Source organism: Neodiprion fabricii, chromosome 3 (assembly GCF_021155785.1).
Source record: "Neodiprion fabricii isolate iyNeoFabr1 chromosome 3, iyNeoFabr1.1, whole genome shotgun sequence".
In the NCBI taxonomy this organism is placed as follows: domain Eukaryota; kingdom Metazoa; phylum Arthropoda; class Insecta; order Hymenoptera; family Diprionidae; genus Neodiprion; species Neodiprion fabricii.
This window is the reverse complement of record NC_060241.1, coordinates 7,089,848-7,161,936: the sequence shown is the minus strand read 5'-3', so window position 1 is coordinate 7,161,936 and position 72,089 is coordinate 7,089,848. Positions and strand designations below refer to the sequence as shown.

Genomic DNA, 72,089 nt, shown 5'->3' with positions numbered 1-72,089 from the left:
ACCGTTTCACTGACTTGACAAAGCTTTCCTTCCGTTGACGTTAGAAAGCAAAGCTATAACTTACAGTGTTTGGAAGCTTGATGTCATAATTACAGGGGTCATTTCAGTTTGGAACTTGACTTGCAAGAGCTGAACAGGAACTTTGAGGACTGGAAGCGGTGTTGCTTTTTGCTCATCTACCGTCCCCAACGAGACAGCATTAACTGTGGTTACAAACCAGCGCAAACTAGTAGTTGAAAAGCAGCATTACCTGGTCAGGAGGATTACAGTCACAAGTTCTGCAAATTTCCAGTGGGACGTGTGTCTGATTAAGAAGCACACGGATGTGGTATTCCCAAAATGATTCCATAGTTGATCCGATACCTAATTTAATGGATCCTCATCCAATGGCGCTAGTAACGAAACTTTGAACCAGTAGTGGAAAACAAAATCTCGACCGGTTAATAGGGAGTAGTTAACGGGTCAACGTCGCATGTTGGTAGCTCGGGGAGTTCAGCTAAAGCAGCTTAGGAGCCAGAGATGCCCTCGAGGAACGCTGCCAACTCCCGTTGGACACTTCCCACGCAAACTTTGCGCCCTCGTGCACCAGTGCACAACGCAAACTGTAACTTATGCACAGCAACGGGGTGAATTTAACGGGATCGTCGAAAATATTCCAGCCGCGTTATTCTACTTGATGAAAGGTTTGGGTGGGCAAAAAACGTGAGTAGGAGTGACGATACATGAATCCTTAAAGGCTCACCAATACGCAAATAGGTAGATAGATGAAAAAGTGTGAATTCTGGGGATGCACGTATCTCGTATACCAATTATTCGATTCAACTAAGGATTGGTTCATTCAAAAAATTTGTTGGCGTTTCTGGGTAGTCCAATTTTAAAAATGACTAATCCATGATCCTGATTCTATCAACGATCTTCGATGTGTACGAACTTCAATGATGGGACATTAAAAATGTGAGAAAAACGTGTTTTCTGAGGCATCATTATTACGGCAATTGGCACTTCGCCAGAATACGGAATGAGTTGGTTCCCTGAAAAAAGTACGAATAATGGCAACTTTTTGGAATCAACTCGAGGGTACGATTATGGCTCGCGGTACGGGAGACCAAATTAGACGGTTATTTTTATTCACATTTTAATTGAAAAAAATTTCACATGTAAGTAAGTTCATCTCCCGTTAATTTCGCGAATACCTTTGCGTGATTTTTGGCACGGCGTTTTGTGTTCAAGTCTATTTCCATAACCACTTTTTGAAGAAATGCGTTTTTTCGCGTCAAAATAAACTTATAAAAGATCCTCGAAATTGTGTTGCCGATGCTTTTTTTTTTTCATGTTCTTAACATATGTTTTAAATTTGTTCCAGAATTTTTATCAATATAAATATCAATTAGTATTATTGTATTCATGTCATGTAGTCCTTACCTAAAGTATGCGTAGTATTTCTACAAAAGTGTAATAACTGTTTTATCTTATTGGAGATGACTGATTGTAAATCAGTCTTTTTGAATTTTCATACCCAGCAATACTAAACTCTCACTAATCCGTACTAAAAAGTGCTAGTTTTTGCGGTGAAAACCACAACATGCTACTTTTCGCAAGATACATCGATTACTAACTGACCCTCAAAACGATTTCGTGAGACTATAGTCCATTCCGTACAAATTCTTTCCTTAACAGTAATACGATAAAGTTAGAAGTGTTTAGTGCCCGATCGAATCGTGAACGAACACGTACAGTCGCAAGGTGGGTCATTCGAATGAAAAACGGTCGGGAATTAAGTTAATGCTTTGCCATTAATTTGGCGAACTATTTGTTCATCGGGGATAAAAAATCGCCGATGGCATATAATTTGTCACGACGCCGTACGAAGCTGGAATGTGACAAGGATGATTATTCACTCGGTATAATCGAACTGTGCGATCGAAATTTTTAATGTTTTTCTTTTTTTTTTTTTTTTGTGTTCAACGCCCAGTGGTATCAAAATTTATAGGGGTCTCCTTACGCGTTGAATATTTACAGGATTGTTCACGAAATGTTAAACGAGTCGATGTTTACTGGGCTCGCTGGTAGGGGGTTCCCTATCGCGTCATTTCACGTTGGGGCTGGACATACGTATGTGGTTATGTATCATACACGCACCCTGCGTGCGTGAAGAGCCCGACCCTTGGTTCGCACACTCTTCGTTTGCACACGCTGAAATCCATAATCGTATATCTCGGTACACATGTGACCTGTACTCAGCCACCACTCTAGTGGTACCATCGATGTAGACCTGCATTGTATGTGTGCTTGCGCTGTGCCAGGGTCATATATTTTGGCCCGACGTTTACCACCGCGTTATCCTCCGATCGAAGGGTTACCTTGTCACAAGTGTCTCACGTTTCAGTTATTTATCGCGTTCAAGAGGCCGCCGGTCAGCTGTCAAAAGCTCTCTCAAAAACAATCGTAAAATGTTGCGTTGCAGGGCCTTTTATGTCGTAAGTAGGTAACGGTGGAAGGATCGAAGAAAAAGCGATGAAATAAACAATAACAATAAAAAGAAACACGCGGTGTTCAAAATTTTCGACAAGGAAGGAAGCTGTGTAAACTTTACCATTTTATGTGCATGGGAACGGAATATTAGAGCTTATCGAAAGTTGATATGAATGAAATAATGCTTGCACATATCGCTTGAGATATAACAACGGTGGGAAAAACTTTCGTAATTTATCAAATCCACAAGTTTCAAGTGCTACCAGTAGAAGGTGAGTAAATCAGAGGATGGAAATTTAGGGGACTCGTACTTTGCACGGTGATTTAGTAATCAATTCACCCCATCTCCTGATACACGGTTTCACCGTCTGTTACGGTATTCATAACGAAATTTTATTTCCTACCTTTTTTTCAAGAACACCATCAGTGACGTTATAATTTCACGTGATAGTTTGCCTTTTGGCTTGGTTGAAAACATTGACACAGAGAATAAAAATGAAGTCAGAAAACGTCATCGAAAACTGCGGGTGAAACAGATCGGTCAGCTGCAGAGAAGATGAGATCTTTACGTATCTTAATGGTAGAATGATCGAATGAAATGATTTAATGATATTGATACAGATCTTGAAGATTAGGTGCAAAATGTTGTAATTCATTGTGTAAAATAAGTAAATACAGAAGTAGTGAAAACATTTAAAACTCAAAACATAGTATCGCCATATGTGGAAGAATTGTCAAAACGTGATTAATTAAATCATTTAGTTGTCGGGGAAATCTGGGATATAATGTTACCGTCTCTCGCGTCTGTGTGCCGCCAGCGTGTTAGTGACAGCAGGATTTAGCAGTCTCGTACGAATAAATCTCGCATCAATTAAACATCCAGGCCTTCGTTGTTTAGATACCAGAGTACTCCACAGTAATGATTAGAGCACATTTACAGAGCAACGTGACAATAGAGACGTGGTCTTCCGACTAACAGTAAACACTGTTCGTGATTGAAAGCTAAACAGCGTTGCACGGTCGGTAAAACAGACACCACGCTCAAAACTCCTTAACTGCTGTTTCAAGTCCAGAAACAGGATTCCCCAAAGATGCTCAGTCGCAGATTTAGGTCATGAAATTGAAAGGGGTTGAAATGGGTGGGTAAAGTCCTTCAGGATCGTCGGTGTGTCTCTATCTTAACATCGAGCGCCAATAGGGGGCAGGCTTCGATTCCAGCATACCTCGTCGTCAGTACCGCCTCAGCCATGTCAATCAGACGCGGTCAACGCAGCCGAGCCAAATCTCATCAGGAAGCTAGGCGCAGACAAGCTTTCGCCTGGGGAGTTTCAGGGTGCAACTCTCGCCTAGTTCTGCAGCATCCGCAGGACCACAAAGCCAACTTTCCCGCCCCCCAGACGTCGGTCTCGTGGCTCGCGATTAGAGAAGTCCAGGACTCTCACGCGGGCTGGATCCCATCTCATAACCCTGTTTCCCAAGGAGACCTTTTCCCGGAAACCCTTCTCTGTTCACCAAAATTCTTTTTCATACCCTCGCTCCACCTCTGGACGTGTCCGTGATCATCCTATACGATCAAAACATCCGCACACCGAGGATCGATATCATAGCAGTGAAAACACCGTCTAGTTTCATAGCGAATAGCTGATATTATTCAGGTTCATCAGCCAGATTGGAAGAAAGTAAATAAAGAGGATAGGTATTCCAAACTCAGAAGCGTTTGACATCTTACGACGGTGAAAAAGTCTGAACAAAAATAAATCAAGGAGTGTTTTAGATGAATTTCATAAATACTTTCAGTTCACACAGTTTTTATAGTATTCAAAAAACCCAATTACATAGTAAGGGATGAATTCTGCTGAGTTCTCGTTCAAGTGCTCGACATTTACTATAGAACACGTAATGCCTTTCCAACAAAAGCTTTTGACTCTTTGATATCATTCTCAAGTAAAAATAAAAAATTCAATTCTCGAAGTAGAATTCTACAATGTAAAGAATACAGAGAAGAGCTTCTTCCTTGATGTGCTGATATTATATACTTTCTACGTATTGGGTGAATATCGTGGGTGGTGGGTTACCAGCGACTTTGTCTTCGGAGCCCAAAGTTCCAATTTAGTTCCTGTTCGGTCCCGTGCTCCCACGTGGGATAATGAAGGCTGGGGCATACGTTCTATTTGTTCCGAATTGATCCTACATAAATCCTCACTTGCCTTCCCTGGTTTACCACAGATTTCCATACAGGCCAACGGAGACCGCATGGGAACAGACTGAAATTTTCACCAGTGATGAAACTTCCGTGAGTGAATGAGCCGAAAGTTGAAACGTATTTAAACAAATCGTGTCTTATTTCCATTTAATATTTCATTCTTATCCAAACACGTTCATATCTGTTTGGTAGTTTTTTCGGAAACTTGTTCGGAAACATGTTCTTAGCCGGTAGAAATAGCAGTGGTGAAAGTTTGAAAAGTTTTGCGATACCACTCTACCGAATAGTTTATGTATGGACTAAAGCTTCATCCAAATCAGTCGAGCCATTCGTCTGTAATTCAAGATAAACGAAATAACTATCGAAAAGTAAAAAAATCTGCCGTTCGGTAACCGAAATCAGTGGAATCGATGAAATCGTTTCTTCGGAATTCGAAATGTTGTAGAATGCTAGACAATGGTTGTGCGAGTGATGTAGTTTGCTACCAAGTTTGAATGAATGTTTTCTGTTCCAAGACGACGTTTTAAGCAAAGATAAATATCATCATAGGCATTCCGCTTGAAGATCGTGCCACCACGTTTGGCTCGACCATGTATGACGTGAAGATCCAACATTTAGTCATGTTTAGCGTCTTCAACATTGAGCACTTGAAATTGAATAAATAATGAGTTCAATAGCAGCGAAGAAGAGTAAAATTCTGCAGACGCGACTCAATAAAAGATGTTGACAACACACTAATAGAAGAAAAAACATGTTGGTGCTTCGGATCAAAAAGCTCTGTACCTACTCGCTGGGGGAAAATATGACGGTAACATAATCGATAAGCCCATCCGATTCCAATTCACGCGGAAACAGACGTATCCCTGTTAACACCAAAGACGTAAACTGGTATTCCAGACCAAGACCTGCGGCTAATTTTGTCAAAATTTTGCGCGGATCAGCTCGTTCATTCGCTCGCGTCTTACCCTCGTCCGTTTAATATACGAAGCGTCTCCGAGTTCAAATGGGAGCCTGGAAATTTGATTGACGGGAAGTTGACGTGAAAATGACGCGGCGGAAATCCAGGGCAGTCCATTCGACGCTGGTCTAGCTTCCACCACGGGGTTGGTGTACGTATGCGAGGAGCGATGGCGATAATATACCGGCAATGCCATGGCACGGCACGCCATGGGGGAGAGGATGACCCTATCTTTCGCAGGGCTCCCTGCACGGTCACCTCATTTATCAAGCCACCTTCCATTAATATCCAACAAAATAGCCGAGGATCGCGACATTCCATGGAACTTGCCCTCCTCAGTCGCGCCGCTTTCGTTGTCCTTTCATGTAGCTGCACTAAGCGTTGGTTACAAAAGTGGGTACAGAATGCCGGCCTCGACCATCTCATTTATTAGTCCAACCTACCGTCCTGGACGAAGAATCCTCACGCGTATTTTTTAATTGTTCATTTTCCGCGTGATTGCAAATTGCGAAACATGCCCGAGTGGAAATTGACGTTGACCTCTAGAGGCTAGAATGTCGAACACACTCCAAGTCAGATGTTCGAATGAGGAAACGATGGTCTCATTGTCGATCCATTTACTGGCTGTAGATAATTGATGCACCAGGAGCACTTAGCCATAGTATCTGCACTCATTCATGAAGCCATGCACTCTGCTTAAATGCGTGGTGCACCGGTAACAACGATCAAAAAACTTGGTGGAAACTATCGATTCATGTTGAGAACGTTCCACAAAACCTGTAGAAAACTTTCAGTATTTCAATTGAATGTCTTCATTTAGTTCTGACATCATGCAATGGTAGGAGGTATAATAAAATCGTTTTGTCGAAAATACGGGAGATTTTTGCTGCATCGCGAATTCTCATTTTCACCTAGCTATTTAAAGTCGAAGTAACCATGATTTAAAAAATCTACTCAAATTACACAATTTCGTGATATGTCGACGACCGAGGAGTGAAAGTTGGCCATATTTAGCGATGACCCACTACAGTTGATACTTCTTTCAGCAAAACACATTCACTTCCAAAAACTAGCACCAATCCACTGGCGTCTTATTCAACACATGCGAGCAGAGTATTTGTGAATCGTACTCGTTAGCTTTAATCAGCTATCGTAATACGCGATAGCGGAGAGTAATTATCAAAAGTATATATGTAGTAACAATGTTCATATCGTGTTTTACCAGTTTTGCCAAGTCATGGATAACAACAGACAACAAAAGCGCCGCCGCAGTGTTGCACCGAGGCGGATGGAACCAGAAACTATTGTTGGAGTGTCGATTTTCAGTTTGGAGGACACAATGGGAAGCCGAATAAAGAACGACGATTGTGGGCACCTGGCGTAGAGGGACAGACTACCACATTGCAGGCTCTACGTGCCTATTACAATGGGTAACTGTAGCTTCGACGAAAGTATCTGCGTTGTACGCTGTGCAGACTGTCGAGTTGGGTTGTTTTCTTTATCGCCCCTCTCCGCAGGGGCCTATACAATACCAATCGTATTGCGCCACCCGAGTAATGATCTTATTTCGAACCTTCGATCCAAGAGCCATCATTGATACGGAACCGGATCCTTGGTCAAGGACTTCCATCAAAAGCTCCCTTCGATCATTTGTGTTTGAATCACTTCCATGAGTGTTTTTTCTCTCGGCAGAATAGCGTCAGCTCTTCGGGACACAAATTCGATCAAAACCATCGAGCCTTCCAATTTTGTTCTTGTCTGATTCCATCATCAGATATCCGTAAGACATGAAATGAATTTGGTACAGTATCAGTCAAATTTAGAACATGAATTTCAAATCCATTCACGGGGAATTCAACAGACCTTCAGTGTACTGGTAAAACACAGCGATCAGTGTGAAAATAAACGATTTGATATTACTAAGCGATTTCGGGGTGAGATTTGAATTCACTAGCACCCTAATAACGGAACACGGAAGCCACCAGCCGATATACCGTACCGGTAACAATAAGCCTTCTGTGTAGTTATCTCGTAATAGAATTTCTGATCTGCAATTGCCTCCGCGGGACGCTGCCAGTAGTGAGTATAAAAAAGGGTACATGCATAGTTCATAAACTAGCCAAACTTCCTTTTCAAAAGAAAACTATAAAATGAAAGAACAGACGGATGAAAAAAGTTGAAGTAATAACGGAAAACCGGAAACGCAAGCATGCATATCGCTGTAAGTGATTCCGTGGGCGTGAAATACGGCTTGGGATTCAACGCTGCAACGGGAGGGCAAATGCTGCGCGTATGCCTCGCTTTAAATCTATTCACAATATAGGTATTATTGTGTGGGTATAATGCACGGATGACCAAATGTAAGTAGAGGTACGCGAATTTAAGCGGAACAATACACGCGTGTGGGTTTAACGTTTAGTCGCACATTTTGGCGGTGAGTAACGGGGGCTTGGGCTGGCCGTCGTAGAACCGATTTAGTCACCCTCTGGCCCACCGTCGCTTTGCGTATGTCACCCTGGCCGTTATCTTCACGTGCCATTTGGCGCTAAGCTGTCGTGTAAATTGACGAAATGAATGAAAGCGGTTCCTCGGCAAAAGCGGCTAGAAGTTTGATATTTTTAGCCATGAATTGCGGCGGCATCGCTACCCCAAAATTATCTACTTGTACTCACAATTGTCTGACTGATCATGAGCGCCATTCACATCGTCTCTGACTGTTTTGCGTAACGTATTTTACCGCAGCTTCAATCGAGTGTATGATTTGCTCGGAAATTGGATGTGTAACTAGGCTTTGTCACGAAACGAATGCTTCGGTTTAAATTACTTAGGTATTTACCTAAACGCACAATACGCTATGTTTACCGAAGCAAGTCGACGTTTCAGTCTTGTGAGAATACTTGTGTTACTAAATTTGGATCCACGTTCCGCTCCAACCCTTTCGGTCACAGTGGGATGCTCAGCGTTCCACCTAAAAAATTTCTACGTTCTAGCCTTATCACAGTTTATTCACAACTTCAAACGAACTTTGCTATTTCGTATATGCCCAAAAACCTCCGAGTAACAAGTTTCGGACAGAATCATCGAATTTTGATAGTTTTTACGATTTTACATCCGCAATGTTGGGTCCGTCATATTGGATTGAGAAATCACCAAATTACGATTTCAGAATCGTGATCAGTAACCCCAAAAAACTCCGGAGTAACGAAATTCAGGAGAAAAATCTATGACTGAAACTTTTAAATGTAGGGAAAAATAAGTAACAAGTGTTCTTGTATACGTAAACCTAACCTAGACGAGATGTGTGTTTCAACTGGATCGAGACATTGTAATATCATAATCCAACTTCGATAAAGTAGTTCACACAGGTCAGTTGTACGCATTGGGAGATCGTGACGAAGAATGGAAGTGAATTCCTGTTAGTTCACTGTCTGCTTTTTGTGTTGTTAATCCGTAACACCTGAAATCAATTACGTTTTTAGGTTAGGAATTGACCCAACCACAGAATTTCGATGGAAGCAAAAAACTTCCGAGCGATGCGATGCCTTAATCGAGTTAGCCGATTCCCGTTTTCTACACACGCGAGATAATGTACGTTTGCTCTGTTACCGTGTATTCCCTCGTGGAAAATAAAAAAGAAAAGTTAGCGAAAAGTGCGATATATACGATAAAAGACTTATCACTTAGCTTAAGTATTTAATTTTTAGTTTTGTTATTCGTCTGTAATAGTAATCACCTGGCGTGTGCGATCAATACAAGAAACGAAAAATAATTACTGGACGGAACTTAATTAGATGAGTAAAAAGAAGACTGAGACTTAACAACTCACTTATGCACTTATGATAGTAATTCATACTCATGCAGTGTTGCCAACTCGGATTGTCGTAATCCTTCGAGGGACTTTGTCAAATCCCACAAAAAACCGCTAGACTCGTCTGCACTATTTACGATCAAAAATCGCTGAACTAGCAGTGTTTTTCGCAGAAAAATACAAAAAAAAAAAAAAAAACAAACTTCAAAAACCGAATGCGATAAACCAATCAAAAGGCGTTGATAAAATCCAACGAAAATGAAAACGAGCATACTGGCGAAATCAATTTGAAATTGACGAATAATTTTTTATGCACTCGCCTTTTCTGTGGCCTGTTTGGGGTTTGATCATTTTTGGTTACGTCCGGATGATGGATTCGTTTATTTGAGATCATATTTGACTCGTTATTTGGATTTATATCTAATTGTGGTTTTAGTTTATTTGGTTTCGCATTTGACAGTGGGGATAGCGTATTTGTGTTTGTCATTTTACTGTTCGAATTTTCGGATGAAAAAAAATGGTCTAAACATCAATCTGTTTGAAAAAAATCACACCATCAAATTTTTCAAATTAAGCATGTGAAATTAGCAAAAACTTTGGAAAACCTAAATTGCTTTCAAAATCTCCAACTTTCCCGCCAATCGCTGAACAGGTAAATATTCTAACCAGGTTGGTGACACTGCACTCATTTATAGTCGCCACCTAGCGGTAAGAAATAAAAAGCATTTTAACTCCTGCTTGCTCAAATCGCGAGAATACTTTCGTTATTTCCGAACAAGAATCATGCCAAGATATACAAAATCTACGAAGGATTCGGTGATAAAGCATCAAACTACTGAACCATTGAAAAATAGAACTTGAAATGATACGCTGTAAGATATTTTTGAAATAATACTTGCACAGCTCATAATACAATAACAGGCGATTGTAAGGCGGAAATTTTACAGTGTAGGATGTAATTGTCCGAAGCAACGTAGTTTTCCCTTAGTGGAGTTAATGCGATAGGTCGATAGTGTAATGTACTAAACCATTATCCACTGACCTTTGATCGGCATGTAGACATTGGACGTTGTTTGGCGTTGCTGTACACGGGTATGTGCATGCGATGGATACCGGATAGTGGATATGAATATCAAGTGGTCGACATATGCCCTTTCAGATAGTTCACGAGAGGGATCCTGTGATCGTCTGGCAAGTATTCAAGAGTCAAAACAACGAGAGCAAACCTAAATATATATATACATACAGGTTCACCCCTTTCATCCACGGTTGGGACGAAGTAATTTTATGCACCGTTTTTAACGACCGTTTTTTATTTTTCCAGAACAGAAACGCACCCGTCTCATCGCGCAAGCATCTATACGTAACCGTCGCTTCTGTGCTTTTATTTTTAGCGTATATTTTGAATTAAACGTAACTCCGAACGTTGGCTCGAAAATTTCCAAAATTAACTTCTCCCCCGAGAATTGTAAGCACGGCGGTATGTATCCGGGGAATTTCGTGAAAACGAATGCCCGCATGGTACGAATTTGGGGTGTGACGCGTTAGATCTGGATGAGCAGTTCCCCTGAATCCTGACGGACTGTCTGTCGGTCCTCGTGTGGTCACCGATTTATATGCAATTTCAGAGTATACTGGTACAGCATTTCTTTACATATTTAAGCTCCTTATTTGGCTTTGTGGCAGTTACATTCATTCCCAGAAATTTAAGTTAAAAAACAGAACAAATAATTGCAACGAATTAGTGGAAGTATTCGTAATCTTGTATGAAATACGGTCTGCAGCTTTTCAAGAAGCGCGTCAAAGGTTCGTTTGAAGATCAGGAAACTGCTACAAGGTAAAAATTACGAAGCACGGAACTCGAAAATCTCGAAAATGCCATAAGAGTAAAAGGTCGTACGTTGATTGGTAGATACGACCGTTTCCCATTACTAAATAATACAGCTAATAACAAAATGAATACGGCAAGATGTCGTATCCGCCAAATTTTATTTTAAAAATATTTCATTTAGTAAATCAGAAACGACAAAAACTTCAAAATTTCCTTGAACAATTATCAAATATAAAAGTAGAAGGTCGTATGCGCATTTTTTATTTATTTTTTTTTTCGTTTTCTCTTTTACAAAACTTTGAGAATATTTGAAACGCACAGATAAATTAAAATCGTGAAAAAATTTTTTTATATTTTAAAATCTTCACAATGCAAGTAAATATCCGCGTTTTATCGTTTTGGAAATGTTATGAAAACGTTCGGAACGCGTAGATAAATCGAAAATGGAGATTATTAAAATAAATTTCAATTTTGATCTGCCAACATACGACCTAATATATACTATTAATTGAAATTATGCTTTTTGTGAATTTACAAACAAAAGGATTTCGGCACCAGTCCTTGCGACCTTTTGTTTTCAATCGTTAAATTACACTTTTTCCAAGAAATTAAAAAAAATTTCCGCCCATAGTGATAAAGAGTTGTATAACGTCACTTACGACCTTCAAGAATTAGATGACGTGATTATTTTTCATTTAGTCAGGTCCAAAAGGTCTTATAGGCCACGACTTGCGACGTTCTGCTTTCAATTAACCAATTTTGAATTTCAGTGTTATCAAACTTATTTTAAGGTTTTTTACGTAAATAAACATGAACAAAAATTACACGACCATTGATTCTAGGAATGCGAAACGGTCGTAAAATGTCCCCTACGATTACTTGATTGACAGAAGTTTCAGTGCAGTCCGAAGAGATGGTTCTATGATACATTTCACAAATTCTGAAGCGATATGGACAGAAATCAGAATATGAGTATCGAAATGTATTTACGTAACTACAAAAAGATACCATTCATGGAAAAAAAACGATGACTTCGCCTCTTTAAGAGCTATCCATAAACGACGTAGCTACGTGGGTGGGGGGATCATAGTCTGCGATATGTGGTTTTATAATTGATGCATATTAATTCATTCTTCCGCGTGCGATATCGTCTCTTCCGCGATCACGGGTTTCAACGACGTGCCTTCGTAATAGATGAACCAGAAACTCAGCTCGTTTATCTCGAAAAAGCTGAGAATAATCTTATTTTGGTAACAAAGATTTTCTAGCGTGGGCAGTCTCATTATTTGTTCGTTGAGATGTCGCAGAATGATAAAAATTCTCAAAAAACCACTCGTTTATCAATCATTGAATGTATAAAAAAAATTTATTTTGGGAGAAGGGGTACAAAATTTGAAAAATATAGCCACGTACTTTACGGACAGCCCCTTAAGCAAATGATCGAAACCAAAATCTCACCGCAAAGCTGTTTAGTAGTGAACAGGTGTCTTATCAAACATTAAACGTCACGATTGATTCGTCGCCGCAGTTGAATTCGAAAGCGCAAAAAGAAAAAAAAAGAGCGCCAAAGCTCCTGCTCGTATCCCATTCGACCAATTTGCGATTCTTCGAGGGTGTCGCGCAGCTGGACAATTTCAACGAGTATGGTTAAAATCGAATTTGTGGATATTCTGGCACGACGTTGCACCGAGACAGTAGTTGAATTGTGGACCGCTGTCCAGAACGGCACTGCACCGGGCCGATTCCCTTGGGCGACGATTCCCGGCCACGTTCATCGAGATCGGTGTGAGTCGGTGTGAGGGTGCATGAGGCGGCGGCGGTCGTCGGGGGTGTGGATTTCGCGAGGCGCTCGCGCAGTCAGATGGGGGTTCTTGCCACGAGAACACTGAGCTTCGTCGCGTGCTCCTCCTCGGCTTGTTCGCCGTGCAGATATCTCGCGTGTCATTTGTGCCGGTCGTTGGAAACGGTACTCGAATAAAATACCCTCCAGAATTCCATCAGGACCGTCATTACAGTCACGCGGATTTCCGTCCTGACGTGAAAGCGATCGTTCACTCGCAACTTGCAACTCGAGAATTGATTAGATCCATAGTTTATCGGACATTCAAACGTCGGAGAATTGTTCCGGGTGATTGTGTTGTGATCCGACAGGCTTTGATGAAGTGTTTTTGTGTAAAGAGTGTCGAATCAAATCCATCGATGTTGCTTATGCCTGTTTTTTAACTTGTACTAATTTTAATCGGCTCTAACGAACGTTGACGTCGAACGGTCGACCAACGCGTCGAGTCCTCGTGAACGAAAATGGGGTTGTCAATGTAACCATAACTGTAACTACATACGTCTTGCCAACTGGTTGATAGTTACAAGTCTCTTGAACAGCATGCTTCGGTTGAATGATCATCAAGTGTTGCCCAATGCACGTAGTAAAGTCATGATCTCACACTCCGCGACAGTGATCGCTACCCTCTTCAGGGGGTGATTGTGACAGTTTTACGATAAATCCTGTTGAAACGTCACGTTAAATAGCCTCAACGGTTACCGAATGAATGCGGCTGATTGCCCTGCGAGGTACTATAGTGGGTGCAGTTCAAAATGCATTAGTGATTCAGGTGCGATGAAAAGTCCAACTGGAAAAGGGCGAAACGATGGTGTGCCAATGGATTCAAACTGACATGCCCGAACGTAACTAGAAAGAAAAAGCGTGAATCGGGGTATAAAAAGGTTAATTCGAACCCTAAAACTTTTCAATCCGTCCCCGGGGTTCGCGGAGAATATTTTTTTCTGCTTCTTCTTTTGAAAGCAAAGTTTTTCAAGGCGTTTTACCACCCATTGCCTCTGTCACATTTGCAAGGACATTCGCCCGTATTAACGTCCGGATTTCCTGGAAAGAAACGACAGCATAAATTGACGTGTTCGAGTCGAACCTGAAAGCATGTCGACTGCGATGAAAATTTTGGACTACTGTTGTTTTTGTTCTACCGTTTCATAATCGTGGGCTGTGTTTTTCACGCTCAATAGTGAAGTGAGTATGTATTACAAACGATCGGTATTCGGCAAACGATATCACCAATGTATCAACCTTCGAGTGATTCTACCCTTCAAGATGACTTCGATCCTATTTTTCTTCGTCGTTTTCTGCGGTGAGTCATCCTTGTATTTACAATAATCAATTCATCTCAGACGTGACCTGCCACTTTTTACGCATGTTTTTCTCTCAAATGTTTCTAGCTGGAGATAAAGTCAATACCTTAGGGTGACTCTGAAAATCAAATATCTGAGAACACTGGATCGAGTTGCCTCTATCTGAGCGACCTTTACGATACAGTGATTCTCATGTTTCCAATCTTTTTTCACCCACATATCGTAGGAATAGTTACACGTCATGATGTACCCGAGCTGAACGGTCACCATCGCAATGACTGTAATTCCTAAACATTCTGCAGTGTAAATATCGAACAAGTTTCGGCTAACAACATGGTATCAGATATATCTGAAACATTTTTCGTGAATAATTCGACGTTCGGTAATGACTGTGCTTTATCTGACCTTTGTCTGGTTGGCCGAAGTTTTTTTTTTTTTTTTTTTTTTTTTTTCATTGGGGATTCCAAGCAACAACATGTTTCTGTTTTCAAATAAAAACGCAGCTTGAACTTCTTTGTAAGCAGTCGTTTCTACGGCTGAAAATTTGGCCAACAATTGAAATGATCGTTCCAAAGCTCATGACTTGGGATCATTCGACGAATACAAGTTGCTTCTGTCACTGTCTGCCGTTTCACGAGATTCAACAGCGTCGTAGAACGTCTTAGAACAATAAAAACGGGTGAGCAAAGGTGGAATATCAAGTCGTCGATATCCAGCGTCTCTATTTCACTCCAACATCAAAGAAGGCACTTCGCATAAATTTCCCCGAAGGTTTAGTCTCGTTTTCACACTGTTCCGCAGCGGCTCGGGTAGTTTGAAAATTAGCATGAAGGTTCCTAGGGAGGCGAAAAAATCAACACTCAACGGTCTCTTCCTGCCTAAATGCGAAGCCTGTGCTTCTGGTCTCGAACCGTCTGGTCGCTGAGAAACGAGTCGTATAATTCTCCCGGTAGTACGAACCGCTGTCAGAGGAAAACACAACGACCCTTGAAATTCTTTAGTACCAAGTTTAAGTGTCCGTGGAAACCGTACGTAATTGTAAATAATTTCACGCAGTTGAGCTGGGCTTCTCAGTTTAGAAACGACCCCCCCTATCCCCCCAACTTCTCCGTCAGCTACCATTGACAATAATTATTCCCGACCGTTCGGTTCAGCCCCTGAGGCATAGTTACGAAAAGGAAAAGTCCAATTTCACACGTCGAGCTTTCGCCCTTCTCCTTTCGCCTCGAGGCGAGGATTTGATGGCATATAGATGTTACGTTTTTTTTTTGTACCTTGCTAATCGCAGACAGAGAAACGTAAAGATTCTTCGAAGTTTCTATAACTATATGAAAAATTGCTGCAGGCCTCGCCTTCCGCTTAACGCTTTGCCTTTTGTTTTCCTCTCAGCGGTATGAAAATAATAAAAGATCTTCACGAACTTCCGCGGGTACTAATTTTTGGATCAGAAAAAGCATTTGTTGGCTCATCGAAGCCGTTTTAAAGTCAATTAGTTTCCGACCTTCGATATCTTATTGGCCTCTTTTGGACCACTCTTCGACTCACGGTCTTCTTGGTCATTCAGAATAGCGATAATCTGCTGAACACAAAAAATAATCCCATTGGCACAGCAATAACTTGGTTTCAAGAGCCAAAGTGTTTTTAAAGGTTCGCAAAAAATGTCTGGTTTGCCTAAATTGAAAATTTTATTGGCACATTTGGAGCATGTGAACAAAGGACTATCAGTTTCAATTTTGAAATGGAACAAGATATAGTTTGTTAAGAGTAAAGTTGTCGATTCTGTCACGATTAACTGTCGACTTGTGTTTACGAGGCTGAAACTAGCCGCCAGAATCATCAGCCGAACGTTCTGATGTTCATTCGAATAAGATAGTGGAGTCCGGATATCTAAATTTTTTTAAATACGTTGAAGCCCCAACATTTTCATAGAATTATGAGAATAAAACTGAACTGCATTTTCATATTCCCGAAAACTTTGATACGTTTGGTTGTTAGCTTCAGCTTCATCTCATATTTTCGATTTGACATACTTCCTTTCACGATTTAGAAATTAAAAATCCAGGGAGTACTTCTTGGAGTATAAAATGTAACGGGATTAGGTACAAAATAAAACGATGAATCATTTTTAAAGAGAGTATAAATAAACGCTTTTATCAATTTATCGTGAAGTTCAGAAATCACCACAAGCAATTCTCGCCTCGTCTCTTTTATCAGGATAATTTCAGATCGATAGAACGAACGAGGAACTTCAAAGGAAGTACTTTATACGTGAGAACAAAGGAAAATCGTAGGTGACTCATATAATTTGGATCACTTTTTCGTCGAACCAGCCAAAATTGGAGGGAAAAAATGAAGTTTACAAAAGGCTCTCGTTAGCTGATTGGGATGATTTTCATTCTTTGTCACAGTCTTTTCGGAAATATTTTAACCTAAATTATGACAATTCTTACAATGCGAGAACGGGTTGGTCGGGGAAAACGTCAAGAGCGTGGGGAACTCACCAGAGATTCTAGTAGGCCAAAGGCACCGGAGGGAGTCCTCGTTCAATACAAGAGAATTTCTGCCTGAAGTTTCACTCACGTCTGACGCCGCAAGCTCACCTGTTTTCCTTCTATTTGAGCGAGACACCGTATGCTTGAAACAGGGTTAGACTTATTTTTTATTCCAAACAAATTCCTCCACGTTTTCAATCCCATTTGAAATTTCAAAGCACCGAATTACTCGTTACATTGGATTACAAAATCATCGAATTCAAATAAACAGGATCTGATAAAATCACATCTGATGAAAATGAAGACAAAAATTTAAATTTACAGAATCGAAATTTATACTGTTTCGTTATACCCGGTCAGAAAAATTCATGTGCGGTTTTTGCGAATCGAATGAACGCGCAAAAGTTGATTCGGAGAGCGCAGATCAATGTGTTGAGTTGAGCGTAGTTTACTCGCTAAATCGTCGCCGACGTGAAGCACGCTAAGCTTTCTTGAGATGTTGAAACCAATTCACCCGTTCATGACACAAACCGACTTTGCCAACGAGCCGTTCGCATTTTGTCGCGATTCTCATCCGTCTTGCCGAGAAAACTGGGGAATGGAGAGGCTCTTCCAATGTTGGTACGTCAGTGCGAGACAGTTTGGTAATTTATCACTGTTAATCACCCGGTTCCATTCTGTGCTCGTTCTCGGCTACCCGCGTTCTTGCGGATTTCTGTGAAAACACACTGATTTTTTTTGATTGTAAATGCGGTCTTTGGAAACAAAATAAAAGTCATTTTGGCTTTTGAAAGTAGCCTCGAGTTCAAAGAAATAGTGAAAAGGTTTATTCCAATCAAGTAGCATAAACTGTCACATGCGATAATTTTTTCAAAATTCTACCATTCTCGACAAGAAAATTATCAAGTGAATCGAGCTTTATTTGTTTGAGAAACTGCAGTTCAATATTATTCAGTAATATCGATTGTACTCGGAATATGTTTTGTTTGCTTTTGATAAAAGTAACTGTAATTACGGGTCCTTCGATACATATTTTCTGCTTTTTCTTCCTAAGATCAAACATGTAAACGGAGGACCAACAAAAGTTGAATAAAAAATTTAGTGACGAAGCTTTTTTCCTCTGTTCAATGAGTCCAACTTGTTTGTCTAAAACGTACCAGAATTTACTGGTTTGATGTCATAAAAACTCACTCGTACTTGCATCAAAATTCTTCCTGTGACCTTTTTCAGCTTGTACATTTTTTCTATTAGATCGAAAAATTCATGAATAATTCCCAACGCTGTTCACCACCTTTTAAATGACTTATGACTTTGGTGACGTTATTTGGATGGCGAAACTTTACCGCTTTTATATGAGTCTTTACGTCCAAGGCCAAGAAAAGGAACGACCTCCGAATATATTAAAGTGATTTTCCCTGCTCATGGAAAATTTTAAGGACTACTTAATTTTGTGTGTTCTACCCTACCGAGTGAAGTCACGTATGTAATTTTTGGCACACTTTTTTTTCAACACATTGGAAATATTATACGATCAGAGTTAAGGGCAAGAGGTACTCAACAAGTAGATTTTATGAACCAACGAGCACCTGCGGCATTATTTTCAATATTATTTACGATACTGCGGCACAGCGGGGTATCAGACCTGTAGATATATATCGGTACATAAATATGGTCGTACCTCGTGAATATAGCGATAGTCGGCAAAAAACAGCGACCCGGAAAAAGCGTAAGACGTGTTTTTCCACAAGCCGGGATAAAAGTGGGGTCTAATGGCCCCGGAAGCAATCTTCAAGTTTCAGTATATAAGCCGGGAAAAATAATTGAGAAGCTGCTCAAGGTCTCACGCTCGCTCAGCGATGTGGTTCCTAGTTTTTTCCAATTCGCAAATTATACGATTTCTTACACGCGGATATAACCGGGCTGGAAATATATTTCACGGAGCTTTTCTTCCCGCCTCGAAATCAGTTGCCTTATAAAGCTAACCGCGATGCTTTCGCACACGGATTCCTCGTTTTTTTACCGTATTATACATGAAAAATAACTTCGTTCAATTTTTAGTTTTTAAAGAGAATTTAAAAGACTCGAAGTACGGATAACACGCATACGATTTCAAGAAATAAATAAGTTCTACGGTTAAGGGGTTGCGTGGGTTTGGAAAGGAAGAAAAAAGATGTTTTCCATCATTTTCATTTCAATATAATAAAAAAATTCTTACATCGAAACTATAATCATACAAAATAACGATGTTTTATAAAATTTTGATTCAAAAATTTTGAAAATTCTGATGTTAAGAACTGGTTTTTGGAGAAACAAGCATCCTCGGGGTGGCCAGGATAACTCGTGACAGCTTTATCTGAAAGCAAAAAATCTGAAATCAAACGGTGTTCTTTTATGTACCTACTTAAAGTTGAGGTAAGAGAGTATTTTTGTTATACTTAAAAAAAAATTAGAGGATATAGTTTTTTTTTTTGTTGATATTCCAAACTCGTGTAACCCATTAAAAGCATTACGAAGCAGTATTTGAACTTCGAAATCCATCGTAAAGCTGGATGATGAGTGAGTTTCAGCCAGGCAATATGATACCCTTCGTGTCACTTCATGCCAAAAGTTAGCGCACGCGAATATACGGCGTAAGAAAACGTGATCCGAGTGTCGCTGAAAACAGATCTTTGAATCGGTAAAAAATGGCAGGCTCCCAAAGTGCTTCTGATTCAAAGTCAAAATATCGCAACAATGGCTGTGTTATAGTGAATATTTTATTTTTGTATGGAGGAAAGGCTTAATTTAGTATTTTTAACGTTCACAAATTTTAATCGCGAATAAAGCTTGCGAGAAACTGCAAGTTTAACCCTCTTAAGAATGTACTTCCATCGACCAGAATTACATTCGGAACAAAATCTGGTATTAACTATCAAAATTTCACCCTGGAAAAGAAATTTCAGGGCTAATATACATCCGACCAAACATTATTTTCACACAACCAAAAAGTTTAGTTGATATTATAGTACACAGAAAACATAATGTTTTGGTAATGTCTAAGAAAAGAGATTTTTAATTAATTTTGCTACTTTTGCAACAAAATATTGTGTTGCCATGAGAAACTTTTCTTCAAAATGCGGCTACGAATTGTTTTTTTTTTTTTTTTTATTGAATAAGGAATTCCTTGAGTGTAAAATAACCATAAATAATTGTATACTTCGTCCTGAAAAAGTTTCTCATTTCAATCGATTGTCGGTTGTGATTTTCAACCTGACGGTGACTCTGATTGACACCAGAGCCTGAATTCGACATCTAAAATAATTTCACGGTAAAATCATAGGATAACCTCGCACCAAATGAACATTGGATTCTTACACCACGAAAAGTTTGAAATTCAATATTTTCTGCAACCTGCACTGTTACAAAGATTTTGTATTTACTAACGACGCCATTTGTTTCAACACTCTCCGAAACTTTCGAAGATAAAATATTTAGATATGCACCAAGAAAAAGGCAACCAAAAAACAAACGACCGCAGCATATATCGAAGTTTAAAAATATTTCCGAACCTTGGTTACAAGACTTCTGCAAATTTGAATCTTTGCTTAAAAACGAAAAGTGAATGATTATTACGTAATCACAATTACCGATAATTTTTATATATTTCTTGATAACAAATTTTAATCTAACCATAAAATGTTTTTAGTAATATAATTTTTTTCATCATCGTATCAAATCATCACAGTATTGAAAAACGGACTTGTAACTTTTCACACGCGTGACTTCAAACCGGAAATGTTAAAAACTGCAGACAATGTTCAGAGTTGAAAATGTCTTTTGGGTTTTTTTTTTTTTTTTTATTACGTATTTTTCAGCGTAGGTACTAAATGTATAAAGAATTCGTGTTAGCAAGCATGTAGAATATGAAAGATTAGTAACATCGAGCGATAAATACAGGTTGGAACATTTCAACGGTAGTTTATTTTCGAGTCACTTTAACCTCTACAAATTAATATATGCTGTGGTTGTCGTGTCATAGATACATTAAATGCTTCAAACGCTGTCCCAGTTGTTCAACATGATTGGGGGATCAACGTTGAACATTGAAGATTGAGTCAAGATAATAGAATATTAAGAATGGCTTAAATATAATTGAAGATTAATTGTCAGGAATAGGATTTAGTACAGTTGTTATCATTGGGTAAAATCAGGCTTCATAAATACTTGATAACACTCCTTGACCACACGTCAAATGATTTATACAGTGTTCATTCGCTCAATTTGCATGCCTGTGGCATGTAATTTATAAAACACAGCTTACAGAAACGCGAAAAGTTTTATTTCCCCTTTTAACCACCTAATTTTTCTCTCAATTCATTACGCAGCTAGTACTGATATTAAAATAGATATGAACTGAGTTACATTTAAAGCTTTTGCTAATCTCTTCAGCGCATCCTGTTTCCGAGTTATAGTCTGACATAAAATGGTAAGGCCGCGTTTCTTGGTAACTTCATGCCTTAATTTGTATGAATAAAAAAAAAAAAAATAGTAAAAAAAAAAAAAAAAATTGCAACTGGACGTGCCGGAAACTTTTTACAACCAAATTTGAATTCGGCACGGAAAACGAATCGTAAAAATGTCACCTCAGGTTTCGTTCCTGACGATTAAATTTTAACAAGTCGAATTCTGGCTGACTATACGAATTCACTTTGCTCGACTTCAGTCAGCCTGATTAATTTCCGTGGGAATTCTTCTACTTCAAAACGAAGCAGCCGATTCTATTAAATATCTTTCGCTTAATATCAGCGCCTGTATCGGAACAATGGCGACAAAATATAACACGCGAGACTATAATCGAAAAGTATGGTGAGAGACAGTAAATTTTCTGATTACGGCAACATAACTCATCTTCATTTTTGACCAAAAGCCACATTTTTCTACGATTCATTGAATTTAAAAATTCTGTAGTATGTTTGATTCGAATTAATATGAATTGCTGACCTTCTCGTTTCGACGAAATTTCCTTTTATTGTCTGTCAATTTCGTGAACCATAGTTTAATTACTTGTCAATACTTCGTGCCGAAAAATACCAATTCGATCGTGATTTTCCAGCATCACGCCTTTGGGAAATTATCAATCGTTTATTTCTATTCAAAACAAAATACTCCGAGTCTTGAAAATGCTTTAATAATCAAGCGTCGCTTTCAGATTTCCACCTTAAGGATCGTGGGAGTATTATAATGTGGGTATTATTCTCGGTAGCTTGAAGCTCGTAGCGAAAATTCACAGCGTCTGGTTGAAAGAAAATTGATAACGTTTTGTGAACCAATAAACTTCACAGCTTGACTCAGTCTGCTGTATTATAGCTGACTAAAGCACTTGATTACTCCGTGCATCCCACAGCGAAGCCGATAATTATGGCGTCGGAGCAATAATGATTCTTTTTAGCGATTAAAATTACCGAGCTTATAAATTTTAAACTGCACTTTCTTTCTTTCGCCGTATCGAAACGTGGAATAAAATCAGCCGGGTGAAAACTTGAGAAGCAACAACCGTATGCATCTTTATCAAACTGAAAATAGTATTTCAGATTAAATTTTAACTAAAAGTTCATGTTTTTCAGCTTTTTTAATCAGAATATTCCGATCGTGCGATCGAAGATTGTAAACTACAATTGAATTGCGTACCTTAAAATTGACGGGTTCTAGGATAAGTCGGCAAATCGAAATACGTAACGAGCATTTGAATTGCTGAGTGGTTAAGGTGTTTCCACCTCTTTATCAATACGCAACTTGACTCACATTTCACTTTCGAATTATTCAACCCGAGGGGTTGAACTTGGCGGAAGTAGCAGATATTCGTTAAGCGTCAACAAGTTGTAAATAAAGTTAAGGTGAGTTTGAAAAGGACGATATATAATTTGCACGGGTACCTTACTCGATGTTCCTTGGGAATTTAATACCTACTCCATGCTACGATATAACAATTACCTCTGGTAAATTGTCAAAGGAATGCGATACGAACGTGCGACGAGCCTTGGAGCGATCAGTCATTCGCGAAGAGACGACGACGGCTTGAAAATGAAAGTACAATATATATAATATATGCGCTTTTTTAGGCAGGTACGCTCATAAAGCCGAGTGTCTGTTTTATTTGTCGTCGCGAAAGAAGTTGCTTTGACAAAAAAAAAATAAATAAATAAATAAAAATACGAGTATCCTCGAATTGGAAACACTTTTTATCACTCGCACAATCGTTTCTCAGCGTTCGCAATCGTGAATTGACGTGGTGGTGTTTACGCGAGAAATGCTGTGTCCTGAATTCCGATTTCATCGATTTGGATGAAAGTTGGGCGAAAAATTCAAGCATATTGAGTCGGGATGATCCACGTATAATTTTCAGTTTTGGTTTAATCTATTTAGACGAAATTTTAACGATGCATGAAATGTCCGGTATAGACTATCACGAAACTTTTTGAAACCTCTAACACCTCCGGTTACTTATATCCTGAATTTCAAAGAAACGATAAGATCCATTGAAAAATGAAATTTGAGGAAAAAATCAACCATTCGTTGGAAATACGACACAATGTGTTTTTTTTTATAGTATCTCTTTAGTTATGGTTTTAAAATTATGACAACTGAAATTCAATGAAAAAATCTTAGTTCTCAGAATTTATCGTCAACTTTCCTTATGGAATACGGTACACGATCTTTCGTTTTTGATTTATTACAATTCATCGTCTCTCATTGAGTTACTTTTCATTCTAAATCCACGACGTGCATGCGTTTCTTTCTCGCAATCTATTACCACATCGAAATCTTCCTCGCATGAGAATTTGCCCCTTTCACCCCTGTTCGAATACGTAATGAACTAGACTATTAGCTTTTGAGGACGGTAAGAAATGCGGGTTCTGCCTATCGCAGGAAAGGTCGGCTTTTCAGTTTGGCCGGCTCGTTTCGAGCCGATTCTTCCGACAGTTGACGGCCAACCGCAAACCGAATCGATGAATCTCGAGGCTCGTGATTCAAACTCGAGAGAACGAGGATCTGGCGTCACGGTCGGATGAAATACACGCGAAGTGCTAAACTTTTCATCATCCGAGAGCGTCGTTCCCCACATTCGCGAAGCGAAATGAAGTCGGATAATTCAGCGATCCGGCACAGCAGAAACCCGGACCATGCATCAAGCAGGCAATATTGTGAAATCCGCGGCGGGCCTCCGGACGTCAGAATTTATCAAAGAGAAATTTACGCCGTTGGGGTAAATCATCGCTCGATGGAAAGAGGTAGCATTTTTCGTTACGAGCTGCGGGGGCGGCGGACGTTGCAGGGAGAGAATCTGAAATTTATAACAGGATAAGCCGGTCTAAGCTGGGAGCACGCGGTCAGATCGTGACCCCCTTCGATGACAAATGAGGGGTGCAGAAGGAAGCTGCGATAGCGAGGGGAGAGAAAGCGAAAAGCCCAAGTTCCAACTTGTGAAAAATAAAAAATAACCCGGTCCAAGGGTCGGCTCGGTTTTTCCGGAGATCGTGGGCGCTGATTGCGTCACGTTTCTTTCGCTTACAAAGCGGGACGACGACTTTTGTCCATGAGCCGAAGACGCGGAAAGGAACCAGGCAAGCCTTTCGAGGGTGGAAACTGGCAATACCGCCGGAGGAATACAGATATACGAATGGAGAGCAATCGGCGTAGAACAAAAGCGCGTCGCGTCATTTGATTTTTTTTTTTTTTTATTTTTTCCAATTTCTAAAAATATTTATCCTCCATCCCCGCGATATTCTCGGTAACTTTCTTTATCCGATCTCCCTAGACTCGGAAAAGTTTCATCTCTGGTCTCGCGGTAGTTACTCACCGAATCAATTCCAAAGTTTTGAAAACCCGGAGAGATTTGTGTACGAAGCTTTATTCCATATTCCAACTTATGTACCTGAATCGACCCTGTGCAAAGGGCAGCGTTATTTTCATGACGATTTTGCAAAGTTTTGCAAACCTCTGGAAAAGTCGACTCCCTGCATTTTTATTCAAGATTCCCTTAACGAGGAACGTTTCTCGGAGAGTTGAATCACTCAGCCGTTTCAATCGTACCGTAATCGCAACATCGATAGTTATCTAAAGTTCGGAAGTATGCGTTATGTCAAAAAACAAGACCGAAGACAAATTACTAAAAAATTATTGGTATGCACCAAAACGTGATAATTGGTGCCACACGGTGGTATTAATCATTCGGAACAATCTAATTAATTTTCCAACATTCGTTACCGCCATGCTTCGATATTTTAATAGGTCACGATAAGCTTTAGAACAATCATATCAATTACCCCGCAAAATAAATCATGTAAAAATACTCAAACTCTTATGATAAAAAAGGATTCGACAATAGATTTAGAATATTTTTAATCACTGATCTTTTCAGAATTGTCAGAATCACTGAATTTTCTTCTACAGAACTCGTGGTTTAACGTCAAAGGTCTGGAGTAGATTTATCGCTCTGATAAATCAGCGACCTCGAACCTCATTTGCAACTTTTCGAGATCAGTTGAACGTACAGTTCTTGGCGCCACCATCATCAGCTTTACAGGCTACCAACACAGAGCCACGCCGACTTGTTAATTACACACGCTCATCCTTTGACCTAACCCTTAATTTCATTGGTTTCCGACAATTACTTTGTTCTCGTATACCATGCAGGTCTACTTCTATTAGGACTTGCCGACAAGCAGCTTACGCGAACGTTAAACAAGCCGAGCTTTTGTTGTCTCGTTTATCTTTGTCGTTGAGGGTATCGCCGCGCCATTATGGTTTCGCCTTTGAGAGTACAGGAATAAAGCATTGCTGGTTAGAACGTCGAAGCTTCGAGTTACGACGGAGTGCAGTATCAATTAAGAGGGTATAAATATGCAAGTAGACGGAATTTTGGAAACTTGTAACTTGACAACTAATTATTGAAATTGATTGGGATTTTTTTTATTCAAAAATATCAGGTAGCTTGAGCTTTAGTTACGTATTTATTCTGTTAGAATCAATTATTATTGATATTAATAACAACAACCGCAAACGGACGAACCAATTCAGATTAAATTTGGGAAAAGTGTTATGGATACTTTTTTTTTCTTTCAAGAAAATGGAGATTGAAATTGAATTTCTCGTAAAAAAATGTACAAATCACTTGTGAAATCACAAGGAAAACGTAAATAAATACGAGTAGAATTATGCCGAATGCTTCGCGTTATTTTCAACTACGATGCTTCGCATTGCTCCATTTTGCTTTGCAAGAATATGTTTATACAGCCCGATATACGTATTTTTGGAGAAAACAAACCCCAACCAAATCGAATAATTTATTACCATCGATATATTGAAAATTCAATTTTTCAGCCATCTACTTCCACGCGATTGTATAAAAAAAATTCTGTAACGAATATTTGAAATCTAAATTCGAGTTTCATCTATATTTCATTGGGATTCAAGAAGTGATTTCAATCGAATTCGCATCCACTTCTCAAACACGAATTTCATCGTCCCTTCGAACATCTCGATACACTCTTCCGGGATACACGCCTGAATGACGAATGTCTGGTTCATTGATTCACGTCCCTGGTGTTTCACGATTCGCGGAAGCAATGAAACGGCCAGAAGCCCGACTTGATTTGATAAAATGGATTTGATTTTTGCGCAGTTATTCTTCTTTATCATCAGATTCATGGTTTATTGCGAAGAGTATAGACAGAGAGACTCGTAACAATGTAAGTTCAGCAAATCTAAGCTCACGATAGATTTTCCAGATCATAAAATATCTCGGAGTATTTGACGACCGCTTAATAACGTACAGATAAAACGTAAGTGTTCCGTAGATGATTCCGTCGCACCGTTGATTGAAGTCTTTGGACGAATTAACGCGATACTAAAATACTTCACTCAAACGTATCCCCACCAGAAGTTTGGAAATGAAAATCCAAGTGTAATTTTTCATTAGATTCTCGATCAAACGTTTTCGGGTTCATGCGAAAGGCAATATAAAATAAAACGCTATAGCCGATCCCCTCCAGTGCTAATTTCATCAAAATACGATTTTTCAGAGCAAACGTTTTGCGATAAAGGACGTGCCAGAAACTCGGGGAAGTTGTCGAGTTCTCACGTATAACTTGCCTGGAGCTAGGTGAAAATAACGCGAGAAGTGGAGCGTGGGAAGAGAAATGAAAAAGAAGAAAGCAGCAAATAAAGGAAAAAGGGGTGTGCAGGGGTGAACAAGAAACGCGGCCTGGAAGAGAGAGGAGAATACTCGATGTTTCCTATTGACACGGGAGCGAAGAAAACCTGCCGCGGTTCTCGGCTGGTGTTGGTCCTTGGCTCGTTGCCTGGCAGGGCTGAGAAGTGTTTTATACCTGTGATAAGGAAAAGAAGTTGTTTAAATTCCGATCAAGAAGTACGAGGATCGGCGTATTTGGAATCCGGCCAGTAGGAAGCACAATAGAATTAACAACAAATGAGCGTAAACTTCCGACCAGCTGGACCTCCGAAAATCAGAATCTGAAAATTTTTCAAGCCTTCGAGCTTGCGTCCAAATATTAACGTCTAATTGAGCATTGATTGGCAATTTTCTCGCCGGATAACAAATTTCTAAGAACTATTACGATAATCTACCTTTAATCTTTTACCGAAAGTTATTAAGCCGAGCTAATTATTGATGCGGAAGAAGACTTAATTCTTTTTCTTCAAACTTTTTTATTTATTGACGATCAAAACTTTCCCAAGCTCTTCACGCACAATTAGTCAATACCAAGCTTCAAGCTCTTCGTCTCTGAGTCTTCGGTTGGAAAATATTGTATCAATGAAAATAGCTATTGTAATTGTAATTTTCACAAGAACGAGTTAGGTGGAAGGTCTCGTGGAAAAATAAAAACATCAAAAGGTAACGAGTTCCACGTTTGAAACGCGAAATCGACTCGTTTATATGATTTTTATGGAATAACGAGATTTTTATATAAGTTGAAATTTCATTTATTTTAATCTGTTATATCCATAACGGAGTAATTTATTACTCAAAATTTTCCTATTTAGGAGGTAAGAGAATAATAATTCAAGTCACGTAAATATAATCGAAATCCCACAAACCATCTGTTTTTGGCGCTGAACAGGTCTCAGCTTTTTATAGTCAAAATTCATGCTATTTGAAGATTTATTTATGTTTAGGAAATATTTTTTTCACTCGAATTCAAGCCAACAATCACCTTCTGAAGATTTGTTCAATCCAAACTTTTTCGATATCGTTTTATTTACTCTGTGCATTCGACGTCGTCTTTAAAATCTTTTGAAATTCTGTGTATGACACATTACAGAACACGTTTAAAAAAAAGTAAGCCTAGGAAGTTTGAAAGTTCGGAACAGGCTCGTTGATATCGGTGAAAGTCTTAGACGTAATGCTGTAAAATTTGGGTTTCGTCCTTGTTTCTCAGGCCTTGACTGGCAGCATAGCTAGCAATTGATGGGTGGTTGATAGTTAGGCCAATCCCGGAAGTCTCGTATTGATTTCCTGACGAGTGGAGGAATAATCGTCGAAGGGGTTAGCCTGCCGAGTTAAGAGGAGTAATATAGAGGGGTGTCATCGAGTGAACCTTGTCGATTGATCTACACGCGCACGGGCTTTGGTCTGATGTCTATGCATCGGGAATGTTGATGGATTCCGGAGGCATCTATCATTCGGTCTCATCAGCGATGCGTCAAAATCTCAGCCAAATAAACGTGGGATCAGGCGCCATTGAATGCTGAATACCAAGCAGCGGCGCGATGCCAAATCCCGTGATCTAAGCTTAAACTTCAACTTGCGAACCAACGCGGAAACGGCAGCCACGTGTGTTCCTGTATACCCAAAGATGCGCCACGAAGTGTAGCCGTTGCTGAAGGCATTGATGGATAAACGCTATTTGCGCCGGGGATTCTCCCAAGTGTTTCCAGATCCGGGGATATCTCGCGCTCTCTTCCCTCGATGATCGCTTCAACGGAATCTTTGTCAATGCGTCCGAAAGAAGCCGACGTCGGTAAATTGATTTTCGTCGGAAAAGCCACGTGCCAGACTTCGGCTCAACCTTCCCTCTACGGTATACTCTTCTTTATCTTTAGGGAACCCGATTCCGTGATAATACATGAAAGCTGTTGTGTCGATGTCGGCATATCAATATTGAAATTGCAAGCTCCATCGATTCTTCTTGTCTTTGGGATTCGGGACATCAAGACCTTGAGCGTGGCAACTACTCTTTGCGATTTGAAAGAAGAGGTACGAAATTTCATTCGCTGACTTACTTACTTGACTACGTGGAGACCACAGTGTAGGTCACACGACAGTTTCTCATGAGGCTGAAGTTAGTAACGTGAACTTAACGATACACCAGGGTGAAAGGTCATTGTTGAGCAATTTGAGAATGACTTTCAAGGAGTTGGATTTTCAGAATGAGGGTATATGTTGTTTGCAATGGTTTACTACATTTCGGAAAGTCATAAAGGTGTAGATTAGCCATTTTTCCTAAACATGCATCGTTACACCAACGTTACTAGCTTCATCCTCATAGTTTCTCAAGACATTGTTTGAGAGCAAATATTACTGGATTTGAATTTTGATAAAAAAAACTTTTCCTGAAACTATAATTTTTGATCAGGTTATATACCTACCTTGTCGATAAAGCAATGGATCAGAATACTTCTGGAAGAGAAATTGGAAGAAAGCAGGGTGCCAAAATAGTCGCGTTTCACGGCGTCAGAGGTCAATATATTTCACATCGCATTCTGAAACAGCTCATAGATTTTCATGACTTATTTTATTACTTTGGAGTCAATCGTAGGAAGGCATTGAATTGAGATTGATCAACTTATTCAAGGATGTTCCAAAAACACACAGGTATTCGATCATTCTTTTGACAGTTAGTCGTAACAAATTCCCATGTGCAGCGGTAAAGTTGAAGTTGATTTGAAGCTCTGGAATGATATCGGCATTAACAAACAATTCAGACCGTTATACCTCGAAGTGCGGATGAGCGAATCACTGAATATTTTTACACTTTTATGAGAAAAACGATGGTCAAGCTCACTTCGCGATGCCAATAAACTCATCTCATTCAATAAATACTGTACGAACGACCATCGGGGGGTGAATAGATTAATTGTACAACCCAAAGGTGAAGAGATTTGGTCTTTGGCTGGTCTTTATGATGGTAGAGATTATTCTTACGAGTCGTTCCTGACACGGTTTTATCATCTCCCTGACCCAAAGTGATTCCGCGGTATCCTATAATAGCACAGCATAACAGCTAGCCGACTTCTGGCTGAGCGGATTTCTGAATGTCGGCAATTTGTATGCCACGTAGACATCGTTGACCAAACCTTCGACCGAGTCGTCAATCTTAAGTGTCTCCGGGCTATTCCAGGATGGGTAAACTGTCGTTTCTATTGAACTTCGTCAGTTCTCAATCTTAGTATCCTATCTATCTACCCGAGAATGTTGCTGCCGGGATTCCAAAACCTCTGCCGTAACCATCCTGCGCATCTTCTCATGTTTCTGTAAACTGATTGCAAGCGAAGTCGTTGTGTACCGAAGGGTGCCATTAAATATTCCAGAGAATGTCTTGCACAGGTTTGCCGAACCTTGACTAGGTACCTGATTAAATTACGCAGTTTATGTACCCAGTAGCTCATAAACCTGAGCAGCTCGTCCTTAAACCTCGAACAAAGTTGCGATCGAAGACTTTCTGCGCTTCAATTTCAGTGTGGTGATTACCTTTTGATACCTGAATGTAACGTCAAGCTGAATATTTCAGATTTCTTCCACGTATAAAAATACAGTGACTTTGCGGAAATTGAAGTTACTGCAAATTTTTCACCTGAGGAAAAACTGCCAGGATCTTGAAACTACCGCCGAGGCAGATGGTTCACGAGGGAATGAAATCGAGGGATTTGAAAATAATCGAGTGAATAGAGCCAACGCGGTTATCCGAGGCAATGAGAAAATTCACATTTCCTGGTTAATTAAGTCTGGGAAGCGGAGCGGGTTAAAGACAAGTTTGTACTCTAGACTCGAGTTCATCGTTTCTATCTGTTATTTGGTGGTTTTCTTTGGAATTGCCCAGGTTGCGTGGATTGCGTGAGGGTGCGGAAGGTGATTGCGGGGGCGCCGAAATCTAATTTGCCAAAGACTGTGGCGTCGACGTCGTGGGACCCATTTCGAGTTTCGAAGCCTCGCTCTCTGTTTCTCTCCACTGCTGTTCTAGTGGCGAGCAGGCCTGCGGCTCGATGTCTGTAGAGTTCCTGATACAGCTTTTCTTCCGGTGATGCACGATGAAAGTGAAAAAAGAAATTGCCTGGGGAACCGACCGAGAGACCAGGTCATAATTTTACTCGTTAATTCGAGAAGGTTCCTGGTTACTTCCATGTCACATTAACACACCCGCGTACTGCGAAACCACATCAATCAATGAGTCAGGTTCAAGTGTATCAACAGGTTTGTTCAAGCCACTCACGTTTTTGAAGTTAACTCGAACCGCAACGATTTTTGAATCGATGATCGTCAACTTCTAGTGGATCCGATACCTGATTAATTCTCAACACATGCTGAATAATGACGAGACAATAGAAAAAAAAATGTTAATCGGTGAACAAGCTTTTTAGTTGAAAGTTGCAAATCAAGTTCTATGAAAATTGTCCGAAAATCACAGCACCTATTTATGTTTGGAAATCTTAGGCAGCCGTCATTCGGTTATTTATATTAGAATTCATAGATAATTTGAATTTTTTGAGGACGGATCTAAACCGAATATTTAGTTTTTAGTAAAATTTCGTTCAAATCGAACGAGTAGTTCTTGCTGGATTTGAAATGCATCATGCAGGCTCTATACCAGAGATATTTCTCGTTCCGAGTTTATCGCTACGACTAATCTAGCATCGAGGTCGACATTTAGAAGGTTATTCAGAGCGTTATCACACCGTAAGTGGCTCTGAATGAAACCAATCCAACATTGCAGTGGTGAATTATATCGTACAACCTCTTTCGGATGACGTCTGAAGCCCTGAAAGAGGGGTGTTAAGCTTACAAACATCGACTTTTGTCTTCCCAGACCGGCGGCCTGATCTAGGGGTTTACGGGCCCCAGTCACCCGACCCCTAATCCTTGCTTCCGTTATCCGGATGGCATCAGACGCCCTAAAAACCGCCAATAATTGGATGGCGCCTACCCTGAAGAGAACAGGGGAAATAGGAAAGTGATATGGCCCGATAATGATCATTCGGTGCTCCTTGTTCAACCTGAAATTGAGAGTTTGTCGAGATTTCGGGTCTGTATTGCCAGATTAGACGAGTCAACATCAATGAAATCAGGTACGGAATTACATCTGGAATTCAATAAATCATCAGATGATTGAACGAGTGATATAGGATTCGTTGTGAATATTAAAGCCCAAATTCGTTCCGAAAGTTCCCAGATCACATCAATGTTGACAACTCTTATACCTTTACACTAAAATTGTAATATTTTGCAGGATTCCAAGAAAAACTCATGCGTTTATCTATCTGATAGTCAAATTATTTGTAATAAATACTGCTTCGAGGGTCGGAATTTATGCGGAGAATAAAACGAAAAGTTTTGCAATTTCGGAGAAATGAATTTATTAACTGTTGGAAGAATCTTGAACAATTTCTTTTCGCAGTTTCTTACGGCGAGGATCTCGTCCGGAAATAAGTTTCGGAGAAAGCGGTGATGCTTCGGGCAAAAGCTGATAGTGTTTAATTTGTTTCAGCGTAATATTATTTTTCAACGAACAAAACAACTTGAAAAACTATTAAGCTGCACGTATTTCCTGCATGAAGTCAGAAATTGAGAATACTTTCCACGTCACGCCTCATCAGATCCTTCAAAGCCTCATCATCGATTATATTCGAAGAAGATTTTAATCGGTAAAGTGAAAATTTCCGCGAAAAGACGTATTAATGGGAGCCTGAATATCCTGGTTCCTTCATATCTGCCCCTCCGAGAAAACTTGTTCGTTGGTAAAGCTAGTTTCTCAATGTGAACAGGAAATGAAAAGTATAATCTAATAACATGAAAGATGAAGAAGAAAAGCCCGGTCTCTCGTTAATCAGAGAGGAGCGTACTCTCACCCTGACTTATATAATACCGTGAGCCTGCACACCAAAGTTATTAAAACAATCTGGCTTGTGCGAAATTAAAATTTCCTTTGTTGTGTTAAACAAAGGGACGAGAGGATTTGTAACACGCCATCCCACCCGAGGATATCCAACGGGTAGACGAAACGAAAGATTCACGACTCGGGGTGGTAAGTGATAGGGCGGAGACCATCATCTCACGCCCGAGCCCCGGAGGCGTGACACGAAATTGCAAGCTCTTCGTTCAATAGTCTGGGTGTAGGTTGAACGGCGTGGATGGTCTATGACACAAGACGTCGTACAGCCGGAGCCTCCCTATGGAATTATTACCTTAAGGTAGCTGAGCTCCCTTCAATTACCTTTGCTAGCTTAATCCGCCCGATTTAAACTCGGAGCAGCTTCGAAGCGATAACAACCAAAAAACATCAGCTACCAACAAAGCGCGAACGCCTTTTGCTTTGCGATATCTTTTACTTGTGAGATCAGAGGGAATTTCGTGTATGTAACGTTGAGGACCCAAGTGACCAGGCTTTGGATAGCAAAATTCGTTGTGCCGATAATTTCCATTCTGTTAGATTCTGTTACGACGGATGAACGTGATGTAGTATCGCGTGCTGATTGGATCTCTAGTACGTTGGATAACCCGTGGGCTGTAACCAATCTTCAAATTCGATATTCTATGTAATCACGAATCCCAATACGGTTTCCATTCGAAGGCAAAGTAGCCCGCGAGGCTATTCCTCGCAAATTGCTTAACCTTAGCGAGGACTGAGGTCCTGACAATAAACAGAAGGGACCGGAAAATTAGGATCCCGATTAGCCTCATCTTGGCTAAATGTGTCCTGGATCTGAGGCTTTAAGTTATTGCTCCCATATTTCGACCATGCAGTCAGGCACTGAACCCTTGTTTCCACTTTGAGAATAACCGTGTACCGGTTTATCTTGAATTTCACTTGGTATCTCGCTTTCAGTCGAGACATTGTAAGGTTACCTCGAAAAGCACTTGCGAGATGTAGGATAATGTATGTGCAGGTCGAAATAAGTCGGTTTCTCATCCTTTAACCATTTCGTATATGACTTAAAATTTTTCTAATAACTTTATTGTATCTTACGAAAACTCCACCTTAATTACTACTAACTGTTAACAAAACTGTGCTGTAGGTTGTTATTTGTCGGGTTATGTAAATAAATCAACTCACTGATTCTCACGGAAATAGAAGTGAAGTTAAAAATGTTTATTCAGAGATAATCTCCGTTTGTAAACAATTCGTAGCCATATCGGATCTGACAGCATAGGTATGAAGTTTTCGCTTCATTAGAGTCGTACGTCGATCGATCGATACATTCGATTCACGGTTTATGCGCCATCTATCGTCCCTCAGAGGAGATATCGAGTTGACGCGCGTAGTTTAAAACGGCACTTGAGTTACTTGCATTTACATGTTGATGCACCAGTATCTGATGTTGAATTTTCAAATTGATTACAAGCATTGCTTTATGCATTAGTCCACATCCGTCCATTTTGGTCGGTTCTAATGTCACCATTCTTCAAAGCGTGTAAACGACTCGTGTTTACAATCGGATGATCATTATCGTCCCATCGCAAATCTTGAATCATTGTTTTTCGTGACCCTGATGTTTGTAATACTTTCTTCGATCCGAACCCCGCAACGTGTCAGCTTCGGTTCACATTGATTGACATCACCTGTACCGACGGACAGGATCGTTGAACAGGATGATGATTCTTTGCCAATATGTAACCAATTTTACGGACCTTTTCACCGTAATGTTACTTTCCTCGGTGATTAATTCGTTTTAACGTTTTTATGGGTTGTATATTTTTTCGACGTATGATACGTGTAGTCTTCAAGGAACACCGCAGAGTTTTGTTTCCGCAAATGGGTTAATTTCACCAACGAAGAGAAGGTTTCGTGTTACTGACGTCACATTTCGGACGCCAAGATTAAGGGTTGATTTAATGGGTTTACCCGCTTCCGGGACAGAAACCAATTCGACGCTGTACCTCTTTCCACAATTTCTACGGAAACTCGCCACAACGACGAAACTCGCTTCGTACTCTCATTCAGCTACCTCAATTATGTTCTTTGAAGGCTGTTCTTAATAACCGTAATTCATCCCAGGTTGATGGGGAGCGGAAAAGGGATGATGTTTCGATGGATCCTACGCAAAACTTTGTGGGTTTGACCATCTTTCTGAAATTTTTGGGTAGGTACGATGAATAACTCATTACCACTAGGACTAACTTATACCTACATGTATTTTGCCGTTGCGTGATGTAAATTTACCAGTTTTTTTTTCTTTCTCACTGGTTACCGGTTTTTGTTCTCACCCTGAAAGAGCTAACACGTTGTGAACAATCTATCTTGAAAATCTTCTTCACTTATACTCGCGATGCACCAGATCAACTTTCCTAGAAAAACCACCTGATTTATGAAATGTGATAGACACTTGATGGGTGAATAGTAATTTTTAAAATGTCGACTTTAGTAAAGAATCACTTTAAGTATTTTTCATCACATTATGAACCCCAAATTTCAATCTTCAGTGCGACATATTCTCTTATACCGACTTATTGTTTCAAAATACTTCCTACTCGTGGTTTACTCTGATTTGCTGACTATTTTCGGCATGTACGGAAGAAAAGCTCTGCAATTGAAATTTTAGCTGAGTTAGTGCAGAGATTTTCCTGCAAACTTTTGACACACGAGCAATTCTTTTTGCGCAATCAGTTTTTGAAACATTCTCAAAATTGGATTCGGAATGGAATGCTTGATAAAACTTTAAACAAACCATGGTGGAAAAAGTTCCTTCGACTTTCTGTGAAAATAACATTATTTTTTAAAGTATTGGAATCCGATCGTGGTTTTTGAAGAGAAGTTTTAACATAATTTCTTGGTTTCTTATAAGTACGTGTAGACTGGCTTGCTTTTCCGCAATCATTTTTCTTCCATCATCGACGGAAATTGGTAGTTTTTTTTTTTTTCTGTTTTGAAAAATAATGTCGATTTTGGCCGAAACTCGTAAAATTTCAAAACAACATATGAAATTTTCTGTTGTTTGCTATGATCACTGCTTTTTTATTTTCGTAGTAAACGACAATCGATTATTATAATGTTTGGTCGAATTTGTAGGCTTTTATGAACATTGACGAAATTTTATTTCAAATTTCAGGAGTAGCTGATTTTTTTATTCAGTTCTAGATGATTGTAGATAATTGCAATTTTTTGTACCTAATATTTCATCGTTTTCTACAAAAATTGTCTAACGATACAACAATTCGCTACAAATAATAGCGTGTTCCCAACAATAAGAGTTTCTACTTTCAACGTTACCGTAGAATATCGTGGAAATCATTTTCACGATGAATAAAAAAAAGAAACTTTTCTTCGTACATTATGCATATAATTTAGTCCCCAAACTCGCGAACTTCCTTGAACAAAATTCATTCTTTATGAAGACTTTATTACAAGTACGCAGAAGAGTTGATGGCTTTTGTTTCGAAAAGACGAAAACCACTTAAAGCCAACCGGGGTTTCGGGTTCGGAAGCCTTCCCTTGTCAAGAGGCGTTGCTCCGCTGCCAGCAGCTCAAACGCAGGCCTCACCTGTGTTCCGTTGAGCCCTTTGGCTCGTCCGCTCAAGGCATCGCAATAAGGCGTCTGGACTCCAAGATTCAAGCTGCGGCTTCTCCGAGCCGTGTAAGAGTTTGAATGCCGGGTTCCTTACCCTCCCTATTCCACCCATCCCTTGGCGCTGTCTTCATCGCGCTCAGCGTGACGTTGAGAACGGATTTGGGCCCTACAAAGGGCACAAAGGGTTGCCTCTCCGGCCAATCTACCCACTTTCCTGTTTCCCTTGCCCAAGGATCCTGATTCTCATCGGCCGATTATCTTTACACGCGTTTATAAATAGGAACTTATGAAATACCTGTATGAAATAAGGTGGACTGTATTATGATTGGGTTGGGTTAGGTCAAGTTAGGTTATGTTAGGTTAGGATGCAGTGAATTTATGCTTCTTCCTCGAAAATATGTCACATACTTGCAAAATTCTTTTCAAAACTTGACTTATATCTACAACACCATTCCGCTATTGTAAAGCAAACGATGGTAAGAAATAACAAAATGACTGTTCTGACTATCCAAACACTAGCTCGTACCGTGAAGTTTGATGATCTGCTCCCTTTTTTTTTTTTTTTCTCTCTGTTCTTCAGAGGTTTAAAAACGCAATTAGCTTCAGAAATAGAAAGAGGACAGGTAAGAAAAATGTTATCGATACCAAACGCCATTAAATTTAATACATGTTTCAGGGTATCAAGAAGAATGAAATTTTTTTGAGAATTATATTACGAGTTTCAAATGACCGAAGAACACTAACGAACCCTGTTGAACTTGAATATCAGCTGAACTGTGATAATGAAAATTGAGGAATACGTTAGGGGAATAATTTTCTGTTCGTCAAAGGAACAGTTTCTGTGAATTTAAATGAAATGGTAAAAACATATAAAGATCGCGTATCAAGTCCTAATGATTATGTTATACTTGCCTATTTACGAGGGGGAAAAAAAACGCTATGTAATTATACAGCGATCGATAAAGATGGCGATACAGTATTTTTACGCCGTGTTTTGTCTTTACGCTAATGCGAAGTACCCGCGTTATACATTTCATTTCGCGGCGAAACACGTAAATATGTATTACGCGGAAAAGCGTATTCCGCAGGAAAGAAAAATAAATGTGAAAAAAGGGCATGGTTGTAGAAGAGAAATTTACCGGGCACATTCGTTTGCCTTCGTATTACACGGTTTATACGGTTCGCGTTTACAAATATGTAGAATTTGGTACGGGTGTGTTAATTCCGGTTAATTAATCCGATGATCCATATAACTTAATAAAATGATAAAAAGTGGAATTAAACTGAAAAATGAGAAGCGGAGAGGAATGAATAAAAATATGTTTCACCGTACTCTCAAGGTTTCCGGGTACTTTTTTCAGGATTTAAACAGGTTTAATATAAATCACGATGAAGTGCAGTCCGCACGACTGAATCCAAGGAATTAGTTCTGATTCCGCATTTTATAATTAAACACTTTATGCGATCAATAATCTGCGTGCGGAACGCGCAAAGAATAGTTCAGATATGAGCAACTGTCAAAGGTGTAATTATGAATATTGAAAGTTCAATCTTCAGAAAATATATTAACAGGAAATTTGAATCTCAAATTTCTAAAAAAGAAACGTTATGAATAAACTTCCACTTCGTTGTTCAAAATTGATTATGATTAAAAAATCCGTCAACTTTGCATCTAGACAGAAAATGTTTGCTTTACTTGCCACAATTTACATATTTCAATTATACATCATTTTTAATTTGTTAATATAGAAAATAATAATCATGCTGAGTCGATGGTCAAATATTAGGACGTCTAAGAAAAGCTTGTAGTCGTGAAAAAAAAAAAAAAAAAAAATCGTAAACAAAAATTTAGAGCCTGCTTGAATCGGAAAATATTGAAAACGTGACAATTGGTACGGTATTATGGAATATTCCAAATGACGTATTCCCGCCACGTACCAGGTACAAGAAAATTTGAATATTCCGGAATATTACAGATGTCATATTCCCAGCACGCGTTATTCGACGTCATACCAACGTGCCGCAGACAGAGTATTCTTATACGAATCGTGCCAAGAACTTGTGCCAAAATAGGTCATTCTTCCTTTTGAGGTTTCTAGTTCCATTCGCGTTCTTAGGATATTTTCCCTGTTTGGTAGTATTAACCGCTCTCAAAGATCTTGCGAGTACAGAGAAAAGATTGATACGATTTCTCCTCGCGGTTATTATATTTCTATACTCAACAATAACTGTACCGCAATAATATTTTATCGCGGAAAAAAATTAACAATTTTCACTGTCAATTTGGATCTTGGAGAATACACGAAATCTTCACGTAGACTACAACGATTGATACAGTGATAGTGTTGATTTTTTATGAAACGAGAAATTCGGAACACATGTTTTATCGTCCTACGATCCAATTGAATTGTGATCCAATATTGAAATTGACTTTCAATTTTCGTGGGGTTCAACACCTCGCATTTATAGGCTACCAATAGAAGTTGAATCAAATTTGTACAACGTTAAATATCATGTGCGATCAATGATTGAATGAGTGTTGAATTTGAATGAAATGACGTTGCTTCAACTCGATTGGTTTTTACAGACGCACCTCTGAATTTTGCATTTTTTAACTTTGAAGCTAAAGCTTGAATTTTCAAATCATCAACATTTTGAAAATTGTCGCGTAATCTTGTATCGCACCAGATAAAATTGTACAACTCGACGGTTGAGTGAAGTATCGGAACGAAATGTTTCAGAGGAGAAAGAAAAAAAAAACCACTTCGGAAGTCGGTTCGAGCGATGCATCAAGTATCTCTGATGATTCGTTAGATCTTCCGGCATTTCGAATCCTCAGAAAATATAACGAGTGTAGCTGTGACGATCAATGACGTCATGCAGCGTCGGATTCACGCATCAATTCTCTCCGCAACACCGTAGTTTGAACTTTTTCCGCAATGCTGAGGAGAGGAATATATTTTGAATGATATCAGGAGACGAAGAACTTTTTAACACAGATAGGTGTTTGCCTCGAAGACTTCGCGGTCCTGAGGACGTTGGTGAAATCTTCGGGAGAACAAAAATCTCGGCTTTAACGGGTTTTCCTTTCTTTTGGAAGTAGAAAGAACTGAGAATTTCCTTCACCTTTAATCACTGCGTAAAATGGATGACGAATGAGTCATATAAAATGTTCTCTCTCATCCACTGGATAAATTTCACCAACATCAAAATGAAATTGAAACCGGTACTTAAAAATACAAGGCTGTAATTATTACACGAAACGCAGTTTCATGTGCAATCGCCCTACCGTAAAATCCAAACACGGACCTCATATTGTCAATATTCAGAGAGTAATTAATACCGTAGCGCATAATTTCAAATATCAGGCATGAGTGAAAATGCAGGTAAATTTACATCAAATCTGTTCGTACATATTAATCACCGTTTTTGCACCCTGCTTGTCGGAAGATGAAATGAATGTGCCAACATGGCACCGAGAAATTCTACCGAGATCATTTTTGACTAAAAGTCCAGAAAACTATTTTGTTTGTGCTTTTTTTAAATAAGCTCTGAAATTCCTACGCGTATTTTGCACTGACCGAGAAGTGACAATTGCTTTCAAAAAATTTACCGTATCAAAATTGAACGTTCCGTTTGATCAGTTCGAAATTCTTCAGGTAGTTAAACGCTGCATCAATAATTGACACGAGTATCGATGTCGTCCTGAGTCGAAGGTCTCAACGGGTTGGTTTCTTCTCCCCCCATACGAACTTGTTGACAATTTGTCATATCAATTATTGAGTGTAATCGATAGAGAAATTGAGATAAGTGACTTCTTCCAGTGAGCGGCGCAATTAAATAAACCTTCGAATCTAATAAACGAAGACAAGTAGATGGAGAAACTGGAGTTACGATCGCCTGTTCAAGGTCAGTAACCGTATTAAAAAGGCAATTTCATGAATTTTCAGTAAACGATCGGGGTCAGGAATTTCGATTTATACGTTCTTTTCAGTACTCTTACGATTAGTCTTGGAGAGGATCTACGAAGAAGTCGACGAAGTAATTTCAGGGCATCATTCATTTTCGTTCACGATTCGTCAAGCATTTTATCATATCGAATATCAGGTTTAAGTTCAGAATTCACATGGAAAGATTCTCATAATACAGAAATTTCATCCCTTCGGCGTTTCACGTTTCAAAGCAACGCGCATAATGGAAGTATTTTAGTGCGTAGAGGAACTTGGAGCGGAAGTGTGACTAACCTTGTTCGATAGTTAATAGGCAACGCAAGCATCCATTGTCTAATTTTCATTCTTACGTTGTAAGTCCGTACTGAACATTTCCTACATTCACGCACCAAGCTCGTAAGGAACACGTGAACTTTATTCCAAGATAAGCGATATTTCGTACTCGAATTAATTTCAACCAGCCAATACATTCAATATAAACAAAGTCACCTCAACTCAACAATCTCATCACATCATTAGTTCGACGAATTATTCCAACGATAGAAAACGTTGGTTGTAGTCGCTTTCTACATCATTTGGAACACTTTTCTAGTTTGGTGTAAGCAATGTTTATTAGGAACGGTATATTCGACTTCTGATGAATACTGGATTTCTTGATCTGGGCGCCAAAAGTGGTCCCACAACTAATGCGCAAGTGTGGACAGCGAAGATGTCGAAGTCAAATTAATGAACCATATTTGTGCCTCTTGCTATAAATAAGGAACAGCATACCCCGGGCAAACGTTCTTTTATTCATTGACGGTATGTTGAAGATTCATATCAATAAATATTCACAACGTTGTGGAAGTTACGTCATGTGAAAACAATAAGCGATGCTTTTTTTAAGTAACCGTCCATTTTTTTCGATGTCAGAAACCATCGTACACCCTTTCCGCTCCGGGTTCCTCTACCCTGAAATGAACGCGACACTACGAGAGACCCAGAATTGGTAAAACAAAAACTTGTCATATGTAATGTACCGAAAGTGCGAAACTAAATTTGGCGACTTTCCATTTAAAACGAAAAGGTCAGTCGATGTCTGAGGCTTGGTAGTGGGTCTTGAGAATTCCAGCCGGACAAAAAAATTGATGGGATGGAGAGACGAATAAAAATTTTGACCTTGAATCGTTTACCGAAAATCGTCAGAATCGCCCATACATAAATGTATTTTACTGGGTAAATGAATAGACGCGTGCAACGTAAGAAGTTGAAGGTAACCGCCAGGGTCTAGAAGCCCGAGGGGATTCAGCAAGAACTCGAGAGAAAATTCTGGAGAGGTAATTCTCGACGGTCCGTACGATAATCTACTCTTCGTGGCTATGGCTGTGGCAAAAAGTTTCCATCCCACTGACTTATTAACTTTTGACAGTACGCTTTGCCAACATTGTTACAAAGGAAGGTAGCCAGCCATTGATGCAGCATGCGATATCATAAATTACAGGCAAGATCCATGGATCCGTACCTTGTCCAAACCTTCCGGTAGATTTATATCATCTTATGTATCGTGCTCGTTTGAACTTTGAACATTTACTAATATTATGTGATATCGGTGGGTCGTTGTGTGCGTTTTATAGTTTCCCTAATTTTTCTGGAGACATAAATTGAAACTAGTGACACTGAAACATATGACTATTCACATTTTAGGGCTGTCTTTTTGGCACGAACAGAACAGACTGAGGTACCAATATAACTAAATGGCATAAGGTCGTGAACGTCCTCTTACGACCTTGCGCTGTTAAAAAAGGGCAGAAGGACGTAGTAATAATTTTTTTTATTGTAACTAGGCTTCGAACACGAAAATATGGCCTGAAACGTTAAAATTTAAGAACAGTTTAATTAAAAGTCAAAGGTCGGGTGCACTAAGAGATACGACCTTCTGCTACTGAATCAATCATCAAAATTTATCTGAACTAATAGCGGAACTAAAGGTTCTATATGTCGGATTTTTTTTTTTCTACTTTTCTTTGGCTGAAGTAAAAATTCATAAACTAATCAGCAGAAGCTTGTGTTTGCTAATAGATACGACCTTTTGATAATGATTGCATAAGTTCGTAATCATAAATGATTATTATTATTGTTATTATTCCTATCATTCCGATATTTGACGATTTGGATAATCTTACTGTATGATTGTTAGTTTCAATTTTTTATGCGTTTCGTTGGTTTTTATAACGCTTACAGAAAAAAAATTGGCAGCCACGACCTTGTTTTCATCTTCGAGAATTTTTATGTTTTCGGAATTTTCGTTTTCATCATTGTATGAGCAAGGGGTGAAAAAACAGAAAATTATACTGTCTTTTTTCACTAAAATTGTATTTTTGGTGGTCACGACCTTATGCCATTAGACACGTGATTGATATCCGAACATCCAACACAGCTCTCGAATATAATCTACTCATGATATCCGGTGGATATCCACTGGACGTCACTGTCCCGTGCATCACTACCGCCTATATTAATTATGCCTGGTAACGATCGCACGTGGAATTCTGCAGCAGACGTTCGAGTTGTTCATACCTACGAAATATTCATTACGTCAGGTTCCAAGCAGCTCCCAAAGGCAACGTTTCGAGTAGCCGGTACAACGTTTGAAGGATACTTTATCGAAATTCACAAAAACTTGGCGATACTATAGAGCAGCAAAATTTCCAAAGTTCCAGGAATTCTTATGATTTCTGAACGTCGTATTCTGCTTAACGCGTTCATTAACAGCCTGACAAATTTGAAAAAAGCGAAGCAAGCGTAATCATGTGGTGCTGATATTTCAAAGGATCGAAATTTCCTGGTATGATGAGAGAATAATTTGATGGAAACAATATTTTTCTATTTGAATCGTGTCGTATCGATGCACCAAACATGCGAAGTAAAAAAATACACCGCGATCAAGTATGGGAAAGCAGACCAGAAAGCTTGACCATTTTATTTGTAAGGTATCTCTAAATGAAAAATGCTGTATCACGCGTCAAACATCGTTTTTTATTTTAAGATTCGTTTAATCTCTTAATTCCAGGATTTTCAGCGTATAATCTTGTATCACTCCAACAGTTGTCTGTACTTTGAGAAATGAAAAAGTCAAGATCCCCGTGACGTCTGGAAATAATAATTCGTCGAACTCCCCAACTTTATTTCACGGGATAAAAAGGGTGGACGACTGCTGCACGCGACAATTCCTATATACTTTATTTCGACCCATCGGCGTCTCCGAGTCACCATATTTGACGTGACGCGTAGAGATCGAGTAAGAGATGAAAATCCCTGCTCCATGACAAGCTGTTCAAAGAGGGACGCGCGAACCCACGGTATATAAATCGTAAATTGCACCTTGTCATCTGTCTGCGAGCTTTTCATCCTAGAACTTCTGTCCCGCGAACCGAATTCTCATATATCGTCTCTTGGGCTGCTTCGAGATACACACCTTATACGTAATTCCGATGTGGTGCGGAAAACTCATCTCGCAAAGAAAAATAACGGCAACTCGAACCATCGAGTTATCTGCGAGCAGAGTGCCAAGACATCGCGCAAGGTAAAATCGCCCCAAAAAAAGTTGCATAATAACATGTTCCGATTTGCCTGACGTCAATTCTGGTTCACCGTATTTTATATATTCAGCAGTGTCGCATTAAGGACTGATATGTCGACTAGTTGGTACAACCCCTTTCAGGTGAACACTACCCTCTTGATCTTCTTGGATACCTACTTGGTCTTGCCAACCCCGGTAGCTCATCCCCTTTGTTTGCTGAGCACTTCCAGCGCAGAGAATAAGTCACCGTGCTAACAGAGATCTCAAGGAGGTGAAACGCGACGAAAAATGGAACGAACAAGTCTTATACCCGGTACTCGGTTCGAGAGAAGCGACCAATACTCCTCAGTCGAATTACTTTTCCTCAATTCATCTAACGTGAAGATTTCCGCGTTTGGAGTCGATATCGTATTTTTTTAATTCAAGATGTGTTGAATCAAGCATCACGCGTTCTTCATCGAAAAACACTTTTACATTAAACAAATGAGCTACTTCGAATATCTTATTTGTATATTTGTGAGTCTCTTTGTTCTAAATATACAGTTCTTATTTTTCAGATCTACTTGATAAAACGGCAAACGTTACCTCAACGATTGAATAAATCACTTTGAAGTTCCATGAACGCAAACCACATGGGGTCCTGACATAGACGTTACAATGCAATTCCAGGTATATATGTGCAGAGATATCCGGAGGGCGAAAGTCTTTCCGGAAACACAAAGTCGTGATCCACATGTCAGTAACACCCGGTATTGTACACGCAGGAGAAGCTTTTGTACGCTGGGATATTTTTTTCATCACGCGTAACCTTTTTGACTTTGAAGCTTGAAAGTGTTCGATTCTCTGACAACACAGTTACATTAGAATTAACGGTTGGAGCGTATAGAGTACAATGATCACTCGCAAGATTGCTTTTGAGGCATAACGCTTAAAGCACATTACGCGATACCGTTAAATATCACTCGTATCTTTACGGTAGTAATACTGCAGCATTATGATAACATCGTAACCGAATGTCACTAGAAGCACAGTTGAGCTTCTAAGCGTTACAGTCGATTCAATGCCTAGTGGCTCGGGCACAATAGCTTTCCGAGGTCTGGTTCTGGCGTGACTGAAATTGCTGTGACCGCAGCAACTTATTCGTCCTCATTTATGGGCCATAAAAAAAGTTGATCCAGGGCACATGAGACAAATGAGGAGGTGCATGCAATGTACAGAATCGAACATTTCCGCTGAGACACATCGTTGATCCTGCCAATAGAAATTTATTGTTACATTCGAATGTTCTTCTGCTTATGTTCCAGGTGGAGAGGCCTTCGGTTCGAGAAGATTCTGGACGGATTTTCTTGAGGAGTGGCCAACACCAGGAACTGGACCGTACTTCGATACAACGGTTCAATCCAACGTGACAGGTCTGGTTGGAAAGACGGTACACCTTGTCTGCAAGGTGAAGAACCTCGGAAATCGAACGGTGAGTTGTGTAGCGTTGACAGGATGCCTGGTTGTCTTTTGTAGAAGTGATCGGATTCATCGAGTTTCTGTCAGAGTTGCAAGGTTGGTGTGAATATCCGAGGCTAGTCGAGCTGGCAATGAATCAAATTCATAAGTTCTTAATTCTACTTCAGACTAACCCTTCTCTCTTGCTCCCTCGGTTAATGAACATAAACTTTCACTCTGGGGCGAAAAGGTCACGGGGTAGTAATTGCTGTGGGAGATCGTTTGCCTGGTTATACGCCATTCTGCCTCACAGCCAAACTGTGCCGAGACTTACAATACATTTTCACCTATTGCCACAGTGTCGAAAAGTCGTCCACTTGACATCTTGTTTCATCGACCAGTTTCTTTAACAATGTTACACGATTAAAGATTTCTGAAACTGGCTAGTGAAAAAATTCCTGTACTACTGACGGTAACAAAAATTGTCGATGAAACAATTCACAGGTAACGCAACTTGTATATTTAAATTTGTTGATACGTAATAAGTCGAAAAAGTTTTGACTCTGAAAAGTATAACGATATTGTGTGACATCCGTAATAAAGTCAGAAAATATTCCTCTCGGGGTGTCTGAATATACATGTTACCTCGAGTTGCAGTAACTCTGCGTTGAATAGTAACACTTCCACATTCCGTAATGTTTTCTTTCTCGGTGTTTCATACAGCATCCTTCTCTTTTACTGCAGTTATATAGGCGGGTAGGCACCACACATCTTTCAGTGCACGTAAAAGCGTGGAAACGAAATACATTCTAAACACATCGCAAGGGCTTTACGACAGTTCATAAATAGCAAAGGACAAACGTCCTCGTCTACACTGGCTTGTAGTAACCGAGTACAAACACAGTTTTAATCTAAAAGCTCATTTGTATGCAAAGCAGGGCTCACGTTTATATGAACCTCAGCTACACGTACGTTTCATAATATATTTTGTTGATAAATTCACCCGTACACTTTGCCATTAAAAATAAAATGAACCGTCCTTACGCTGAGACCCGTTATGGCCTGCGTGGTCTCGACATTTCTGATGTTAGATAGTCCATTCGAATAATGGACTGATTGAGCATAGCGAAACGAATCAACATCCGCTGAATATTGATCGTCAACTTCGGGAGAAAAGGCTATTGCTACTAGCTAAAACGTGTACAATCAACAAAAGCCACATTCAACCGTTGTCGAATGAAGGGATAACCTGTCTGTAAAATTTACTGTTTATTGCGTGATTCGCCTGCTTCGAGGATAGTACTATCCACTCCTCGAGCTTGAAGTGTCGCCACCGTTTGAATACCACATTCGTTTTCGATTTACCTCAGGATTCTCTACTGGATATTCTAAAGCGTCAGCGAATAGCTTATCGTAATAGCCAGACACGTGGTTCACATACATAAACCTTACTTGGAGGAACTCCAAATTAATTCCACACCGGTTGAATTATGATCAGAAAAGATTTATGTGTCGCTAAAAAATCTCGGCATGCAGGAAATTGAAACTCGCCTGACAAATCACGTTTGGAAAAATACTGGAAACATCGGATATCACGCTTTGAAATCTTCTGACATTCTGGGTATTCGCGCTAAGTGGCTTTGCCAGCTTTTAGAATCCTTGAAGGACGTGACCTCTTATTCCATCCTTCCACTCCGGTTAGTTGAAGGTGTAAGTTTCGGTTCGCATCTCGCGTAACACATGTTTTGAAACAACGCCAAGTTTCATTGTCGGAATGGCAATCCGTTACGAATCGAATCGTGTCACATATAACTCCTTGGATATGACTATAAGGTGAAATAAATTATACTCGTACGAAACGCGTAGGAAGCTTTTTCAAACTGGTGCTATTCAATGTCAAAACAAAGGCCGTCGGTATTCAAATAGAAAGGATTCATTGCTTCATTTTTTCTTTATTCATACACTTGCTAAAATTTAATATATTATCACTTCGCCATTCTATCAGGTTGGTAAGCAGTAAGAAAATTAACTTTAGAAACCAGAACGTCATGTCAATGTAATATAATTTAAGAACGTACAGCAATTTTCAACGGTAACATTGCAATTGCTGGTGCATAATTACGCCGTATACAAGATGAATGTTCTTATACTGTAAAGGCTTTTGGTAGAATGGCTTCTTCAGCCAAAGAGCTTAGAATTCCAACCTTTAACTTCACAGAGCTCCGACGACTCTCTACACTAAAGTGTGACGGTAATCCAACTGTAGATATGCATTTGCAGACGAGTTAATGAAAGTCGTTGTACGGATGGAAATTTATGTGAAGAGAAAAATTATGCTCTGCTACTTGCAGGTTAAACTGTCGAGGATGGGACAAAGCATGAAACTTGAGCCCAATTACGTACCAGTGGCTATTGAAATATTTTTAAAACACATGCGAGAATTCAGTTAAGTGATTTCAATTCCTGTTGCGTAAACAAGCGGGGAAATAATATCTAATTTTCACTCGTAAACCGGGATAGGAATTCATCCACTTTTCATTCTGATTTCTGTTCAAAGGTTCACTCAGGAAAGCATATCTTATATACGAAAAACAATTTAATCACTCCTCTGACCACAATGAGAAACATCTGTTTCTAATGTTTATAGAATACATCATACCCAGAAAAAGCTCCACCATTTAGAACATGATCAGTTGTGTTGATTTCATAAAAGCGGAAACCAAATAATCTATCACAAGTTCTAAAACGGATGGCCGTGATTGTGTCATCAATATTTCAAGCGCTTGAAGTCATCACACCCAGAAAAAGCCCCACCATTTAGAGCACGATCAGTTGCGTCGATTTCTTAAAAGCCGAAACCAAACAATCTATCACAAGTTCTAAAACGGATGGCCATGGTTGTGTCGTCGATAGTTCAAGCCCTTAAAGTGGTAATTTAAGATTCTGGTCAATGGATTTTCAGGTGTCTTGGGTTCGCCATAGAGACATCCATCTTCTGACCGTCGGTCGGTATACCTATACGAGTGATCAGCGATTCGAGGCACTACATTCCCCGCACTCCGAGGAGTGGACACTCCGGATTCGATATCCCCAACGCAAGGATTCCGGACTCTACGAGTGTCAGATATCGACAACGCCGCCGATGGGTCATCCGGTTTATCTTTCCGTCGTCGGTGAGTACCCTGTTACAGAAATTGAAACCTCGCCGATGTCGCGTGAAATAGTCAGCTCTTTTCGAAGATGTTCGACTTCTCATGCTGGATTTCAGCAGACTATAAAACTGCTCAACTGTTGGATTACATTTGAATGAAACTAGGTGTATTGCTATTGTAAACAATCTGCGACAGCAAATAAAAAGTTCGTAAAGCGGCATTCTGATTAGGACACATCAAAATTGACTAATTGCAAGCCAAATATCGATACAATGTATAAAAGAAGAAAAGAAAATTATCGCTATTCAGCTGATTCGGTGGAAAAGTACTTTGAGCAAATAATTTATGTGACCGATTAGTTAGGTTTGTTAAATTCAGGAGATCCTTTACAGATGCGTAATCTTGGTGGCTTTATTTTATCGTCCTAATGACTTGGATAAAGTATAAGCCGCGTTCAAGCAGCGGTCGAAGTAACTTTGTGTTCTGGAAATCACCATAAAATTCTGCCAAACCCTGATCTCGTCTCTAATCAAGTATGCAAATTATTCCTGATAACTTGCAACACGCTAATTGGAGATGACCTGTGAAGAGAAAGCCGTAACTCGAATCAAATAGTGGTTCTTCGCTTTGCGATATCATTAGACGAGTGAATTTTAGGGAACTATTACCAACTAGTATTCGATTGGAAAGGAATAGAAAGAAAAGGTTATGAAACGAACTTTGAAAAGTACCTACAATGAATCATTTATCATAATTAAGCTAATCTTGTTCACTTATGACATAATATGTTTCATCGTGTTAGACCGTGATTTATTTTTGTGATCTGAGCAAGTAAGGAAAAAATCAAGTTCGATGGTTAGCAAAGATATTTATTCGAACAAATCTGTTAAATTTGAATATGGAGCTTGCGTGAATTTCTTTCGGTAAGACTTACGCTAATTATGTATCATCTAGATGTTGATCAAGAATAAGGTTGGAGTTAGTAACGTTACTTTGTCGTTATTTGGAACCTCAAGATTTCATAGTTTGAAAAGTCGACTCCATGAAAGTCCTTCTAACATTGTGCAACAACTGTTTTTTCCATGGTGTTTCGTTACGTTAACGATACTAACTTCGCCCTTCGATGAAGATGATATGGATTTCAGCTAGCTGGCTATACTACGATGCTGCCCGTTCGTACTATCGGAGGGTGTTTGCCATCGCCTGCGGTAGAATTATCTGGGGTATCACAATTCCCGTGTTGGCGCATGTGAATCATGTAGCATTAATGCCAAAACAATGTCGGCCGTATACATCGTTTCGAACATATCTCTGATCGTCATCGATCAACTCACAGGGGGATTCCGTGTAGCCAAAACATGACTTTGCTACTCGCTCACTCCGTGGTCATCCATGGCTATTTACGTTCTACGTCAAAAATCAACGTGATGTGTTTAAATATTTCATGGCTTAGTTCACGGTGAACAATTTACGAAAACTGCACACGGCTACAGGATACAAATATGAATTTTTCCTGGAATACTGTTAATTGTGGAGGTTTCGAAAAATTTATAGTCGATGCTTACTTTTTTGGCAACCAAAACTACACAAACGGACATTAATAGTAGGTCCAACTTTACCGAACGAACCGCGATGAATTCACGCACCCAAATATAAAGTGCGTGCATCTTTTCATATTCATGTTCAGCCCCACGTGGACCATGCTTTGATGTTATTGTACTCATTGTCACTGCATCACAGTCACACTCATGACATGTCAATCCAGAACCTTGGTATGAACACGAAAATGTGTCCCACCTCGCAAGTGTTGAGAAACGTGAAAACGTGACTGGGGTCGAGGTGAGGTCCTTTATCAAGGACTCGGTCCATCAGGTCAGAGGGTACCATGACCACAGGATGAGAGCAAGCGGAATACGAAATTTGCCAGTCCATAGATCAATCTGGTCGATCGAGACGCCGAGGCAAATTACAACGACATCAAAGATCGTGGGTTGTTTTGTTAACGCGAGTCACGACTGATGCCAATTACCCCATGGCTAATGAAGCTGCGCACAAGAAACCTTGTCGAACCTTCGCTTCTGGTGTCTCTCGCTTTCTTGCCCCGGGTTTGCTCACAGAATCTGTGCTGTCTTTGCCCTCTGCATGTTCAGCAACGATGTACGTGCAGTACGTATGCGGTTGAAAAAATTATGGTGAATTTCATCATTCTTTGAGCGTCCCCAAGACGTCCACTCTTAAACTTTTGATAGTTCGTTCGTGGGAAACTTGACGTGATTCAAGGTGCTTCGATTTCGTTATGGTAACAGATTCTTCATGAATTTGTTTTTTGTTACACCTCGATAAAAGTGCTACAGAATATATTTACCTTCATGTTGACGAATACGCGCAATTATAATGTTCATTTTGAATTATACGGAACATAAAATTCTGCCTCGAGACATGACTTATGTAATTAAAATCCGAGCTGATGCTGTGGCCTGAATGGCTGAAAAATGGAAAATTGACAGTATTGAATGTGTAATATCCGTTGGCACATTGATTATAACGTTAAAAGCCCGGAATTCTTGTATAATATATCACTTTGCCAGCTCCAGGAATTAATATGAACAGAAATACCAGTATTCAAGAAATTTCAATCAAAAGTTTAAACCGTTACAGATATGAGAACCAAGCCGTGATTTTTTGTTTATTTTTATTTATTTTTTTTTTTCTCTTACATTATACACGATTCTGTCACAGGTAACGATGGTTATTTATTCATTACTATTAAAAATTTAAACTCTAACAATTTTCAAGTCGGGAAGTAACTGCCCAAAGTTTCAGCAGTTCCATGAGGCATCCGCCTGATTCATTAATTAATACGAATTATTTCTTGCTTTATATTCACCTAAATTGGCTGAGCCATTGCAAGCGCTACACGTTTTGGGAATTCAGAATTCTAAACTATTGAAAAATGTATAAAGAAATTAGAGTATACCATGATTACGTGAAGATTTATTGTATTTACTGCTATTCGACTCCCCTAAAAAACAGAGTAATCAAAGTATTTTGATTATCTGTGATAATGTAGAAACTAGAAATCTTCTAGATCCGAGGTGGGCAAAAGTTATCTATTCAGCATGAATTCGATAAGTATAGCAAGTTTTTTGCGGTCCCGTTCTTATTAATACCGTCCAAGTCACCCAGATTATTTTATTTTCACGAGAGTGACGAGATTCAAAAACTGTTCTCAGATTTTATACTCATTCGTGTCAAAACTTTCAATTTTTGAAAAAAAAAAAAAACATTACATTTGCGAAAGGATTATTTCAAGTGAAAAACACTTCCTCAATGATTGGCAGTTTTGTTTGAAAAATATGATAGGTTCTGAGCAGCTGCTAAAAAAACGTGTCGGTTAATGTATCACAATCAGTGCTACTTTTTGCACGAATTTTTCAAAATTCCTGACAACCCGAAATTCGCGATCTGATATAGAATCTAATATCGCTATAAATTGAGAATGTTCAGAGCGCAATACATTAAGCATTTAAAATCAGGAATTCCTTCAGCTAGTAGGTCACTGTTGAAGCTCGGGCTTTAAATTAAAGCCACACTGGCTCAATACGGTGCCGACTAGTTTCTCATGTTGGCAAACGGCCAAGATCGTTTTCGGTCAGTTTATTCAAGATAAAGAAATTGATATAGTCGCTTTGCACTGGTGAACAGGAAACTCCCGTCCGACCCGTTGTTTAAACAAAAAACCGAACAATTAATGTGACAATAATCGGCTCGATCTAATTTCAGAATCTCACCCATACTCCAATCATGTAAGTTATCATGTTCACATGTAAGCAATCTTGCATTGAAACATTGAGTTATGGAAGCGAAAATGTGTAATATCATGGGAATGTATCGAATATTTTGCTACAACGAAAAAAATTTTCAGGATTTTTTTACACAGAAATCAATTGGAATTACCACATTCAGCGATAAATTGCACTTTCCCATAAATGAATATTGTGTGAACGACGTGAGTAGTCATTTTCCTCCACGAAGATCATCCCATTTACCATGTCCATCACCTCCGATGTGTATCAATCGAGCATCCGGCGTGAATATTATTTACCGCAACATTGGACGGCAGAGATCGTATAAGATCTGAGGAATATATATATATATATATATATATACACGAAACCTCGCCTGTTTAATCATTGTCTTTTCTGGGGTACCGGGCATATCCGGCAGTACAGCATTGTACATTAGAGGCGGGGTACCTACTTTACCGGAGTCCTTTGCGGTAACGACTCTTGTTCAGCAGTTTCCTCGAGTCCCTTTATAGGAGAGGCAGCGGGCTATTGCAATAGGAGTTAGGTATATACGCCGGACTAGATAGGGTAGAAGACCCAGCGCGAGGAGAATCGTACCCGGGAGCGCATTTCGCCGTAATTAATTTCGATCGGTAATGGCGCGAACGGAAGGTTATTATCGACCGAGGAATGCTCATCCCAGCGATGGCTGGGCGGGCGCAAGGCGAAGCCGCGAACGAAGGAAGGAACCACTGGCTTTCACCCCCCCCCCCCCCCCCCCCCCCGACTCTGGCGATATGGCGCGTAACATATGCCCCTCATAGTTCCCAGTTACACTCTCCTGCAGTAACACATGCAGCAGCAGCGCCGCCGCCGGCTTACTTTGCTGTGACGTATATAAGTACCCGCGACGCTGTGTTATAGACGCTCGTACGTCCGTGGCTAATGACATCCTCTTGGGTACCCCCGAAGCGTGGTATACGCCCTTCCTGCAAGCCGTTCCCCGGCATATCCCTCTGCGGCACCCCATATTCTACGTCTATATCTCGGTCTTTACTGCATGCGTCTCACTATCTATGGTCCGGCTCACGCTCCAGATCCTCTAACGCCTCGAGGATGCTGCTTAACCGTCGCACATCCGAGGCGCAAATCACTCCCGCATTAACACTGGGGTTGAGCATTTTCCCCCGGAACAAGTCAAGATTGATTGCCATCAGCATCTTGATGCCTGGATTAGAACGCGAGCTTGGAAACACAGAAGCTTTTCAGCTCTTGCTAATCTTAAAGGTGCAAAAAGTTATCGTCACAGACTGAGGAAATGGAACACTCAAATGCGCATGAGCCAAATCGTGTAATTTCATTGGTAGGTTCGACTAATTCGCACCAAGTTTTTCGTCTGCTTGACAGGTTGATCGATTCACTTGTGGACAGACGTTTGCTATCAAAATTTGCACGCGTCTTGATGTTACGTTACGTTAAGAGTTTAAAATGGCTAAAATATAACGGAACAGCATCAGGTCCACATAACCTCGAAACACTTGCGCGTATCGGTTGTTCAAGTCAGGACCCAGTTGGCTAACCTGTCTAAACAGATGCCAAACTTTGTGCATGCACCCTTGAGTACTCAATTTCCTGAAACTTCACAATATATCCTTTTCAAAGCTATTAAATCACCGTGTTTTTTTTCAACCTCGTTATACTCTTTTCTCTTTCGAGGTATCTTCATTACCGATAATGTAACTATGAGTTTCAAGGGTTTGGATATATCCGCATTTCTTTCGTCAAATTTTCTACCGATATATTTCAAGAGAAGTGACAAAGAAACTTGATTGCGTTACCAATTACGTACATATCGATCTGATTTTATGGAGAACTGTCGTCTGAAATGGTTCGAGATGTGAGATTAATTCAACATACGCGTTTGGATTTCGGAAAATGTTCACGCCTGGCGCTCTGTAAAGTATTAGGTTTTCACGAGGTACACAGTGTGTGGTATGGAATACGCTTCTTCATTCCAAACACGATCCGGAGTACGGTATACGGACCTACCTGACCAACTATTTTCCGATAACAAAGGAAAGAGTTTCTACAGAGTGGTGGCCTAATTCACCGCTGAGCATCGCAAGAGACGAACTTTCAGAGAATACTTTCGGAATTTCGCGAGATATCTGCAGTGTTGTATATAGGTATAATAAAATACCCTCGCGAATTCCCTTGTAGTGCAGATTAACTGTAAGCTCATTAGTCAGGTTGAATGAATGGCCTGTTCATCGGTGATAAAGAAATAAACGGTGATAAAAGAACGTAACTGAGAAAATACTTCTTCATTTTCAATCGTTGATTCGTAAAAAGAAAAACTTGTTAATACGTTTGAATCACAACTCGAACTACACAAAAGTAGTTCTGGCTAAACTGAACAATTTTTATTGATTTCTGAAGGAAAACTCATGCCGAATGTATTTTTTCGTTTCAAGTCCTTGCGAGTACAGAGTTTATGAAACGTATCAAAACATACGATCATTTAGTTACCAAAAGTCTTTGCAGTTACGCTGTGTGTTATGTTATAAGTGTCATCATGATCAGTTGAGTCAACTTCTAACCAGTCGAATATAAATATAAGCCTGAATAACGAGCAAAAAAAGATAAGATGTGTACCTATATACTGGCAAGAAGTGAAGAGTGGTTAGCATTGATTCTGTTTCGTTGAAATGCTTGAAACGTTCCGAAAGCAGAACTACTAAGAGACCAAATGCTCAGAGGCACGAGTCTCAAAGGGGCTTGGCGGTTCAATCGAGATCCTGACGAATACCTTATTTTCTTCCAATTTCAGAGCCAATCACCGAGATTGTCGGAGGACCCGATCTCTTTATAAATAAAGGAAGCACCATTAACCTCACGTGCCACGTTAAATTCGCTCCGGAGCCACCGCCAACTATGATTTGGAGCCACAATCGTGAGGTAATTTATAGATTTATAACAGTTCACCGGTACAGTACAGGTATACGCTTCGAGTTATAAATTTGACGCATTTACAACGGTTGGAAGTTTACCGAGGTTTTAGATTGGACAATTTTTCAGCAAAAAACAAACACAGGAACAAAATACCCGACTACTGTGCAGTGCAGACGGCAGACTACAGCCCGATACTTTTTCTACACACACACACACACACACTCACACACGCACACTCGGTGCCCAAGAGGAATTAATCATAATTCAACAAGAACTTTCAAGCTCGACGTTTTTGCCGTCTGCATTTACTGAGCGGCAGCTTTTACCCGAAATCAAAACTCCGATGGGGAGCAACTGCGCCGTCCTCAGTGACCCAAGCTCAGCTTACGCTAATGTCTTGTTCCCTTCTCTATTCGCAGGCCATCAACTTCGACTCACCGAGGGGAGGAATCAGCCTGGTGACCGAAAAGGGCCCCGTGACCTCCAGTCGACTTCTCATTCAAAAAGCTATCCTCAACGACTCTGGTCTCTACACATGTGCGCCTGGCAATGCAAATCCGACGAACGTACGGGTCCACATCCTGAACGGTAAGAGACACGCAACAGCCCAGCAAAGCTTTTGGAAACGAAACTTGAAGGATAGCTTTTGATCGATGTACTGAGCTTCGTTTCGCCACACATCGGTTCACAACTCCGACACTTTTTTCAAGATATTCTTAAACCCTTGCAGTCTCGAATGATTCCCGACTTATTCTTATCGACCCACTCTAACCAAACAAAGATCCGAGGACTACGCGGAAAATAAAAGCCCCGAGGATACGGGTCGGGACATGAATATTTCGGCGAGAGGAAGCCTGACTGTAACGTTGATCCAAACTCGTGCATGGCATTGCGGGGTGAACAGGTTTGAAAAATTAAAACAAAAAAGACCATGACACTGACAACCCGGTGGATCGATCCTCATTTATGCATACCCGACTCTGTAACTGTGAATTTGAACGCGAATGTGAACGCCCTATTTAGAGCAAACGTCAAATCCTCGATGGGATCCACATATCACGGTACTCACAGCCCATTGAACAACGCTTCAAGCGTCATGGTTCTATACCCTGAATGAGCCTGTCAAATATCCATTCTTAGAACTGGGTATCAGTTTCAGGCTTGATTATGGTGAGAAGAAACCAGTCTTGCGAGTATTCTGGCTCCCAGTCGATGCAGAGAATCTGTCTGAACCCTACGGGCACGATAGTCTAGACCGATAGTCAAGCGTAATGTACCTCGGTTTGTTTAGTTGTAGGCGAATTCGGTGGAAGACTATGTCTATACTTAGGCTTTCATTAGTGAAAGACAAACAGGATTTCTAATCGAACGTTACAAGAGATGTCACTGGTGGTATTCTGTGAATACGTCTGGAAATTTGTGAGCTGATTTCGTGGCATTTATTAGAGCCTGTTAGTTAGTTCTATTCAGGCCAATTGCTTGGAAGTGGCGATGTGGAATATTTCTCCTTGCACGGGTTTGTGCCCTTGAATATACGTCGCGATTCTCTTTTATTATCAGAGAAAAGGCTTGTATTGAATTTTGAACAGATTAAAAAATTCCTTCACTCGGAATACGAGGCTTAATAAAGTTTTTCGGGTATATATTGAACTTGATTTTATTCGGATGGATAAATAATACCGTAGAATCTTATTCTTTTAAACTTATTCAAGTATTGCTAGAAAATCGTAGAATGTTGTAGAAACGCTTAGAAGACAATAGCAAACTTTCCGTGACAATTGAACCTATATGCAAGAACACTATTCCGATTTCGTGGACAAAAGTTGTTTCGTACACTTTATCACGCTCCAACGAACACGAAGACTTCACTTTCGAATTGTCTGTAATTCTTCGCGTCAGTGATCAGAAACTTTCTATTTTCACGTACTTCTAGTGCATGAAACTTTTTCGAAAATTCGAAGTTGTGAACAATTACCGAGTGATTGTAATACCATTATTCAAATCCAAAGTTGAGTGTTATTCCCGCAATTACAACCCTCGTCCTTTCGTGTTCAGGCCTGATACTAACAATGGCTGAACTGCGCATCTACAAATTTGCATACATGCATTATTCACGATTTATACACCTATGCAAATAGATAGATCATATCCGAGTTTGGACATATTGACATACCCGTGCTTCCCTATTATTCGCCCCATCATACAAATTCTATAATTATTCGTCGGTTTTTTCGTATTCACGTTCTCCCGGTTCCAACGATGTCAAAAATTCGCGAACTTCGAATATAAAATAACCTTAAATAATCATTATTATTATGCTCGCTGTATGAATAATGTATGCATCGTGCATTGGTCGGCAGGTAAAATGCAAAAATGTCATAAATCGTATGTAATGATTACTCCGAGTTACACATGCAGACGAACATACCATGCAATTCATTCAAACTTTATATTAACGTTCACCTTGCAAGTCATTCGGATATCTTCGTTGTAGAACGATACAGAAACTTTGACAAAGTTTTTTGATATGTTTCTCTTTTTCCAAAATTTCAGCGAGTTCAAGGTCCCGAAACGCCGACTATAGCCTGTTATTTGTTTCAGAAGAACACCCAGCTGCAATGCATCACGGTAGTGGTGACAAAATGGCGGCCACTCTACTTCCCGTCGTCGCTTTTCTATGGGTAATATTTTAGGATCGGCCCACAGGGACTTTACTCAACGAAATATGACATCAAGCTTGTCCGTTTTGAGTCAGCGAAATTTAGGAGCTGCGAGGAACGATTTTCTGTTTCCTTGACTTCCGTTCGAAGAAGGTGCTACGTGAGTTTTTTCTCTCTTTCTTAACCTCTTACGTAAAATGTTTAATCAAAGAACAGAAACTGAAAATGACCGAATCGACGTGAAGAGTTCAATAATGTTTCAAGCGTTAAAAATCCGTCTCGGTAACTTTTTACACGACATCGCTAATTCCAACGTAAATAGATCAGCTGCATTATACGCAGACTGTTACGTTTCAGAATTAAAGACGTAAGGCGTAGAGTATAATATGATAAACAAATTCTACCGTAATCAACGGCTGTGTAAATAAATACACAATTCTGTACATATCACTTGGAGATATAACTTTCAAATAAATATAGATGACTATTTATAATGTTGTTATAATTATACGTGAGCTTTGTGAATTTGACAAAAACGATTGTTTTATCACGAAGCGAGTTCTGTGATCGAAACCGTGAGCGTCAAATAACTCAACCGGAACGGAAAAACGGACAGTCGTAGTGTTCGAGTGTCATAAATCAGTGAAAAGAGAATTGTTCGAAGAACCTTTAGGATTTTGTGAATAATGTAAATAGAGGAAAATTGTCAAAGATGTATTACTTGCGTGATAAGTGTGTCAGACAAATTTATGTATGAATGATTTTAAAACCACGATTGGTGTGAGATTCAAATTATAAAGTAAAATTGTATTTAAATCGCTTCGAGCGAGTGGTATTAAATTTCACACTCTTACGTTAATATATGAGTGTCAGGGGTGTAAGTCGCGAGGAAAAATTTTACCGAACCAAATTCATACTTCCAAATCATGTGTAATGTAAAGATAATTTGAATTATAAGTATACGTAAACTAGAAAAGCTAAATATATGTATATGTATAAAAAGAAAAAAAAGAAAAAGAAAACAACCACAAATACGATAGTCTATAAATTGAGGATTGATTGTAGATAGCGAACAACGATAATTAGTAAATTTTGTAAATAAAAGATTTTAATTGAATACCGAATAAGACGGCGTAACGATATTAAGTATTATTGAAAACAAAAGTGTATTATTGTTGTTATTATTGTCGCAGAGATTACTTGAACTTTTTGTTATTTTATATTATATCAAAAATTGTGATATAGGATAGAGAGAACGATGCTATGGATATCATTGTTCCGTACAAATCCACCCCAGATTCACAATGAGGGTGAAAATGGCGTGCCGAAATTCACACTAAAGCTTATCTTTGTAGAATTTATTCACTGGTCAACATTGAATGAAAACATTGTGCAGGCATTGACGAGGGGCTCGATCCTCCATTGACAACAATAAAATATCATTTCGGAACACATTTAAAAAATTTGATGTACGAAGTCACGGATGAAGTTGCCACTTCATGACTTTCAAGACACGTGTTATACTTGCATTCGAAATCTGCATTTATGCAGATGAAAGGTTAGCCCGATTATTGACGGTAGTGAAATATGTCAGATTTTTTATAAATCATAATATAAGAAGCTAACTCTCACCCGGAATTCATTCGTTTAAAAAATACTCGAACTATGTAATTTTCCACAAATGTGTAAATAAACGATATTGATATTGACCGACATTTCACGTAATGCAATAAATTTATTGGCTTCCTGAATAATCGCAACCGTTTACTAGGTTCGAAAAATTTTCAAGGTGAGGGTGAATCAGACTTGATGTAAATTTCATAATTACCAAATAGTAACAACAAAAAAATGCGAGATGCGATCCCGGGCATCTTTCTTTTATGTAAAATAAAACTATTATCATTAGTAATCTGAATATTATTCAGCAGGTATATTGAAAAACCCGTTCACTATGCTTTGTGGATTCTAGTTCGTAAGTACAGCGTAAACCGATTACAATTTTCCTTGTGTAATCATTATACATTCTGTGAAAGGATCGGGTGTGCTTGGAGACGTTATACGCATAAATTTCATCGACTCATACGTATTGAATATGAATGTGAAGAAGGTTGGATTGATTCTCCGAATTCAGAAGTTCACGTCAAGTTTCAGATTCGTGGACTCGATTTTGCCCACTAGCCTTATGGTTTGGAAATTGCAGCGCGTTTTCGTCACGTAAAGAAATCAATGGTCCCATATTCAGGGATGAATACCAGCGTTTCACGGATGTTTCGACAGGTAAGTGAAATAAAAGTTATTTTGAAATTCTGACTTGCATATATTTTTGGTTATCATCAAAAGCATCCTTCGGCATTTCGAAGGGCAAAATGAATTTCAGTTTGCTTCAAAGAATCTCTTTTCCCATCACCGGTACAGAACAATATCATAAAACTAACACGGATGGGGTACAAAAATGCGAAAGACCAAAAATTTGAGGGAAGGAAATCCCGAAAGTCAAATTGTCGACAGTTGAAAATATAGAAGGACCAGAAATGCAAAAACTTGTTTTGTACAAAAATGAAAATAGAGAACGCAAAAATTTATAAATAAATTTATACCGACACTTTTTTTGAGAATGAATAAGATTACGAAGGGCAAAATATTGAATTGCCAAAATACCGAAGAGTCAAAAATTCGACACTTCAAATGTCAGACTCGTGGTTTTTTGGGCAAATTTACGGATCTGAATTTATCAACAACCACTGAACAAAAAAAATTCCCGATACCTACTGAGGCAGAATCAACAAATTTTCCGAATTTTCAGGAGATTCGGTATTTCGTCCTTTCGAGCTCCGATCCTTCTACATTTTGGGGCTCGATATTTTCCTCCTTCGGAACTTTAATTTTCGACAAATAATTTTTTTTAGTTTTATAGCTTTTCGAAGTATTAGCCGCTCTCAATTTTTAATTTCGGAACTTTCATTTTTCGAAATCTTCACATTCTGTAGTTTGTTCATTCGGAATGCTAACTGTTCTGAACATACTTTTAAGGATAAAAGAGCGTTCGGTTGAACGAAGTCTCGGGAAAACAGTTATTCTACCTGGTGATTTATCGAAAATCCGAATTTTGTTATTTTAAAATTGGTATCTCGAAAATTTCGGGTTTTCGACCATTCGACTTTGTAGTCTTTCGGAATTCTGTCCCCAACCCGTGAACACGTCAATTCTGTACAAAATGCAAATTACGTCTACTCGGAATTTGAATCACGTGAAGAAAGGGTTCGGTACGGATAAAAAAAAAAAAAACTGTTTTTCATCCTCAGAGAAAGCAGCCAAGAAAATCAGGGTGAAATCCTTCTCGAGCTTTACAGTTAGTCTCTCCCATTGACGAAATTTCTCTTCATGGAGTAAGCAAAAAGATCGTAAAATTTCTTTTCATCGTTGTACTGCACACAACTGTAAAGTAGAAAGAGAGGAAGAAGGAGGGAGAAAGAGTGGGATCGAATCACTCGGCCGTTCACTTATAATGCGAGCTTTGTAAGCTTCTGAGGATCCGTGCTTCCGCGAAAGCATTCGTGCTTCTTCGTACAGAAAATGCCCGATGCCGTATAAGCGTCTTAATTGCTTTGTAAAAGCGTAAAGTTGAATGGGACTCCGTGTAGTTATACCTTTTATATCCACGCTCTTCCTCGTCCCGTGTCTCCGAGAATTCCGAGGGGATGAAGAGGAAAACTGCTTCGCTGTGAAACTTACCGCCGAGTAGTAAAAGAAAGTGCATATCCGAGTCTTTTTCAACTGCACGGACTTGACAATCACTCTTTTCATAAAAGATGAATCCGGAGAAAGTGGACTAATGGACTTTGCGGTGAGACTTGCAATTCGCCATGATGTGAATTTGCCTGCGATTATGTACAGACAGCTGGAAAGGTGAGTGAAAGTTTTGGAATTAATATCTCGACGAGCGATCACTAGATTCGATTGCGGATTGTTTTATTTCAAAGCGTGCAGATCGAACTTCGTTCACATATTTTTTACATCAAAATTAATCCGCAGAAAGCATTGTTTTTGACAATAACGTCCGCCATTGCGCTCTCCGAGACAATTTTTTAAAAAACGGTTCAACCGATTTACTCCAAATTCGAAAACAATAGTCTCGGATAATTTATCTTCCATGCCACGATCCCAGTTTTCTACAATTGCCGTATATTTTAAAACTGACACGAAGTCCCCTTTATCAAACCCTTTACCTAAATCAATCCTCCCTAATTTCCATCCGAATTCACAAAACAGTTTCATTAAATCTTGTTAAATCCTGCTTCCAGTCAGCTGTGGAATTCGTACTCGGTTTACGGGATTTATAGTCGGCCCAAGGGTTGAGGTTTCAGATTTGAGAATCCGGAAGACGGTGGAAAAGAGGCTTTGAGATCTGTTAAGCCCCGCAACGATTTCGGAATTCATTACTCGTTAAAATGATTGATTTATTTTTCAAATCATAATCGACGAGAATACGCCGCGGGTTATAGTTCAATTTATATAAATGGAACATACGGTTCGACAATTTCGCGCACATCTCGCAATAGACGCGTCCCGTCGCGGTGCTGCCATTAGGGAATTGGGTATACATACGCAAATGAGATGATTCATTGGCAGTATATACGGCCGTACGTTCATCGGTCGGGCATGTTGAGCCTCAACAATGTATCACCGATCGAATGCTATTATAATTCGAACCATCCGCAGCCAGGGATCAACACAATAGCTCGATCATTAGTCGTTACATGATGCGGAGACGAATTCCGCGATATCATAACCCCGCCTCAAGAGACTCCGAGGAGCTTTGCGCCCTATGGATTTATCGGAGCCACTTGTACTGCAGGAATAATCGGGCTCTCATTGGTAAAGAAGGCTTAGCGGCATGTAGTGCTCCTACCCTTACCGACCGAGCAGACTCGCCCTTTTTCTTCATATATTAAGAAAAAAAAAAACACCAACGGATAGAGTTCAAATTTCGACATCGCGTCGCTCTTTCGTAGCGGAATTCAGAAAAGTTACTCATATCCTCGTATATCATGCTTTTTGACACGTGTTTCTATTCCCTAATTTCCCGCATTTCAGAAGCCAAAAAGCGCCCCGGTTTTTGGAATATTAGTAACTTTCCTGAATTCCGCTACGAAAGAATGATTCACCGTCGAAATTTCAATCTTTGCCGTTCGGCTGCTTATTTGATATAGGAAAAAAAAAAGGTGGAGTTCGCTCGGTCGGTAAGGGTAAGAGTACTACGTGACCTTATGAGTGAAATTTTCGTGAACCGAACGGGTTTCGAGTCGACGGAGGTAACGAAATGGCAAATGTAAACGAACGGGGAAATTCGCAGGATATTGTTAAAGAAGTCTGCTGCGAGATTAGAATCGCGCAATCGACTCTTTTGGAGCGAAGTTTCGTTCGAGTATTGGTAAAAAAGGTAGACCAGATATTTCTATTCGTTATTGGAGATCGGGTGCTGGCCGACTTCAAGTAGTAGAGACTCGAGCTTGCAAACTTCGGGGTAAGAAGTTGTTGACGGTAAAACTTGTGTAAATCGTGTCTGACAAAGTTTACCTCCAACGCGATTCTCGATATTGACAAGATCGAGAGTCATGAATAAAATAAAAATCCTCGGCACCGACCAGCTTTAAAAAGTTTTCGGTTTCGCAGTCTCAGCGGCGGCTGTACAAAAGAGTTCCCAAAGAAATTCGCACTCGCCTGGTCACTTCCTGAAAATGTTCTCACTACATATTTTCCTGGTTACTTTTTTCTCTCGTTTTACCGCGTTCGGGCTATTCGGAAAATCATCAACAAGCCAAAAATATACGGTACGGAGAATCGTCAAACCTTCGGCAATGCTGACTTTTTTAATTCTCACGAGTTTGGCCGGAAAAACGATTTTTCCACTCGCGTGAAAAGGTCACGGAATAAGCCCACAGAAGCGAATGATTGCTCTCGGAGAGCACCGATCAACATGAATTCTCAATGGCGACTGTAAGAGCACAGCCTGTTGAAATAGCTTGTAGCGAAATCTTGCTTGGCTTGGCAGCATGAGCTTCGCTTCCGGCAAAAGCTAGGAATCCCTGGAGGGCGAGGTGGAGATAAATATTTGAGTTTCTCGTTGATCTCTAATATGTAACTTCTTTGAAACATGCTCTTACGGGCTTGTTTGGATATCCAGATAAGGTGAAAAGTGCAGCGCAAACATGCAGCTTCCGGATTGAGTTTTAATCTTGGCCTCTATTTCTCATTCCGCACACCGCCATCTCAAATCATATCAATCAAATAATAAATAAATTACCGTTGAATTTTGTTATAGCGAGTTAGAAAAAATTCGCATCATGTATAAATTAATTTTTTTGCGCCATTCATTGATTTGCATGATTTTGATTTCGACAAAAATTGTTGTTTCTTATTTTTATGGTATGGTTTTGTTTCGTCTGCTGAAAATTTAATACTGACGATAAAAATTTTTGTGGCAGATAATTTTCATCTTCAAAACAAACCAGAGTTAAATGCTAATTCCGCGAGAATATTTCAATCTTGTGTAAAATTTACTTCAACAAACTTTGAAGAAAAAATGTTGGTCATGAGATATAATCAACGAATCGATAATCTTCTGAAATTTATGCAGGGGCGACAGAGTCTAGAAATTTTGGGGCTAAGTTTTTCCGACAATTGAAACTCCTAGACAAAAAGAGAAAACAATAGCGTACTTTGTTGTCGGTTGTGTATTACTAAATATTTTTGTATCGTTATATTTCGGTCTGCTCTGACGTTGGTGCCCCTTGTTGTTTCGTATTTGCGAATCGATAAACATTCAAGAACATAATAAAATTGCGCTTATTTGCTTATTTTAATGGATAAACGGAAAATGGTATCTTGAAGAAAGGTGGATTCAACGTTTGCTGTGCAAGAACTCGGTTCGTAAAAAATTTACAAAACATACAAACAAGCCATTGTATGTTAGCTCAAATTGTAATTCTGACGAGTAGTGTGACGATTTCGTGCAATTTTTCATACTTGTCCTAAAAAGCTGGTGATTTAAAATAGGTTTAGGATCGATGACGGTTTATGATTGATCTTGTCAACATAAATATTGGAAAACAGAATTTTTATCCTTGCTGACTTAGTAATTGGCGAAGATTATTGCCTAACAATTGATTGTATTGTGCTGTTTGTTTTTTTTTTTCATTTATTTATTTATTAATTTTTTATTTCTTCTAAATAAAATATGTTTGAACTTATCTTTCGATAATTCAACTGAACAAAACTCATGCGTTTTACTTGATCGGTAATAGAAAATATTAATTTTGAAACGAATCCTTATCTATTAGGAACAACTTATCCCCAAGGCAGAAACAATTCAAGGGCTAAGAAATTCCTTTTTCCGGCTCACCGTGTATGAAAAACGTATGGGAATTAATCATGAATCAGCGTAAAGATCAAAAATAAAATGAATTCGACAAAGTATTAATAAACAGTAAAAAGAATTGCAAACATTTTTCCCAGTAACTTTTGACGCTTTTTTAAAATCGTAACTTTTAGCCTCGCACTTCCGTGTGAAAAAAAAAAGAAAAAAAACCTGTACAGATGGGAATTGCGAGGGTTGAAAAAAAAAAGGTCCCTTAATCGAGGCATCGAACTACGTTATGTTTCAATAACGATTCGGTGACAAAATTCCCTGTCGATACAGGAAGCGGCATCAATAATCCGTAAATAACGATGATAAATTTTATCCGAGGGCAGCGAGGCGGTTTTTTCCGTTCACTTTAACGCGTCGCAGCGCTAAAAGTTGGTAGAGTAAGGTAAAAATATGGGGTCTGATCGCGGGCGCTCTGACGACATGTGTCAAATTCTCCCCGCCCTCCGTCCGTCGGCTGCATCGATTGCAACGATGATATGTCGCGGGGTTGGTACACGAAATTGCGGTTGGACCTATTTATGAGTTTTTCGGATGGTATCGGCCTCGGACTCATCTATTATAGGAAATAGCCGAGCGAAAAAGCTTTTTCCTACTCGAAATTGGCTTTCGGACAAATAGGGGTCGCCCGCTTACACCGCCACCCTGGCAGACCTTTCGGCTGCGATCTTCCGTCTTGACTTCCCGTCGCTTTCCTGCTTCAGTCGATACCGCGACCCTCACCTCGAACCATGAGACGAGCGATACTCGGTCCCCCCATCCAACCCATCGCACACTTCAATAAAACAGGTATCGTTAAAAGAATTGTTTGTATATTGTTGGAATTGCGAAAACGAGGCACGCGTTACGATTTTGCGCTACTGTCGATCCTTTTTTGGTAATTGCAACGTAAAATTAGTTTCTGAGGCTTACTCTACTCTTTTAGTTAAATGAGACTTTAACGTCAATTTATTCTTGCACAAGCATTAAATTTTCGCAACAGTTGCGAGAAAATATAGTAACTGTGATCGTAATGAGAAAGAATGGTAACGGATGCCAGACTTTCCGGTAACAGCTAGAAAACTAATTTTCATTTTGTACCTAGAACAATATTTTTCGATTGTGGTAAAAAATGAAAATAGTCAAGGACCGAGCGGTAAACGAAACTAAAAATTTGCGCGCCAAATTCATCTTTTCGACAACAATCTTCTAGTAACACATCAACGAAGTTACTTGACCAAAACACTGGTGAATAAAATTTTATAACAAGGAAGGTGATTGTTAATTTTTGAATACGTAGCTACCCTCTTTGTAAAACCATATTTATATTGATTCGACCAAGTCTAGTTTTTTTGTTAGTTTAGCTACTACGAGTAAAATTGAATGCTTATCGTTTCGACTTACCTTTTTTGATTCATGGTATTTTGTTGTTTACAATGGGAGACTTAGATCTGTCTGCTGCCAAATTCAATGACACTTGCGTCACATGTCGGCCGTGACTCGAACTTCAATTGTTCAAAACAGAAACTCCAGACAGACAGCCGTGTCCGAGAAAATCAAGTTTGAAAAATACGACTGAATTCATAGTGCTTGAATGTTTGTCGGATGCCAGCGTCGCATAAAATCATCATAAAAAATCATATTACAACAAAAATATTCGTATCTAAAATATCCTAATATCAATTCTATTGTACGGAACCTTGTTCCTATTATAATCAGTTAAAAGTTTTTATGTTACGCACAGAAAGTGAATTTTTGTTGATCAGTAAACCGGATACGTTTTATTCATTTTATTACGAAATATTCGTACATTAATTAGCTATTGTGAAATTATTTTCTAAATTCGTAAGCTACGAAGTTTTTTTTCAAAATTCGAGAATAGAAAATTGTACTAGAATTGTGAACTTAAGCTGGGACTGCGAGTTCCTTGGTTTTAAATACATTGGTTCAAAACGGTTGAAATTTTAGAAAATCCATTCGATTCCACTCCATAATCGCTCGTTTGAATCGTAAGACAATTTTTTTTATGAATTCACTGCAACTTTTCTTTTTTACTGATATTAAATTGACTGCTCGTAAAAAAAAAAAATTGTGTTAGTTCGACTATCGGGCATGGTATTAAAATTGGTAAAATGTATCGATTTTTGACCAACCAACTTCTTTAATTTTGCGCCCGTTTGCAGTAACAGCAACCATATATCAGACCAAAAATGTTACACGAATGATAAGCCACGTGTTAAAAAAAAATTAGACTCGTATTAAAATTTAATTTCGCTTAATTGCGAAAAATTTAAAATCCGCGAATCTAAACAAGAAATTCAAAATTATCATAATTGTGAATCGTCGGTTTTTTAATGTACAGACTTATCTTGATTCCAATTATATTTTGGGAACAATATTTTAACCGCGGTGAATGATTTCTTGGAAAATCGTTGGAACAAAATTTTTTCTTAATTAATTGAAATCTTTTACAAACTTCGTCGTAATTAAATTTCGTAGCCGAAACATTTGTGAATTTAGGACTGTAGCAATCAACAATTCATGAAATTCAGGTTGGTTAAAATTTATGTTCATAAATAAATGATTAAAACATGAAGGGAGAAAATTCAACAGTCACGTAAGACAAAAACTCTCTCGAACAGTATCAGAGATCCGGCAGAATCGTCGCTCAATCCGAATAACATTTCGTACGAGAGCGTCAGGATGAGAAAAAAAGCGCGAAAGTGTAAAATTTTTCAACAGTCTTCGAGTTATTTTCATTTCGTTTTACGGTTCGACTAAATAATCGGTGAATCGTCGAACGAACCGAAACAGAGTTCCGAACAGATTTTTCGGTAGAACTGAGAAAAAAACTCAGTCCTCGTGAGACGGAATCTTATATATTTTACCACATTCATGGTACAGGGACTGACTTTGACTAATAATGATTTATCCACGACGGGTGAAAATTTATCACCCTTTCCAAGTCGGCGTGACAAAATTTATGACTCTTCTGATCCGCGGCCGTATCAATGGGCCTATAAACTGTGAAAACTCCACGAGGCCGGAGTCGAAACCCAGGATCGAAAGAACAAAATTCAGTTAGACCCGGAAATTGACGCGTCATGAGAATGTCGCGAGGGGCTTTGACAGTCAGACATAGTTTCCGAAGATTTATAGACATGATCGAAACGGGTTTCACATTCAGTTTTCACCGTGGCCTGGAAAAGCACGTGATGCATGCGACGCATTTGCAGTACTGTGTACCTTTTACTCTTTCAATATTCATGTAACTTTGTGCGCGAAAATGTACGTTCAACTTTAACGAAAAATCAGTTCTAAAATGCTTACTCCTTTTGGAAATCAATTTGTGTATTCAAGATGTTCTTGGGACTGCAAATCATGGAATAGATTAAGAAGTCAATTGTCTTCTTGAATTACCAACGTTAATTAAATAATTTCCTGAGGAATTTCATTCAATAAAGCAACGTTTTATCTCTCAGGTAACCGAATATTTTCAAATCGCTTATTAGCATAAGCAATTCACGTTTTAAATATGTTTTTATCACATATTCTGTTTTTAAACCATTCTCAAATAAATTATGTGTCAGGAACTGGTCTCGGGGCCAAGAGAGGAACAAACTTGCTGCAAAAATTGTTTGCAAACTTTTAGTTTGAAACTAAAACATTCTATTCGTCATTAAATCGAATACAAAAATAATAAATTATCGTTCAATTTCCGTGGTCTTTAATTTTTGTGATTTTATTGTTCAGACAATACGGTTTTCTTACTACACTCGTATTTCGCTCGAGCCGAAAAAATGCTAGGATAAAAAAGTAGATTTGAAAGGACGAGAAATGAAATAAAACATAATTTACCTACAAGCTTTGGAATTGAACAATGCTGTCGTATCAAATGGTCAAAATGCTCCTCTAATCAATAACTTTACGCAGACTCTTTGTAGGTGTGTAAAAAAAAAGAATTTCTTTCTTTTTTTGTTTTTTTATTATTCATTTTGTCATTGATGTATTTTTGAAGAACGTACCGTATAAAGAAAATTTTCGAATTGTTATCTACATCGTGTAAAAACTACCACAGTCTAATCGTAGATAATTTTATTTCTTGAACAATTTGTGTGTGTAAGTGTATGTGCTTTTATTTTTACTTTGATTAACGATGAGTTTGTTTTATTTTTTATTTATTTTTTTTTTTTTTTTCAACCGTTGACGTCATAATAATCACACGTATAAAAACGAATTACGATGCCACTATAAACTGAACAATGAAATATTTTACAGTTGGAAAATGATTTAATTCTTGAATATTTGCGAAGATTTGTTTTTCTTTTTCACTGTTTTCTCTTTTCACACAACCAGAGTCGAATAATTTTTTTCACTCAAAAATCATCTACGAACACATCGGTTAATTACTTGGAATTACACTCAATTGTGTGTAAAACAAAATCTTAGCTTCTTTGAGAAGTTCAGATGATAAGGTATTGCCAATTTTCACTTGGCTGGCATGATCGCTTTACTCTTCTTATTTTTTTTTTTGTCTGAAACGCGGGTGAATTGGTTTCATTTATCTGACACACTCCGCTCGGCTCTACTTATCGTTCACATGGATGAAACTTCAACCTTGCCGTGAAGGATGTAGAATTTCGGATGATACAGTCTGCGCGATACTTGTACAAGAGACTCCCGTTTGCTCACCAAATATGCAGTTTCGAATTTGACTTACGATTCGATGCTCAGCTGAACTCAGCAACATATATTTTCGGCTTCGCTAAAATCAACCCTCAAGTTTCTCCTACGCAAACATCTCCGTCTCGCTAGTCATACAAGGTGCATAACGCAAAGAGCGTTATTAAGTCATGGGTCAACTTGTCGTCTAAAGGAGCTTTCAATCTATTTAACTATTAAACATACGCCACGAATGTTTCCCGCTCAATTTTAGAATAATATTTTTCAAAATATACCGTCCACAATTTCTTTTGGATCAAGTTACAGAGTGTCAGTCGCAAAAATAATGATAATTGCAAAATTTGCTGACAAGATTTGGGAGAAAGGAATTGCTGAGTGATTCACAGGCCGAGAGTTGTGCTGTTATTTGAAAACTCCTTTACAACCAAAAGTTCAGAAGCATGTTGACACGTTTCCTTATGATATACGTTATAAGCAAGTGAGCTTACGTCTTTGGTATACATTAAGTTTGCAGAATGAGGAGAAATTTTGAGAAGTAGAAAAATAAGGGCAGTAATATTATTACAACTCAAGTCGAACCTAAAGGCACTTTTCTTAAATAAAATGCGTGCATTTATCAGATATGTTCAAGAAAGAAAAATGGTTATCGACTAGGTCAAAAAGCACATTTAAGTAAGAATAATTAAATGTTACATTGATCACTTCTACACTCCTTGGATCAGGAGAGTACGAACTACAAGAAAGCTGTCAAGATTTGAGACATTATAAAACACGGATCCAAGTAATTACCGCATCTATGCGCAAGATTGACACGTTGAAAAATGTAACCCCAGAAGTTGATTCTCTGCTCGAGTGATCAACGATGCGTTAATCCAGGAATCTCAAAGACGCGAGCTTCGAATACCATGAAGAGAAATTTCTGACGATCGTCAAGAGGTAGTGAATTATATTTCCATGACGGCAGGCGTCTTTCGTCCAGCGGAGCAAGTAACAAGCCCAAAGTGCACTTAGAGTCTCCATTACCTCGATGGATGGATTAGTCTGGGCATCAAAGTACTCCGGTAGCGTTAAACGCGGTCCGATCCTTGGGATAAAATATGCACTGAAACAGCAGCCATTTGGAACCGGTTCGGATAAGATATCATACAAGACGATCCGATAGGTTAAAGCTTGGTTTTAAAATGTTGAAGGTGATTTTCGGAAAAGCAGTGTGCGATTTATCCAGAACCACTACGAGACGATGGGCGGCGTTTCGTTTTTCAACATCGACAAAAATTATCGAGATGTTTCCGCTGGCCTGAGTGAAAATCTAACCGGAGGTGGATGAAATTTAACGAACAAATATGTACGTTTTGTATAATCATATTGTCAGAGCAAAGTTGAACGTGCGACGGGTATAAGAAACGGTCTCGCACGCCAGCCGAGCAATCAGCCGCACGAACGGGGCAATTACTATTATTCATAATTTTCCAACGTTTACTTATCGCCCCGGAGTTAACATATCGAGATCGTGACGCCCGGCCCGGAGGTCAAGTGGCGAAGGTATATATCAAAGTGGGCATTACAGAGGTCAGCATTAGCACCGACCTACAAACCCTTTCCAAAGAAGACGGCGACCGCCAAGCAGCGGCAGCAGCAGCATTTCGTTTGACAAGATTATTTATTCTGGATAATTACCTAAGTGCGAAGGGTAGATAACGCTAGAAACTCCCCATCGTTCCTGCGGGATAGAAGCCCCACCGATGTGGCAAACGGAAGGGGGAGATAAATTGCGCGGTATAATCAGGGGCGATCCGTCATCTTCAGGGCGGTCTGACCT

At 39.3% G+C, this 72,089-nt stretch overlaps 2 protein-coding genes across 3 annotated transcripts in view; both read left to right on the top strand.

Annotated features, from left to right (window-relative positions):
* Positions 1–13,141: 13,141 nt before the first annotated feature.
* Positions 13,142–59,234, top strand: LOC124178048 (zwei Ig domain protein zig-8-like). Of its 2 annotated transcripts, none has more exons than XM_046561137.1 (6): positions 13,142–14,412; positions 45,498–45,664; positions 48,593–48,803; positions 55,401–55,528; positions 55,942–56,110; positions 58,127–59,234. In XM_046561137.1, the coding sequence occupies exons 1-6, from the start codon at positions 14,301–14,303 to the stop codon at positions 58,213–58,215; spliced, it is 876 nt and encodes a 291-aa protein (XP_046417093.1). In that variant the 5' UTR covers positions 13,142–14,300; the 3' UTR covers positions 58,216–59,234. The 2 variants fall into 2 exon arrangements, with proteins under 2 accessions (XP_046417093.1, XP_046417092.1); XM_046561136.1 differs by having other exon boundaries at positions 58,124–59,234.
* Positions 59,235–63,393: 4,159 nt separating this feature from the next.
* Positions 63,394–72,089, top strand: part of LOC124177875 (putative uncharacterized protein DDB_G0272516) — a 22,167-nt gene continuing 13,471 nt past the window's right edge. The window contains exon 1 of the mRNA XM_046560777.1: positions 63,394–63,409. The gene's annotated coding sequence lies outside the window, so the exon portion shown is untranslated. The remainder of the gene's footprint in view (positions 63,410–72,089) is intronic.

Excerpts from the sequence above, each read along its gene's own strand:
- LOC124178048 (XM_046561136.1), top strand. The coding sequence starts at position 14,301 with ATGTATTACAAACGATCGGTATTCGGCAAACGATATCACCAATGTATC. Across the intron at positions 45,665-48,592 it reads AGAACCTCGGAAATCGAACG|GTGTCTTGGGTTCGCCATAG; the intron begins GTGAGTTGTGTA and ends ATGGATTTTCAG. Across the intron at positions 48,804-55,400 it reads GGTTTATCTTTCCGTCGTCG|AGCCAATCACCGAGATTGTC; the intron begins GTGAGTACCCTG and ends TTCCAATTTCAG.